The sequence below is a fragment of the Chanodichthys erythropterus genome, chromosome 3 (genome assembly GCF_024489055.1).
Source record: "Chanodichthys erythropterus isolate Z2021 chromosome 3, ASM2448905v1, whole genome shotgun sequence".
NCBI classification, from domain to species: Eukaryota; Metazoa; Chordata; class Actinopteri; order Cypriniformes; family Xenocyprididae; genus Chanodichthys; species Chanodichthys erythropterus.
This window is the reverse complement of record NC_090223.1, coordinates 15462973-15535061: the sequence shown is the minus strand read 5'-3', so window position 1 is coordinate 15535061 and position 72089 is coordinate 15462973. Positions and strand designations below refer to the sequence as shown.

General features: G+C 37.0%; 2 protein-coding genes and 1 pseudogene across 5 annotated transcripts in view; 2 read left to right on the top strand and 1 right to left on the bottom strand.

The window, feature by feature from the left end:
* The first annotated feature begins 28019 nt into the window (after nt 1-28019).
* Nucleotides 28020-43270, top strand: LOC137008778 (tripartite motif-containing protein 16-like). 4 transcript variants are annotated; one of them, XM_067370501.1, is made up of 9 exons: nt 28020-28165; nt 28251-28376; nt 30494-30979; nt 37325-37919; nt 39749-39844; nt 39954-40187; nt 40272-40413; nt 40523-40582; nt 42369-43270. In XM_067370501.1, exons 4-9 carry the CDS (start codon nt 37329-37331, stop codon nt 42908-42910), a joined length of 1665 nt encoding a protein of 554 aa, XP_067226602.1. In that variant the 5' UTR covers nt 28020-28165; nt 28251-28376; nt 30494-30979; nt 37325-37328; the 3' UTR covers nt 42911-43270. The 4 variants fall into 4 exon arrangements, with proteins under 4 accessions (XP_067226602.1, XP_067226608.1, XP_067226614.1 ...); XM_067370507.1 differs by lacking the exons at nt 28020-28165; nt 28251-28376 and adding an exon at nt 30265-30358; XM_067370513.1 differs by lacking the exons at nt 28020-28165; nt 28251-28376; nt 30494-30979 and adding an exon at nt 34182-34287 and having other exon boundaries at nt 40356-40413.
* A 5882-nt stretch (nt 43271-49152) lies between these two features.
* LOC137008767 (obscurin-like) lies at nt 49153-53249 on the bottom strand (annotated as a pseudogene).
* Nucleotides 53250-58779: 5530 nt separating this feature from the next.
* The window catches only part of LOC137017167 (tripartite motif-containing protein 16-like), a 14760-nt gene continuing 1450 nt past the window's right edge, over nt 58780-72089 (top strand). The window contains exons 1-5 of the mRNA XM_067381147.1: nt 58780-59399; nt 59634-59729; nt 59834-60067; nt 60153-60303; nt 64165-64224. Coding sequence (XP_067237248.1) covers nt 58785-59399; nt 59634-59729; nt 59834-60067; nt 60153-60303; nt 64165-64224 — 1156 coding nt within the window. The 5' untranslated portion in view covers nt 58780-58784. The remainder of the gene's footprint in view (nt 59400-59633; nt 59730-59833; nt 60068-60152; nt 60304-64164; nt 64225-72089) is intronic.

The following is a 72089-nucleotide window of genomic DNA, read 5'->3' as shown; positions in this document are numbered from 1 at the left end:
CACACACTTAAGCCTGTCAAACAGCACCTGACTACTGGACTTCATCTTTCGCGTCTGATTGCGCCACAATACTGTCAAATACACAAAAGGTTTACATAAACACAGTTGGTTATGTCTGAAGTGAGTTGAGAAAATGGGACGCATGCAGGTCTTAAAGTGACAGCGTCCTAATAGTTAGCATGCGGACCGTTGTCCTTAAAGGGATAGTTCACCCCAAAAATTAAAATCCTGTCATCACATACTCACTTTCAAGCTGTTTTAAACCTGAATGAGTTTCTTTCTTCTGTTGAACACAAAATAAAATATTTTGAAGAATGTGGGTAACCAAACAGTTGCTGGTCCCCATTAATTTCCATAGTAGGAAAAAAATATATATAATGTGGAAATCACTGGGGACCATCAACTGTTTGGTTACCCACCTTCTTCAAAATAGTTTATTTTGTGTTAATAAGAGGAAAGAATTATTGTGTCAGCAATATATGCAATACAATTTTAAAATATGTTAAATATTTTATATGTTAAATATATTTTAAAATATGTTAAATAGCATGGAATATTTAGTGTGCTTGTGCTTATATAAAATGATTTGATAAAATGAACTTTGTAAAAATATAAAAATAATGACAATAAAAAAAAAAAAAAAAATCTTGTGGTACAAGACACTGTGGCATGGCAATCATATGAAAGGGGGCCCTTGGTGTTGCTATAGCCCCAGGGCCCAATGTGTTCTTAATCCGGGCCTGGCTATGACGCGGTTCGGCGGCAACCAATTAGAATGTAGAGGTCCTCGCTTGAGAGGCTTCCGATTGGTTGACGCGACTTGTCATTTACTTTGGCTCTGCTTTGACCCTCCCAGAGCCATATTGTCTCTCTATGGCTCTGGACCCTCCTGTCGGCGGCGGTTTGAACCAGATGCAGCTCACATATAGGAGAGCATAATTATAAAAAATATTTTTTTAGCGATCTTATTGTGTTTCTGAGTTATTCCATGTCAAATAAAAAAAAAAAGATAAATTATTTTTAAAAAATTATATATATTTTTTGTCTTTTATCAGCTGTTTCTCAGCAAGAAAATGTCCAAATGTAATGTAATTTATATTTTCTTAAAATATAAAATGTTTTCTATCAAATGATACCTACCTTTTGACTCTCCTTGCTAGAGTTTTGGAGTTATGAGTCTTTACTTTTGTGTGTGTCGCTCAGAAAAAAAAAAAAAAACTCTAAAAAAGCCTTCAGGTCTTAAAGGGTTAAAAGCATATGTGATTCTTATATGTTCCAACAGAATCATTTATAAGGGACATATATGCTGCAAAAAACGCATATACAAATTGCATAATATTTATGTATTTTCAATTCTCTATGTCATATATGTCCAACATATAACTAAAGTCTTGCAGATTTTCATGATGTAAAAACAGGTAAATTTAATAGGCCTATGAATGTCCACCATATCTCTTTAGATGTGTATTAAACATAGTGCATCAGTATAAGGCTGTACTTTACTCATGTCCTAGCTCTTATCTTGTCCTGTGGAGCCCTACACCTGTCATATAATGTATAATCAAATTCAAAAGATGAAAATATGAGAGTTGCGACACTCTTTGATCTCGCCGCCACGCTGTCACGTGGTTCGTGTAGCTCTCAATTGTTATTGCTCCCGCCCTCCAAGGGAAGCGTGGCTACTTATTGTGCACATTGCAGCAAAACAGACTTAAAATACTTCGTCATTTTTTTGTCATAGAGACATAAGTAATATCAATTGAAACTATAAGATATCTTCTTTTATTTGTGTACACTCAGAGTAAAAACACAATGTTGTGCTTTTTGTAAAATAAAGAAAACTAACATGATGCATGATCTCTCGTCTCCCTCTGAACGAAGTCCAATCTGATAGTTCTCAGAAAATGAATTGTAACTTAGTGAATACTAATCACCAAAAAAATGACTTATGTCTAAAGAAACGTTGAAATGTCAGGTTTTAAATCGTGCAAGTCAAATCGAAAACAAACATTCTGTGTTTATGTAATCTGTATGAAAAGAGAGCCATGTCAGAAGTCTGTGATTCAGCTCATTACCCGCTAATGCGGCCACGCCCACAGAGCCAGCGCTATTCAGACGCAAATACATGTATACATCGTCTCATTCATGTATTTATTGTCTATTTACTGTTTATCTGGATGTTAAAGCCATGGTTGGTGACTTCTAGAAGACATGCCGTTAGTTCCTGGTTCCTGTTCTTCTTTGGATGAATGTGTGGACTAAATGTGCAGAGTGCCCTCCGGCTGCAAGTATGAATTGAAAACGGTATCCAGCATAGTGATGACAATAAATATTGAATAAATATTACTCCTCTGTATAGATAATTGACATAAACATATAGAATCCATCAATATTTCTCTAAATGTGCATGCTTTTAAGCTAAAAGCCTATATGAAATGCCATAGAGGTAACATATTGTTCAGACACTTTGCATCACAGAAATACATTAGGATTTATTTTAAAGTATATAATACCATCATTTGAAATTGTAATAATATTTCACAGTATTGCTGTTTTTTTTCTGTATGTTTGATATACACCATCACAGAGGGTTTTTTCACAGCCTACCTGACTGAAAGGCCTCATTATTATGCAAGTCATTTCAGGTCATTATTATGTGATTCGTTTGTCTTCTCAGGTGAGAAAATTTAATTTGGGATGCACCGAATATTCGGCCACCCAAAAGTGCATTTTCGGTTTTCGGCCAAAATACTTTTATCACCGAAACAATACGGCCGAAATGTTGTGATGACGCAAACAGAAACTGCGAGGTCAGCTCCTCTGATGCATCTGTAGCGGACGTTATTCCTTTAATCGCAGCACAAGCGTCTCCTAAGCGAAGTGGTTGAGACGGACCACGGAGTGAAAACAATGAAAAGTACACTCTTACGCCTGTTTCACACATAATCCGTCTGCAGTGCATGTGCGGTCCGTATGCAGTGCGTATGTGTTGCTGAAGCAGGAAGCTATGGCAAGCCGTTTTGACTTTTATTCATTCTCAGGATATGAATTCTTGATATCAACAATTCAGTTTTCACTAGTTAAAATGCTAATTCTTGATATCAGGAATTACATTTCCACTAGTAACAATGGCAATTTTTGATATCAAGAATTACATTTCCACTAGTAACAAGGTTAATTTTTGATATCAACAATTCAATTTTCACTAGTTAAAATGCTAATTTTTGATATCAAGAATTATTTTCCACTAGTAAAAACTAGAATTCTTGATATCAGCAATTTATATCCTGGGAAAGGCAATAGGCAAGCCGTTTTGACTTTTAATCATTCCCAGGATATGAAATTTTGATATCAACAATTCAGTTTTCACTAGTTAAAATGTTAATTCTTGATATCTGGAATTACATTTCTACTAGTAACAATGACAATTGTTGATATCAAGAATTAACATTTCCACTAGTAACAATGTTAATTCTTGATATCAACAATGATGTCATCACTCGCAGAAATATGTATTCTTGATATCAACATTTGAATTTCCACTAGTAAAAACGAGAATTCTTGATATCTGTAATTGTATTTTCACTAGTGAAATGTCACCATAGGCTGCCATTCAAATTCAATTGTTGATATCAAGAATTGAGTTCTTACTAGTTGAAATTTCAATTTCACATATCAGAAATACAATTCTTACTAGTAAAAATGCAAATTTTTAATATCAATAATTCAGTTGTCACTAGTTGAAATGTCAGTTCTTGATATCAACAATTGAATTGCTACTAGTAACAATGTTCATTTTTGATATCAATATTTTGATTGTCACTAGTGACAATGTTAGTTTCTGATATCATGAATGTGATTGTTACTAGTAAGAAAGCCATTTTACATATCTGAAATTATGTTGATATCAGGAATGCATTTTCAGATATCAAAAATGAACATTTTTACTAGTAGAAATTAAATTGTTGATATCAAGAACTGACATTTCAACTAGTGACAATTGAATTCTTGATATCAAAAATTTGCATTTTTACTAGTAACAATGTAATTATTGATATCAACAAAGAGAGTTGATATCTGAAATTGCTCTTGCAACTAGTGAAAATTCAATTACTGATATCTAGAAACGCAATTTTTACAGGTAAGAATAGCTAAGGTAATGAGCTAATAAATATTAATGAGATGTGGTTTTCGCATAATCCTCTGTAAGCCAAAGATGGAGGAAGAACATCCGTCCAGAGAAATGGCTCCTTTATTTTTTCGTTTAGTTAATAAAACATAAAAATTATATTATGGCTTGATTTTTTTATTTTTTATTTATTTATTTATTTATTTTTTAAAAAGTAGTTTCATCCTGTTTGTTTTTATTGGCCACGGGGTCCTTCAGAGAATTAAGGGAAAAAAATGAACAAGGCATTCATGTATCATTTATTTTACCATTGACATGAACATAAGAAAAATAACCTTGTGTCGTTTTTCATGTTTATTTTTGTTTTCATTACACTTTCTAATGCATCAATGGACTATTTTTTTATTGTTCCATCCCTGACATTTACATATGGCTCTAATACAGAATGTGTCGCCATCGTGCCCAAATTCGTGCCGGTGTTTCTCTTTGATTAAAGGCCTGTGCATTGTAAAACAGTGTAATGAAATGTTATTGGCTACTGAAAATTTTTAGTGTACATTTTGATGTATTATGTACACCGACACCTTCTCATATGGGATAGCCTAATAATGAGCCGAAATATTTGCACTCTCTGTCCAATGGATGCGTAAATATGGCATGATAGCTACACTGTAATGTGCTAATAACTTGTATTATTTTTATTTATAGTAATATGTTGTCCATTAACTTGAAGTATAGGGCCACATTGGACAAGATGAATGATAAAGTCTTTTTGAACCTCTTTCCTATTCCCATTGGCCATTTTAATGTCACATTAAATATAACACTTGATAACTCGTCTGATAGTCCAGTTGCATAATATATTTGAATGAAATATGCATCTGGAATGTCTCTCAATTGTAGTGGGTTCGGAGTGGAAGAGACAATGATTTAATAATAATGTAATCTTGCCCATCGGGTTGTCAGCCTGTTATTATTATTGTTGTTGTCGTTGTTATTGTCGTTTTACTTTATAAAATAATGTTTACTTAAAACCTAAAATAACTAATGAATGCTTTATTCGTAAACTTTTTTTCTGTTTTGGTAAAGTGCCTCTACTGTTCCATTACATTGTTATCATGAAGTGTTGTTTTGGTGATTGTAGTTTACAGAGCTTTTGCCTGCAAAACAATACGGAATAGAACGGAATTGTGTATGTTATGTTAAAAGAGACCAATAAAAAGGTCTCTTCATTTTAAATGTAGGCCTACAGCAATCATGTCTGGAAACTTGACAAATAATATTTTATTGGGGCATGTAAAAGGGAAAAAACAAAGAAAAAAATTATAGAGAAAAGTTTAAGGTTAAAAGATTCCTTATCATATGGCCCCCTCTAGTGGCCAACATTAATATCACAGCCTTAATCTTCCAAGTGAAATGGCTGTTTTGAATTTGATTTTACACTCACCACCAGCATAATAAATTCATAAAACTCAGCATGTGTGGTCATTTATTGTTCTCCATGTTTACAAAGTTTTTATAAGTTTGATATACATGTGTTGGTAATGGGCTGTTCGTGCTCATACAGTAATGAAATGACCAAATATTAATTTAGCACATTCCCAGTGTCCATAGCTGTATCCCTTCTTGACCTTACCCTAAAATCTGTGTCTTCTGAGTTAGAAAAAAGTGCTTCAGAGAATTATTTTAAGCATGCAGTTAAGACAATTTGATGCATTCCACATAGGCATACACAAAAAGTAATTGGCCTAAGATTCATTCTATTTGCCCTATATAAAAATATCATTATTTTATTAATATTTTAAGCCTGTTCTCTTCTTGGATGAGTACAGTTTAAGTACAGAATCCGTGGGAACAGACTGCGAAGCGTGGGCATGGTTTACAAATTTGTGGGTATAGGCGGATCGAAAAACCGATATGGTTTACAAATCTAAGCGCACAGATTGGATATTCCAAGGTACGTTTAATTTTGCACTAAGTGAAATAGCAATAGAATCTATTTGCACTAAGTGATAGAATATAATAGCAATAGAATTACACTAAGTGAAAACAGCACCATTTCTTATATGCTACTTACACTAAGTGAAAAAAGCTAAATATTCTATTTGCCCTATAAAAAAGTATTCTCTTTGCAATAAGTGCACATAGTAGTTAGATGCTACTTATAAATGGTGTCAGATAATATTTGTACATTAGTGTTGTTGTACATTAAACTATATGCAATAATAACAGACAGGGACATGCAGAGAGTTCCTCAGGGGCAGGGGCTCAGATGTAAAAAAGGGGCAATATATATATATATATATATATATATATATATATATATATATATATATATATATATATATATATATAGGTTATAGCTATATAGGTTAGGCTGCATTTATTTGATCAAAAATACAGAAAAAACAGTAATATTGTGAAATATTTTTACTGTTAAAATAATGGTCTTCTGTTTTAATATACTTCAAAATATATTGATTTATGTGAAGCAAAACTGAATTTTTTAGCATCATTACTCCAGTCTTCAGTGTCACATGGTCCTTCAGAAATCATTCTAATATGATGATTTATTATCAATGTTAGAAATAGTTGTGCTGCTTTATATTTTTTATAACCTGTGATACATTTTTTCCAAGATTCTTTGATGAATAAAATGTTAGAAAAGAACAGCATAAATTATAGGAATAAATTATATTTAAAAGTATATTAAAATAGAAAACCATCACTGTAAATTGTAATCATCTTTCACTATATTGCTGTTTTTGATCAAATAAATGCAGGAGGAGTTTATTAAGAGACTTTTTTCATAATGCTGCATAATTATCAAAAATGGTAACATAATAAAGTACTTTCTTTTCATGTCACCATTTCACCAGCCTACACTAATAGGCCTGTAGGTGGCACTTGGGCTTCATTAACTATGATAGTTTCATAAAAGAGTAAACGGTGTATCAATATACATAAATACACTAAATTAATTGAGCGGTATACTTCCATTATTGCAAATTTTGGTGCTGCATGGTGCAGTGCGTTGTAGTCAGTTTACATCCACTTTGTCAACGATGCAGTTGGACTTATAAAATGCACAAACCGCAGAAATAGGAAGTCTTTTTAATTTCTTAAGTTCGCAAGTTCGACACTTTTTGAATATCTTATTTTTATATCTTAATTTGTATTGAAGATAAATGCCTTTCCAATCTGATGGATGGGAAAAGGAAGTAGAGCGAGTTCGGCAAAAGGCGGATTCGAACCTCTGTCAATTTGCGTCAAAACTATTTTTAACGCGCCTTACCTACACTTCGACAAGCCGTTTTGACTTTTATTCATTCCCAGGATATCAATTGTTGATATCAAGAACTTAATTGTTGATATCAGGAATTACATTTCCACTAGTAAAAACTTAATTCTTACTAGTAAGAATGAAGTTGTTACTAGTAAGAATGTAGTTTTTACTAGTAACAACTTCATTCTTACTAGTAACAACTTCATTCTTACTAGTAAGAATGTAGTTTTTACTAGTAAGAATGAAGTTGTTACTAGTAAGAATGTAGTTTTTACTAGTAAGAATGAAGTTGTTACTAGTAAGAATGTAGTTTTTACTAGTAAGAATGAAGTTGTTACTAGTAAGAATGTAGTTTTTACTAGTAAGAATGAAGTTGTTACTAGTAAGAATGTAGTTTTTACTAGTAAGAATGAAGTTGTTACTAGTAAGAATGTAGTTTTTACTAGTAAGAATGAAGTTTTTACTAGTAAGAATTCAATTCTTGATATCAACAATTGAATTTGAATGGCAGCCTATGGTGACATTTCACTAGTGAAAATACAATTACAGATATCAAGAATTCTAGTTTTTACTAGTGGAAATTCAAATGTTGATATCAAGAATTAACATTGTTACTAGTGGAAATGTAATTCCTGATATCAACAACTGAATTGTTGATATCAAGAATTACATTTCCACTAGTAAAAACTTCATTCTTACTAGTAACAACTTCATTCTTACTAGTAAAAACTTCATTCTTACTAGTAAGAATGAAGTTTTTACTAGTAAGAATTGTATTTCTGATATGTGAAATTGCAATCATGTCATGTTCACTGTGGTTTCACAAGGACATGAGACCTGCAGGTGACAGTTGATTGCCTTAAAACACATTGCAAACAAGTGAAATGTAAAATTTAATTAAGTAAAATGTAAATCTTAATTTTTACAATTCTTATGCACCCCATTAACTTATTACTATTTAGATTCATACACAATATATTCAATTCTAAAACAAAACATGATCATACACACACATTGACTTTTGCACTGGTTTAATGCAATGGATTTATACATTCCTAATAAACTGCATGTCAAGCATTTCGTCTGTCCTTTCCTACATGTTCTTGTAGTCTCTGCTTTGGTTTGCAGTGCTGCACGAGGATGATCCAGTTGGTCAGAGAAAGGAGTATGAATGCATGGTTTGCACTGAAAGAGGAAATATGTTCTAGTGAGCAGGAGCAATCTAAATAACTAAAGATTGTGTGCCAAGTTGTGTGTTAATCATATACAGGTGTATCTGCCCTTTTTCACAAAAAACAACACTGGGAACTTTTATGTTTATTGAAGGTTTATTAAAAATAAGGAGCAAGGAAAAGCTTGCAAAATCCAAGGAGCAGAGACGGTGAGGGTACAGCGAGATTGCATGGAGTCTTCAGGATCTGAATCCCCTTTGTGCTTGTATTGAAAGCAAGATAAAAGGAGACATAACAGGACAAATTAAATATAGTAGTAGTATATAATACAGTTTTGGTATTTAGTATGATTTCCCATTTAGCCTAGTGTAATATATATATATATATATATAGTGCTGCTTTTAAGCATTGTTTTTTTTTTTTAATAAACTTCCCTCTCCCCATCAATCCAAAAATCAGCCGAGCTGACACATATAGACAGTAATACATTTTGATTCTGTTGACTGTCTATATGTGTCAGCTCGGCTGATTTTTGGATTGATGGGGAGAGGGAAGTTTATAAAAAAACAAAAGTATACTACAGTATTTATTACAGTATCAGTTCACTATACTGCAGTATGCTGTAGCATTCATTAACAAAGTGTTGTAAATACTATAGGCTAATATAGACAGTATTCTACAATTTACTATAGTATGGTTCAAAAACACAATAGACTACTATTTACTTTAGTATTTTTTTTCACCTGGGTTGTATATTTAATAAGGAATTCTAATTTTACCACTTTCACCCACCACAAGCCCCAAAGTTATATAATCCCGTTGAGAAGACTTTTTCTCTAATTACACGACGACGAATAAAGCTGTTTTAATCTATTATCTACTATCATATAACTTCCCCTGAAACTATTTATTTAGTGAGCAATATCAGCTATCATGCTTTAATACACAAGTTAATTTGATTCAGATGTACTGATGATATAAAATCTTATTTAAACGGCTTACCTTTTAAAAGTGCATCACAAACGGTCTGTTCTGCTGTAACTCTATGGCGCGGCTGCTACCGATGATGTAGGCCTAACCGTAAAACAAGGAAAATAAACGCCTGGTTTCAATTTTTTGGTTTTGCATTTGCATTGTATGGTCTGAAAACTGAATTGTGAAGCGTTTAATTTGCCTAAAAACCTCCTTTGCCATTGCCAGTTTGTCCACAGTTCACCACAGTTCTGAGCACGTAAAAACATCACGCTCTTATTTGAATATTAACAAGCAGTCGTCATTATTATGCACATATCCTAAACGGAATTCATGATATCTGCAATAAGAATTTTTACTAGTGAAAATTAAATTTTAACATGTAAGAATTAAGTTACAGATAACAAGAAGTATGTTTTTTACTAGTTGTGATTTCATTTTTGATATCATAAATGTATTTCTGCGAGTGATGACGTCATTGTTGATATCAAGAAGCGTAATTCCTGATATCAACAATCAGCATTTCCACTAGTGAAAATTGCATTTCTGATATCAAGAATTGAATTGTTGATATCAACAATTCATGTTTTTAAATGTTAAAAGGGCGACAAAACCATTACAGATATCAAGAATTGAGTTCTTACTAGTTGAAATTCCAATTTCACATATCAGAAATAAATTCTTACTAGTAAAAATGCTAATTTTTGATATCATTAATTACTTTGTTACTAGTGCAAAATCTATTATTGATATCAACAATTGAATTGCTACTAGTAACAATGTTCATTTTTGATATCAATAATTTGATTGTCACTAGTGACAATGTTAGTTTCTGATATCATGAATGTGATTGTTACTAGTAAGAAAGCCATTTTACATATCTGAAATTATGTTGATATCAGAAATACATTTTCAGATATCAAAAATGAACATTTTTACTAGTAGCAATTCAATTGTAGATATCAAGAACTGACATTTCAACTAGTGACAATTGAGTTCTTGATATCAACAATTTGCATTTTACTAGTAGCAATGTAATTATTGATATCAAAAATTACTATTTTTACTAGTAAGAACTGCATTTCTGATATGAGAAATTGGAATTTCAACTAGTAAGAACTCAATTTTTGATATCAACAATTGAATTTGAATGGCACCCTATGGTGACATTTCACTAGTGAAAATACAATTACAGATATCAAGAATTCTAGTTTTTACTAGTGGAAATTCAAAAGTTGATATCAAGAATGAACATTGTTACTAGTGGAAATGTAATTCCTGATATCAACAACTGAATTGATGATATCAAGAATTAAATTGTTGATATCAAGAAGTAACATTGCTACTAGCGGAAATGTAATTCCTGATATCAAGAACTGAATTGTTGATATCAAGAATTCATATCCTGAGATGTGAATAAAAGTCAAAACGGCTTGCCATAGGAAGCGGCCATTGTGCTTTCACACAGCACACGTTTGCAGTGCGTAAAGTTATATTCATTACGCTTATATATTGACAGTTGCTGGAGTAGTTTAGTACACGTAAACATGACACAAAGATTTGAAAACTTACTGTCGACACCAACAGTCAACGAAACTGCTTCCCAAGCCTTTTCCTTCGCATTCAAATATTTATACAATACATTCTGCGGGCAGGGCCGGATTAACATAAGGGCTAGGTGGGGCTGAAGCCCCAGGGCCCGCGGGTAGAGGGGGCCCGTGATTGGCTGGAGGAAATGAGATTGACAAGTCATAGGTGGTTGATTTGTGTCTAATAAAATAACAAGAAAAAATTATTGGAAAATGTGCCTGACTGATAAATCATCGTCCAATCAAAATCACTTTACAATTCGTGCCATGACATCGGGAAACGCCTCTTTGCGTTACGCTATGGCATGTAGACTAGAAAATTGGCCTTTTTTGCTTTTTCAGCCTCGCTGGTGTTCAAAAAATGATTAAAAAAAGTGATAGTGGTGCGCAAAAACGGACAAATAAGCTTGAAAGCGAGAAAAGGGATGCTAATCTTATAGCAAAAATACCAAAACTAATTTCTTCGGTTCACATAAAACATCCGTACCAGTGGAAGACTCCGCGTGCAGCGGCAGCTTACAATTATCTTCACCCACCGACACCGTCGCCGATCATGCTTTACACGTTGAAGAAGGTGAGATAGCAGCTGCATCAAGTTATTATTCTTATAACGAGTTAAGCCCTATTCGGATGGATGGTAATTGTTTCTCATGAAAACGTAAGGTGTTTTCAACATTTGCAGGGACGAGTCGATTGATTTTATTGCCGTTTGAATTCAGAATGTCAGTGTTTTTCTCTCATCATCATCACCCGTGTAAAAATCCAGAATTAACATTCCTACAGTTTTTTTGACGAACACCAATGTCGTGTGACTTGTCTCCACTATCTGCCTTTGAAGCACATTCTATCAGTTGCAGTTCTGGTGCCTCCATCCGTACAACTCGACCTCGACACATTCACATCACACGTTAACACAGCGGTAGAGTTACTCACGGGACACTGCACTTATTCGCAATCACAAAAGTTCTTTATTTGCATGTGCTTTAAAGCCCTGCCAGTTAAACATGTCATTCGTGCGCTGCGCTTTTTCTGACCCCATACACCCGAAGCGTGCACACACACTTAAGCCTGTCAAACAGCACCTGACTACTGGACTTCATCTTTCGCGTCTGATTGCGCCACAATACTGTCAAATACACAAAAGGTTTACATAAACACAGTTGGTTATGTCTGAAGTGAGTTGAGAAAATGGGACGCATGCAGGTCTTAAAGTGACAGCGTCCTAATAGTTAGCATGCGGACCGTTGTCCTTAAAGGGATAGTTCACCCCAAAAATTAAAATCCTGTCATCACATACTCACTTTCAAGCTGTTTTAAACCTGAATGAGTTTCTTTCTTCTGTTGAACACAAAATAAAATATTTTGAAGAATGTGGGTAACCAAACAGTTGCTGGTCCCCATTAATTTCCATAGTAGGAAAAAAATATATATAATGTGGAAATCACTGGGGACCATCAACTGTTTGGTTACCCACCTTCTTCAAAATAGTTTATTTTGTGTTAATAAGAGGAAAGAATTATTGTGTCAGCAATATATGCAATACAATTTTAAAATATGTTAAATATTTTATATGTTAAATATATTTTAAAATATGTTAAATAGCATGGAATATTTAGTGTGCTTGTGCTTATATAAAATGATTTGATAAAATGAACTTTGTAAAAATATAAAAATAATGACAATAAAAAAAAAAAAAAAAATCTTGTGGTACAAGACACTGTGGCATGGCAATCATATGAAAGGGGGCCCTTGGTGTTGCTATAGCCCCAGGGCCCAATGTGTTCTTAATCCGGGCCTGGCTATGACGCGGTTCGGCGGCAACCAATTAGAATGTAGAGGTCCTCGCTTGAGAGGCTTCCGATTGGTTGACGCGACTTGTCATTTACTTTGGCTCTGCTTTGACCCTCCCAGAGCCATATTGTCTCTCTATGGCTCTGGACCCTCCTGTCGGCGGCGGTTTGAACCAGATGCAGCTCACATATAGGAGAGCATAATTATAAAAAATATTTTTTTAGCGATCTTATTGTGTTTCTGAGTTATTCCATGTCAAATAAAAAAAAAGATAAATTATTTTTAAAAAATTATATATATTTTTTGTCTTTTATCAGCTGTTTCTCAGCAAGAAAATGTCCAAATGTAATGTAATTTATATTTTCTTAAAATATAAAATGTTTTCTATCAAATGATACCTACCTTTTGACTCTCCTTGCTAGAGTTTTGGAGTTATGAGTCTTTACTTTTGTGTGTGTCGCTCAGAAAAAAAAAAAAAAACTCTAAAAAAGCCTTCAGGTCTTAAAGGGTTAAAAGCATATGTGATTCTTATATGTTCCAACAGAATCATTTATAAGGGACATATATGCTGCAAAAAACGCATATACAAATTGCATAATATTTATGTATTTTCAATTCTCTATGTCATATATGTCCAACATATAACTAAAGTCTTGCAGATTTTCATGATGTAAAAACAGGTAAATTTAATAGGCCTATGAATGTCCACCATATCTCTTTAGATGTGTATTAAACATAGTGCATCAGTATAAGGCTGTACTTTACTCATGTCCTAGCTCTTATCTTGTCCTGTGGAGCCCTACACCTGTCATATAATGTATAATCAAATTCAAAAGATGAAAATATGAGAGTTGCGACACTCTTTGATCTCGCCGCCACGCTGTCACGTGGTTCGTGTAGCTCTCAATTGTTATTGCTCCCGCCCTCCAAGGGAAGCGTGGCTACTTATTGTGCACATTGCAGCAAAACAGACTTAAAATACTTCGTCATTTTTTTGTCATAGAGACATAAGTAATATCAATTGAAACTATAAGATATCTTCTTTTATTTGTGTACACTCAGAGTAAAAACACAATGTTGTGCTTTTTGTAAAATAAAGAAAACTAACATGATGCATGATCTCTCGTCTCCCTCTGAACGAAGTCCAATCTGATAGTTCTCAGAAAATGAATTGTAACTTAGTGAATACTAATCACCAAAAAAATGACTTATGTCTAAAGAAACGTTGAAATGTCAGGTTTTAAATCGTGCAAGTCAAATCGAAAACAAACATTCTGTGTTTATGTAATCTGTATGAAAAGAGAGCCATGTCAGAAGTCTGTGATTCAGCTCATTACCCGCTAATGCGGCCACGCCCACAGAGCCAGCGCTATTCAGACGCAAATACATGTATACATCGTCTCATTCATGTATTTATTGTCTATTTACTGTTTATCTGGATGTTAAAGCCATGGTTGGTGACTTCTAGAAGACATGCCGTTAGTTCCTGGTTCCTGTTCTTCTTTGGATGAATGTGTGGACTAAATGTGCAGAGTGCCCTCCGGCTGCAAGTATGAATTGAAAACGGTATCCAGCATAGTGATGACAATAAATATTGAATAAATATTACTCCTCTGTATAGATAATTGACATAAACATATAGAATCCATCAATATTTCTCTAAATGTGCATGCTTTTAAGCTAAAAGCCTATATGAAATGCCATAGAGGTAACATATTGTTCAGACACTTTGCATCACAGAAATACATTAGGATTTATTTTAAAGTATATAATACCATCATTTGAAATTGTAATAATATTTCACAGTATTGCTGTTTTTTTCTGTATGTTTGATATACACCATCACAGAGGGTTTTTTCACAGCCTACCTGACTGAAAGGCCTCATTATTATGCAAGTCATTTCAGGTCATTATTATGTGATTCGTTTGTCTTCTCAGGTGAGAAAATTTAATTTGGGATGCACCGAATATTCGGCCACCCAAAAGTGCATTTTCGGTTTTCGGCCAAAATACTTTTATCACCGAAACAATACGGCCGAAATGTTGTGATGACGCAAACAGAAACTGCGAGGTCAGCTCCTCTGATGCATCTGTAGCGGACGTTATTCCTTTAATCGCAGCACAAGCGTCTCCTAAGCGAAGTGGTTGAGACGGACCACGGAGTGAAAACAATGAAAAGTACACTCTTACGCCTGTTTCACACATAATCCGTCTGCAGTGCATGTGCGGTCCGTATGCAGTGCGTATGTGTTGCTGAAGCAGGAAGCTATGGCAAGCCGTTTTGACTTTTATTCATTCTCAGGATATGAATTCTTGATATCAACAATTCAGTTTTCACTAGTTAAAATGCTAATTCTTGATATCAGGAATTACATTTCCACTAGTAACAATGGCAATTTTTGATATCAAGAATTACATTTCCACTAGTAACAAGGTTAATTTTTGATATCAACAATTCAATTTTCACTAGTTAAAATGCTAATTTTTGATATCAAGAATTATTTTCCACTAGTAAAAACTAGAATTCTTGATATCAGCAATTTATATCCTGGGAAAGGCAATAGGCAAGCCGTTTTGACTTTTAATCATTCCCAGGATATGAAATTTTGATATCAACAATTCAGTTTTCACTAGTTAAAATGTTAATTCTTGATATCTGGAATTACATTTCTACTAGTAACAATGACAATTGTTGATATCAAGAATTAACATTTCCACTAGTAACAATGTTAATTCTTGATATCAACAATGATGTCATCACTCGCAGAAATATGTATTCTTGATATCAACATTTGAATTTCCACTAGTAAAAACGAGAATTCTTGATATCTGTAATTGTATTTTCACTAGTGAAATGTCACCATAGGCTGCCATTCAAATTCAATTGTTGATATCAAGAATTGAGTTCTTACTAGTTGAAATTTCAATTTCACATATCAGAAATACAATTCTTACTAGTAAAAATGCAAATTTTTAATATCAATAATTCAGTTGTCACTAGTTGAAATGTCAGTTCTTGATATCAACAATTGAATTGCTACTAGTAACAATGTTCATTTTTGATATCAATATTTTGATTGTCACTAGTGACAATGTTAGTTTCTGATATCATGAATGTGATTGTTACTAGTAAGAAAGCCATTTTACATATCTGAAATTATGTTGATATCAGGAATGCATTTTCAGATATCAAAAATGAACATTTTTACTAGTAGAAATTAAATTGTTGATATCAAGAACTGACATTTCAACTAGTGACAATTGAATTCTTGATATCAAAAATTTGCATTTTTACTAGTAACAATGTAATTATTGATATCAACAAAGAGAGTTGATATCTGAAATTGCTCTTGCAACTAGTGAAAATTCAATTACTGATATCTAGAAACGCAATTTTTACAGGTAAGAATAGCTAAGGTAATGAGCTAATAAATATTAATGAGATGTGGTTTTCGCATAATCCTCTGTAAGCCAAAGATGGAGGAAGAACATCCGTCCAGAGAAATGGCTCCTTTATTTTTTCGTTTAGTTAATAAAACATAAAAATTATATTATGGCTTGATTTTTTTATTTTTTATTTATTTATTTATTTATTTTTTAAAAAGTAGTTTCATCCTGTTTGTTTTTATTGGCCACGGGGTCCTTCAGAGAATTAAGGGAAAAAAATGAACAAGGCATTCATGTATCATTTATTTTACCATTGACATGAACATAAGAAAAATAACCTTGTGTCGTTTTTCATGTTTATTTTTGTTTTCATTACACTTTCTAATGCATCAATGGACTATTTTTTTATTGTTCCATCCCTGACATTTACATATGGCTCTAATACAGAATGTGTCGCCATCGTGCCCAAATTCGTGCCGGTGTTTCTCTTTGATTAAAGGCCTGTGCATTGTAAAACAGTGTAATGAAATGTTATTGGCTACTGAAAATTTTTAGTGTACATTTTGATGTATTATGTACACCGACACCTTCTCATATGGGATAGCCTAATAATGAGCCGAAATATTTGCACTCTCTGTCCAATGGATGCGTAAATATGGCATGATAGCTACACTGTAATGTGCTAATAACTTGTATTATTTTTATTTATAGTAATATGTTGTCCATTAACTTGAAGTATAGGGCCACATTGGACAAGATGAATGATAAAGTCTTTTTGAACCTCTTTCCTATTCCCATTGGCCATTTTAATGTCACATTAAATATAACACTTGATAACTCGTCTGATAGTCCAGTTGCATAATATATTTGAATGAAATATGCATCTGGAATGTCTCTCAATTGTAGTGGGTTCGGAGTGGAAGAGACAATGATTTAATAATAATGTAATCTTGCCCATCGGGTTGTCAGCCTGTTATTATTATTGTTGTTGTCGTTGTTATTGTCGTTTTACTTTATAAAATAATGTTTACTTAAAACCTAAAATAACTAATGAATGCTTTATTCGTAAACTTTTTTTCTGTTTTGGTAAAGTGCCTCTACTGTTCCATTACATTGTTATCATGAAGTGTTGTTTTGGTGATTGTAGTTTACAGAGCTTTTGCCTGCAAAACAATACGGAATAGAACGGAATTGTGTATGTTATGTTAAAAGAGACCAATAAAAAGGTCTCTTCATTTTAAATGTAGGCCTACAGCAATCATGTCTGGAAACTTGACAAATAATATTTTATTGGGGCATGTAAAAGGGAAAAAACAAAGAAAAAAATTATAGAGAAAAGTTTAAGGTTAAAAGATTCCTTATCATATGGCCCCCTCTAGTGGCCAACATTAATATCACAGCCTTAATCTTCCAAGTGAAATGGCTGTTTTGAATTTGATTTTACACTCACCACCAGCATAATAAATTCATAAAACTCAGCATGTGTGGTCATTTATTGTTCTCCATGTTTACAAAGTTTTTATAAGTTTGATATACATGTGTTGGTAATGGGCTGTTCGTGCTCATACAGTAATGAAATGACCAAATATTAATTTAGCACATTCCCAGTGTCCATAGCTGTATCCCTTCTTGACCTTACCCTAAAATCTGTGTCTTCTGAGTTAGAAAAAAGTGCTTCAGAGAATTATTTTAAGCATGCAGTTAAGACAATTTGATGCATTCCACATAGGCATACACAAAAAGTAATTGGCCTAAGATTCATTCTATTTGCCCTATATAAAAATATCATTATTTTATTAATATTTTAAGCCTGTTCTCTTCTTGGATGAGTACAGTTTAAGTACAGAATCCGTGGGAACAGACTGCGAAGCGTGGGCATGGTTTACAAATTTGTGGGTATAGGCGGATCGAAAAACCGATATGGTTTACAAATCTAAGCGCACAGATTGGATATTCCAAGGTACGTTTAATTTTGCACTAAGTGAAATAGCAATAGAATCTATTTGCACTAAGTGATAGAATATAATAGCAATAGAATTACACTAAGTGAAAACAGCACCATTTCTTATATGCTACTTACACTAAGTGAAAAAAGCTAAATATTCTATTTGCCCTATAAAAAAGTATTCTCTTTGCAATAAGTGCACATAGTAGTTAGATGCTACTTATAAATGGTGTCAGATAATATTTGTACATTAGTGTTGTTGTACATTAAACTATATGCAATAATAACAGACAGGGACATGCAGAGAGTTCCTCAGGGGCAGGGGCTCAGATGTAAAAAAGGGGCAATATATATATATATATATATATATATATATATATATATATATATATATATATATATATATATATATATATAGGTTATAGCTATATAGGTTAGGCTGCATTTATTTGATCAAAAATACAGAAAAAACAGTAATATTGTGAAATATTTTTACTGTTAAAATAATGGTCTTCTGTTTTAATATACTTCAAAATATATTGATTTATGTGAAGCAAAACTGAATTTTTTAGCATCATTACTCCAGTCTTCAGTGTCACATGGTCCTTCAGAAATCATTCTAATATGATGATTTATTATCAATGTTAGAAATAGTTGTGCTGCTTTATATTTTTTATAACCTGTGATACATTTTTTCCAAGATTCTTTGATGAATAAAATGTTAGAAAAGAACAGCATAAATTATAGGAATAAATTATATTTAAAAGTATATTAAAATAGAAAACCATCACTGTAAATTGTAATCATCTTTCACTATATTGCTGTTTTTGATCAAATAAATGCAGGAGGAGTTTATTAAGAGACTTTTTTCATAATGCTGCATAATTATCAAAAATGGTAACATAATAAAGTACTTTCTTTTCATGTCACCATTTCACCAGCCTACACTAATAGGCCTGTAGGTGGCACTTGGGCTTCATTAACTATGATAGTTTCATAAAAGAGTAAACGGTGTATCAATATACATAAATACACTAAATTAATTGAGCGGTATACTTCCATTATTGCAAATTTTGGTGCTGCATGGTGCAGTGCGTTGTAGTCAGTTTACATCCACTTTGTCAACGATGCAGTTGGACTTATAAAATGCACAAACCGCAGAAATAGGAAGTCTTTTTAATTTCTTAAGTTCGCAAGTTCGACACTTTTTGAATATCTTATTTTTATATCTTAATTTGTATTGAAGATAAATGCCTTTCCAATCTGATGGATGGGAAAAGGAAGTAGAGCGAGTTCGGCAAAAGGCGGATTCGAACCTCTGTCAATTTGCGTCAAAACTATTTTTAACGCGCCTTACCTACACTTCGACAAGCCGTTTTGACTTTTATTCATTCCCAGGATATCAATTGTTGATATCAAGAACTTAATTGTTGATATCAGGAATTACATTTCCACTAGTAAAAACTTAATTCTTACTAGTAAGAATGAAGTTGTTACTAGTAAGAATGTAGTTTTTACTAGTAACAACTTCATTCTTACTAGTAACAACTTCATTCTTACTAGTAAGAATGTAGTTTTTACTAGTAAGAATGAAGTTGTTACTAGTAAGAATGTAGTTTTTACTAGTAAGAATGAAGTTGTTACTAGTAAGAATGTAGTTTTTACTAGTAAGAATGAAGTTGTTACTAGTAAGAATGTAGTTTTTACTAGTAAGAATGAAGTTGTTACTAGTAAGAATGTAGTTTTTACTAGTAAGAATGAAGTTGTTACTAGTAAGAATGTAGTTTTTACTAGTAAGAATGAAGTTTTTACTAGTAAGAATTCAATTCTTGATATCAACAATTGAATTTGAATGGCAGCCTATGGTGACATTTCACTAGTGAAAATACAATTACAGATATCAAGAATTCTAGTTTTTACTAGTGGAAATTCAAATGTTGATATCAAGAATTAACATTGTTACTAGTGGAAATGTAATTCCTGATATCAACAACTGAATTGTTGATATCAAGAATTACATTTCCACTAGTAAAAACTTCATTCTTACTAGTAACAACTTCATTCTTACTAGTAAAAACTTCATTCTTACTAGTAAGAATGAAGTTTTTACTAGTAAGAATTGTATTTCTGATATGTGAAATTGCAATCATGTCATGTTCACTGTGGTTTCACAAGGACATGAGACCTGCAGGTGACAGTTGATTGCCTTAAAACACATTGCAAACAAGTGAAATGTAAAATTTAATTAAGTAAAATGTAAATCTTAATTTTTACAATTCTTATGCACCCCATTAACTTATTACTATTTAGATTCATACACAATATATTCAATTCTAAAACAAAACATGATCATACACACACATTGACTTTTGCACTGGTTTAATGCAATGGATTTATACATTCCTAATAAACTGCATGTCAAGCATTTCGTCTGTCCTTTCCTACATGTTCTTGTAGTCTCTGCTTTGGTTTGCAGTGCTGCACGAGGATGATCCAGTTGGTCAGAGAAAGGAGTATGAATGCATGGTTTGCACTGAAAGAGGAAATATGTTCTAGTGAGCAGGAGCAATCTAAATAACTAAAGATTGTGTGCCAAGTTGTGTGTTAATCATATACAGGTGTATCTGCCCTTTTTCACAAAAAACAACACTGGGAACTTTTATGTTTATTGAAGGTTTATTAAAAATAAGGAGCAAGGAAAAGCTTGCAAAATCCAAGGAGCAGAGACGGTGAGGGTACAGCGAGATTGCATGGAGTCTTCAGGATCTGAATCCCCTTTGTGCTTGTATTGAAAGCAAGATAAAAGGAGACATAACAGGACAAATTAAATATAGTAGTAGTATATAATACAGTTTTGGTATTTAGTATGATTTCCCATTTAGCCTAGTGTAATATATATATATATATATATAGTGCTGCTTTTAAGCATTGTTTTTTTTTTAATAAACTTCCCTCTCCCCATCAATCCAAAAATCAGCCGAGCTGACACATATAGACAGTAATACATTTTGATTCTGTTGACTGTCTATATGTGTCAGCTCGGCTGATTTTTGGATTGATGGGGAGAGGGAAGTTTATAAAAAAACAAAAGTATACTACAGTATTTATTACAGTATCAGTTCACTATACTGCAGTATGCTGTAGCATTCATTAACAAAGTGTTGTAAATACTATAGGCTAATATAGACAGTATTCTACAATTTACTATAGTATGGTTCAAAAACACAATAGACTACTATTTACTTTAGTATTTTTTTTCACCTGGGTTGTATATTTAATAAGGAATTCTAATTTTACCACTTTCACCCACCACAAGCCCCAAAGTTATATAATCCCGTTGAGAAGACTTTTTCTCTAATTACACGACGACGAATAAAGCTGTTTTAATCTATTATCTACTATCATATAACTTCCCCTGAAACTATTTATTTAGTGAGCAATATCAGCTATCATGCTTTAATACACAAGTTAATTTGATTCAGATGTACTGATGATATAAAATCTTATTTAAACGGCTTACCTTTTAAAAGTGCATCACAAACGGTCTGTTCTGCTGTAACTCTATGGCGCGGCTGCTACCGATGATGTAGGCCTAACCGTAAAACAAGGAAAATAAACGCCTGGTTTCAATTTTTTGGTTTTGCATTTGCATTGTATGGTCTGAAAACTGAATTGTGAAGCGTTTAATTTGCCTAAAAACCTCCTTTGCCATTGCCAGTTTGTCCACAGTTCACCACAGTTCTGAGCACGTAAAAACATCACGCTCTTATTTGAATATTAACAAGCAGTCGTCATTATTATGCACATATCCTAAACGGAATTCATGATATCTGCAATAAGAATTTTTACTAGTGAAAATTAAATTTTAACATGTAAGAATTAAGTTACAGATAACAAGAAGTATGTTTTTTACTAGTTGTGATTTCATTTTTGATATCATAAATGTATTTCTGCGAGTGATGACGTCATTGTTGATATCAAGAAGCGTAATTCCTGATATCAACAATCAGCATTTCCACTAGTGAAAATTGCATTTCTGATATCAAGAATTGAATTGTTGATATCAACAATTCATGTTTTTAAATGTTAAAAGGGCGACAAAACCATTACAGATATCAAGAATTGAGTTCTTACTAGTTGAAATTCCAATTTCACATATCAGAAATAAATTCTTACTAGTAAAAATGCTAATTTTTGATATCATTAATTACTTTGTTACTAGTGCAAAATCTATTATTGATATCAACAATTGAATTGCTACTAGTAACAATGTTCATTTTTGATATCAATAATTTGATTGTCACTAGTGACAATGTTAGTTTCTGATATCATGAATGTGATTGTTACTAGTAAGAAAGCCATTTTACATATCTGAAATTATGTTGATATCAGAAATACATTTTCAGATATCAAAAATGAACATTTTTACTAGTAGCAATTCAATTGTAGATATCAAGAACTGACATTTCAACTAGTGACAATTGAGTTCTTGATATCAACAATTTGCATTTTACTAGTAGCAATGTAATTATTGATATCAAAAATTACTATTTTTACTAGTAAGAACTGCATTTCTGATATGAGAAATTGGAATTTCAACTAGTAAGAACTCAATTTTTGATATCAACAATTGAATTTGAATGGCACCCTATGGTGACATTTCACTAGTGAAAATACAATTACAGATATCAAGAATTCTAGTTTTTACTAGTGGAAATTCAAAAGTTGATATCAAGAATGAACATTGTTACTAGTGGAAATGTAATTCCTGATATCAACAACTGAATTGATGATATCAAGAATTAAATTGTTGATATCAAGAAGTAACATTGCTACTAGCGGAAATGTAATTCCTGATATCAAGAACTGAATTGTTGATATCAAGAATTCATATCCTGAGATGTGAATAAAAGTCAAAACGGCTTGCCATAGGAAGCGGCCATTGTGCTTTCACACAGCACACGTTTGCAGTGCGTAAAGTTATATTCATTACGCTTATATATTGACAGTTGCTGGAGTAGTTTAGTACACGTAAACATGACACAAAGATTTGAAAACTTACTGTCGACACCAACAGTCAACGAAACTGCTTCCCAAGCCTTTTCCTTCGCATTCAAATATTTATACAATACATTCTGCGGGCAGGGCCGGATTAACATAAGGGCTAGGTGGGGCTGAAGCCCCAGGGCCCGCGGGTAGAGGGGGCCCGTGATTGGCTGGAGGAAATGAGATTGACAAGTCATAGGTGGTTGATTTGTGTCTAATAAAATAACAAGAAAAAATTATTGGAAAATGTGCCTGACTGATAAATCATCGTCCAATCAAAATCACTTTACAATTCGTGCCATGACATCGGGAAACGCCTCTTTGCGTTACGCTATGGCATGTAGACTAGAAAATTGGCCTTTTTTGCTTTTTCAGCCTCGCTGGTGTTCAAAAAATGATTAAAAAAAGTGATAGTGGTGCGCAAAAACGGACAAATAAGCTTGAAAGCGAGAAAAGGGATGCTAATCTTATAGCAAAAATACCAAAACTAATTTCTTCGGTTCACATAAAACATCCGTACCAGTGGAAGACTCCGCGTGCAGCGGCAGCTTACAATTATCTTCACCCACCGACACCGTCGCCGATCATGCTTTACACGTTGAAGAAGGTGAGATAGCAGCTGCATCAAGTTATTATTCTTATAACGAGTTAAGCCCTATTCGGATGGATGGTAATTGTTTCTCATGAAAACGTAAGGTGTTTTCAACATTTGCAGGGACGAGTCGATTGATTTTATTGCCGTTTGAATTCAGAATGTCAGTGTTTTTCTCTCATCATCATCACCCGTGTAAAAATCCAGAATTAACATTCCTACAGTTTTTTTGACGAACACCAATGTCGTGTGACTTGTCTCCACTATCTGCCTTTGAAGCACATTCTATCAGTTGCAGTTCTGGTGCCTCCATCCGTACAACTCGACCTCGACACATTCACATCACACGTTAACACAGCGGTAGAGTTACTCACGGGACACTGCACTTATTCGCAATCACAAAAGTTCTTTATTTGCATGTGCTTTAAAGCCCTGCCAGTTAAACATGTCATTCGTGCGCTGCGCTTTTTCTGACCCCATACACCCGAAGCGTGCACACACACTTAAGCCTGTCAAACAGCACCTGACTACTGGACTTCATCTTTCGCGTCTGATTGCGCCACAATACTGTCAAATACACAAAAGGTTTACATAAACACAGTTGGTTATGTCTGAAGTGAGTTGAGAAAATGGGACGCATGCAGGTCTTAAAGTGACAGCGTCCTAATAGTTAGCATGCGGACCGTTGTCCTTAAAGGGATAGTTCACCCCAAAAATTAAAATCCTGTCATCACATACTCACTTTCAAGCTGTTTTAAACCTGAATGAGTTTCTTTCTTCTGTTGAACACAAAATAAAATATTTTGAAGAATGTGGGTAACCAAACAGTTGCTGGTCCCCATTAATTTCCATAGTAGGAAAAAAATATATATAATGTGGAAATCACTGGGGACCATCAACTGTTTGGTTACCCACCTTCTTCAAAATAGTTTATTTTGTGTTAATAAGAGGAAAGAATTATTGTGTCAGCAATATATGCAATACAATTTTAAAATATGTTAAATATTTTATATGTTAAATATATTTTAAAATATGTTAAATAGCATGGAATATTTAGTGTGCTTGTGCTTATATAAAATGATTTGATAAAATGAACTTTGTAAAAATATAAAAATAATGACAATAAAAAAAAAAAAAAAAATCTTGTGGTACAAGACACTGTGGCATGGCAATCATATGAAAGGGGGCCCTTGGTGTTGCTATAGCCCCAGGGCCCAATGTGTTCTTAATCCGGGCCTGGTCACATGTGGTTCACTATATGCAGGGGCGTAGGAGCTATTATACAGTACGTGGGGGGACTAAGTTTTGTCCCCCTCACCATTTCCCAATGTCAGATTTTGTTTTGCATTACCTGCTTATCTCTGCCGATTTCAGAGTCTCCAAATTAATCAATTCTGTCCTTTTAAATGCATAATTAAATTTTTAAAAACGAATAATTATAGGCTTAAGTGCAGGTTCCGAAAGTTGGTCGTTTTGTCGCTATGGTTACACACACACACACACACACACACACACACCGTAAATTGCGCTCTTTTATATGGCAAAAGTGGGAGACATAGAGCAAAATAAGTAGACTAGCACCAATTAAGTTTTCGTGCACTATATTCAAAGTCATCTGAAGCCATTCCATAGCTTCATGTGAGGGACAGAAGAAATATACATCGATAAGTTCACGGTCAGAAACTCGTCTTCCCTCCGCTACAGCTGTCAACCATTCAGCATTTAAACAGCGCGTCGCGTTCGGTAACGACAGTCAGCACGGTAAAACTCTCCAATATGATATATTCCCATTATAATACTTGATATGTAGATAAAGAGCTGTGGATTTGCATAAAATGACTTTATCTTGCTGGAGTTTATTGTTGTTTCTGAACGATGTCATCATACTGGCTACAGGATGTCTGTTAGATCGCACAACACAAGGACTATGAATTGGCGTCACATGCACAATAACTGGAATTTAAAAAAGTGAGAAGAAACATATGATTAATAAACTGTTAGATACAGTCAGATGTACACAGGGATTCTCTTTGTACCATGAACTTTTCAATGCGCAGCACAACTGCGCGCTCTGACTCGATATTGCTTCAAGCGCATCATTCTGCACCCGGGATGTGCATTAGCGGTTTTTTGCTGCTGTTTTGAAGCGTTTCATATTATCATGGTTTTGCACACTGAAAGATTATTAATAGCCTATTTTGTTCTGTCGTATCTATAGCGTGTTGCCCCATTAAAAAGCTGCACAATACATTTAAAATAAGCGTCTTTTAATGTTACATTAATATAAATACATATAATTATTTACATATAAATCTAATTTCATAATACAAATAGTAATTTTAAACTTTTTATTAACATTTGGATTTATAAAATTACTGTGCAAAGTTTTTAGGCTAGAATATTTTTTTGCTGCTGAATTATACTCGCCTAGTTTACTTATTTATTTATTGGTCAGCTTATGAATATATTTTTATTCATTTGTTATTTTTCTCTATAATGAGATGTGTGTTTAGTGCATTCTGGATTGGTTAACAAATCAAAGATACAGGCTCCCACTAATAAATTAATTCAACAAAGGTAACCTCTTTTGCTACATATAATGGTTTAAATGTGTACACTACATGTTTGACCACTTATGAACTATCGTTTAGCCTACACAGCAAATTCATCAGTGTTAAATTTCAAGTGTTAAGCCAATTCAGAGTAAAGTGTTGAAGTTATAGTGTAAAATTTAGAGAAATTAACACTATCAGTGTTAAAAGCTTGTTTGCTTCAGTGTAATCACTGAGTTACATGTATGCAACACCCCCCAGTGTTATTTGCAACATCCGGGCATTTATTCAGCGATCTCGCTGAAAGATTTTTCCAGACGCCATTTTCTCGTGCCATGCGGAGGATAATGAAAAACGACAACTGGTGAGTTAAAGCTACTTTAAAGTTTACGTTTAAGGGATACTTTATATCAACATTATTCATTTAGTGTTAGTTTTTAATATTTTTACATACGGGGATGTATTAACGCGCAAATGATTTATTTGTCCTTGTTCGTTACACAAGGCGCCATCTGAAGCGGTTTTAAATATTGCTCCAATCGGTTATAAATAAGAAGTGAAAATGTTTTACTCGGTGCTTGCATTGTATGGCTCTTTTTGTGCAAACATGAAGTTTATCGGAGTAGTCGATATGGTAACGTTAGGTGTGTCGAACATGCGTCCTGCAGGCAGAGCTTAACGTTAGCCCGCGGATCAGAGGCCTTTTCCAACGGCTCTGCCACTGAGGCGTCCAAGCCGGCCTGAGGGATGATTCCAACAATTATATAAAAATACAGTTATTGGAGACACAATTTTCTTTTTTGCTTTCATTTCGAGTTAGAGAGTTTTAGTGGGCTATTTCCGGGGGTTTTGTTTGTAATAATATCGCGCGCAATCTAACGTTATTCAGCAACGTCAACGTTAATCGCTTTTTATCATTGAAGATAAGTGTCACATAAACTAATAAAATACCTCTGATGGCGTTTACTTTATTTTAACAATACATTTGATGTACGTTCTCTTGTGTAGGAATCAACCGGATCACGAGACACTATACTTTTAAAATTTTCTTCAGGTAAGTAACGTTAATTTGTTTTTTATCTGTAACGTTAAAGTTGTCATGAGGCTAACATAACCTTGTGAAGTTAGATATTTAATAATTGTGTCTTAAAGTCCTAAAAAGCAATATGATTAATATGAATTCTGCATGTATTGTAAAAGTATTTATTGTATATATAAAACTTGTAAATATCTTTCATAAAAGGGATTTTTGTTTTTGTTTTTTGGTAAGTGCATTTGTTAAACAGGGTAGAAAGATATTGCTGTCATCCTTAGAAGGTGACTGGTGATCACCCATCCACAATCCTTCCTGATGAATCACACACCATCCTCAGAGTGTTTCCAAGGCTGCTGGACACTAAAGATCTAGTAAGTATTGGCATCCTTTTTTTCAATTACAATTAATATCTCTGAGCTTAGTAGGCTATGATTGTCAGAAATATGAATAAAAGTTTCTGTTTCTGTTGCTGCATATAGCTCAAGGTTTTAGCCTCCTCTTTGGTCCACAAACAGCTGTCAAACTGCTGGAGAAGTGGCCTACATTCTATAAGGAAAAGGTGATCAGAGAAGCAGATAACCTTGACCTTACTACCACCTCAGTGCTCCAGAGTTTGCTGAAGTCTGCCAGGAATCAGTACCATGATGAATCTTCAGAGGATCACCCAGGTATTCATTTCACAGCACTCATGTGACAACAACACAAAAAGGGAGGGGAAAAAAAATCACTTTTTTTGTTTTTGTTTCTTTTTAGAGTGGGACAGTGATATGACATATTTTCTGCTGCTTCTGCATATCCTGCCACCACAACCTTTAAAAAAGGAAAAAACTGAAGATCAGCACAGCTCAGTCCATGGACCATCTAGCTGTATTTCACAAGGTATGTGCCAGGCTACAGTTTGTGATTTTTAGTGGGTAGCAAAAACTACATTGTTTCCATGGAGCACTGAAAAGCATTAAAAGTCATTAAATGGATTTCACGAAAAAAAGGGCCTTAAAATTAATGACTTTTAATTCTATTTAAAGGGTTAGTTTGCTCAAAAATAAAAATAATGTAATTTATTACTCACCCTTATATCGTTCCACACCCATAAGACCATCGTTCATATTTTTGATGAAATCTGATGGCTCAGTGAGGCCTCTATTGAGAGCAAAGCCACCGAACCTCTCAAGATCCATAAAGGTACTAAAAACATAATTAAAACAGTTAATGTGACTACAGTGGTTCTACCTTAATTTAATAAAGCGACGAGATTACTTTTTGTGCACCAAAAAAACAAAATAACGTCTGTGACGAGCAGGGTGGGACATTTTACAAAAGTAACGGACGACTGCCGCCCACACAAACATAATAAAACATAACTTAAAGTCCAGACCTAGGAGCTCCTCGGTGAGAGATAAGAGACAGTTGCAACGCACAGCTGACGCTCAATATCACTCACGTCACCAGCCTCGCGTCGTTCCCTCAGGCTGCTTGTCACAATAACTTTTCAACAATATCTAGTGTTGGCCAATTTCAAAACACTGCTTCGAAGCTTTTGTTTCAAATCAGTGGTTCGGATCGCATGGTTCGGATCGAAAAAAAGATTCAAAGCAGTGCTTCGAAATCAACCATCTCTAGATATTGTTGAAAAGGTTTTTTTTGTTTGTTTTTTTTGGTGCACAAAAAGTATATTTGTCGCTTTATAATATTAAGGTAGAACCACTGTACTCACATGAACTGTTTTAAATATGTTTTTAGTATCTTTCTGGATCTTGAGAAGTTCAGTGGCTTTGCTCTCAATGGAGGCCTCACGGAGCCATCAGATTTCATCAAAAATAACTTAAAAATAACTTATTTTTAACACAAAAAATAACTTTGTTTCGAAGATGAACGAAAGTCTTACTGTGTAGAACGACATGAGGCTGAGTAATAAATTATATTATTTTCATTTTTGGGCAAAGTGACACTTTAATTAGAATTAAAAAAAATTAAATAAGTCTCTTCTGTTCACTAATAGAGCTGGGTATCTTTTGAATTTTATCGATTCTGATTCCGATTCTGCTTATCAATTCCTAGTTTTAATTCCAAAAAGATTTTAAAAAAATTCAAAAGTGCACAAAAAATGCTAAGGTCGTGTATGGCATTAAAGGGTTAGTTCAACCAAAAATGAAAATAATGTCATTTATTACTCACCCTCATGCCGTTCCACACCCGTAAGACCTTCATTCATCTTCGGAACACAAATTAAGATATTTTTGATGAAATCCGATGGCTCAGTGAGGACTGCATAGCCAGCAATGACATTTCCTCTCTCAAGATCCATTAATGTACTAAAAACATATTTAAATCAGTTCATGTGAGTACAGTGGTTCAATATTAATATTATAAAGCGACGAGAATATTTTTGGTGCACCAAAAAAAAACTAAATAACGACTTATATAGTGATGGCCGATTTCAAAACACTGCTTCAGGAAGATTCGGAGCATAATGAAATAGCGTGTCAAATAAGCTGTTCGGAGCGGCAAAGTCATGTGATTTCAGCCGTTTGACATGCGATCCAAATCATGATTCGACACGCTGATTCATTATGCTCCGAATCTTCCTGAAGCAGTGTTTTGAAATCGGCCATCACTATATAAGTTATTTTGTTTTTTTTTGGCGCACCAAAAATATTCTCGTCACTTTATAATATTAATATTGAACCACTGTACTCACATGAACTGATTTAAATATGTTTTTAGTACATTAATGGATCTTGAGAGAGGAAATGTCATTACTGGCTATGCAGGCCTCACGGAGCCATCGGATTTCAACTAAAATATCTTAATTTGTGTTCCGAAGATTAATGAAGGTCTTACGGGTGTGGAACGACATGAGGGTGAGTAATAAATTATTTTCATTTTTGGGTGAACTAACCCTTCAAAGAGCATTAAATTAGATTTAATGATACTTGCAGAAAACCTAAACTAGTAAGAATAGTACTATGTAAATTGATATATAATTTTTCCCACAGTCAATCAGCTGCGTTGAAGAACACTTGGAGAAACTGGAGGGACATCGGCAGCCATATCTCCTTGCCTCAGGAACTCACAAGTGGGCCATCAGCAATTATTACTACATTGTGATTGACAAGATGCTCATTCCATGTCAGGGAACCACGTCGTTGGCAGCCTTTGATGAACTATTTAGAACACTTCGTTTTCAGTGTAAGCTTTAATGATGCTCTCAGCAACATGTACACATCCCTCCAGACAGTATAGATGTTGACACCACTGAAGAAAGTCCAAAGGTGAAGGAACTGAGAGCCAAGCTCATGAACAGGAACTAAGAGTCAGTGAACAATGTTTAAGTGTTATGTTTGCGGAGTATTGCATAATGCACCTGTCATGTTATGTGAAGCTTTTGATGATACTTGAAGCTCTTCGATTTTTGATTGTTTTATGCTTACAGACTGTTTTATATTGTACCAAACGGCTGCATCATAGACTGCAAACAGCAGGTATGAGCTTGTTTTATGAAGTTTAATGTTGAACAAGGTCATTGTACAGGGTATTTTGAGTGCCCTGTCCCTGGCTTAAATGAAATGTGAAGCCCTGTTAAAAGAAAAATAATAAAATCTATTCATTGCAGCACTTTATGGTCTGATTATTGGGATGGTAACACTTATAGATGGTAACTGTTGTAACTATAGTGTAAATCCTAGGGGTCTATGTAAATACTCAACATTAATTTAGTTTAAAATTTGCTTGAACGTTGGTTAAGTGTTGACCAGGTCATCAAGTTAACTTTGAACACCAACGTTGGTGTTCTGATCATCCATTGTGGTGTTAAAATTTTACACCATAAGAGTTTGTTAGTTAACACTGTCACAGTGTTAATAATGTTAACTCTTTTAAAAGTGTTAATTTAACACTTTGCCAGTGGTTCCCATATATACTCTGGGTAAGTGTTAATTTTAACTCTGAGGGAGTTAAATTCACTCTTTAAAATTTGCAGTGTACTATATGTTGTGTACATGACTAATGTGCTCTACCATCACCAATAAATAAATTACTTTTAGAGCACAAAATTGTTTACAAGAGAACAAATTTCTTTATTGATCTAGTCACGTAATTTTGCTCTCAGAATACACCAGATTTATGCATTTAAATTTAAAATGTACAAAATTTTCCTCCGGGGGGGCATGCCCCAGGACCCCCCTAGATATGCTCTTTTAATAAAGCTTGCATTTGGATCTACAACCCCGTTGTCTCGACTCCAAACATCACATGACCATTATTGAAGACACCTGATGTTAATATGACTTCCACTTATTCCACTTATTATTAATCAGTTTAACTTTATTTCTGTCATACATCTACAAAACCTCTTATTGACAATTAAAAGAAGATTAGATGTTGATGTTTTAATGTAACATTAAAGTCACCGTGATAGAGGTCAGTGTTTGCTTTAGTTGGGCTCTTGACCCTTTACATTTTAAATTTTGTTTTTCAAAAGGACCCTGATCTTTATATATTTTCTGTTTATTTTCTTGCTCTGTGTATTGTGTGAGTGTTCACTTTCTTACTGATTCTGCTAAGAGACGAAAATTCTACCATGTTTTGTATTGCCAAGAAAATATAACAGAGGATTAAATGATAATGCACATTATGGTTAAAAAAAATAAATAAAAAAAAGTGAAAATGTCTGACTTCACATCCTCTTCACCGCCGATACTGTATGTCTCTTAAAAGCCCTCTGAACTATCAGCAGAAAATCAAGAAGAACTGTTTCTGCACCTTTGGTTTCTGCAAGTGTTTATTTTTAAATTTATTTATTTATTTTTACTCTTTTGTTGAATAATTGACATGATCCGTCAATCGATCTGAAGGTATTTGCGGCATTTCCAGGCTCTGCTGATCGATGAGAATAGGAAAGAGCTGATAATGAATGTTGAAAATGTTTGAGATTGTGTTGAAATTTGATGTAACACTTTGACTGTCAGAAGCTTTCAAATCACAGAATAAATATTTTTAATAAATACAGTGGCAGGAATAAATTTGTGAACTATTGGAAAATATCTAGATTTCTGCATTGATTACTCATTAAATGTGGTTTGATCAAAATGTAACTTTACAATTATAGACAAACACTATCTGACTAAACTACATCTCACACATCTCGCAAATGTATTTGTGTCACTGTGTATCCAAAGTGTTATCTTCTCCTGCATCATAATAAAAAAGTTTGTTCCAGTAACAACCATTAAATGCACTTTCGGTTCTGCTGACTCTCTAAACACACTTTTATTTCGTGCAAAATCATATGTATGCAAATGTGATTCGTATCTAATGTTATTTCATTTACATGTACAGCATTCACCCTCCTCATGTTCATATATTTTTCACATGTTTCTTGCTCCATAATGTTTTGTTTTTGTTTTGTTTTTCCTTTATGTGATTACATAACTGCTTACATTCTTACTTATTCAGAAACATTTAGCTTAGTTTTGTATTGCCAAGAACATAGAAGATAAAATAATGCACAATCTGAAAAAAAACAAGATATGTAATAGTATATTATGAAATATAATTTAACACTAGCACTACCAGAATTCTATAACTACTAGAACTGCCAATAGCGGTCATTTTGACTGTTCATACCAGACAGCAGTCAATGTCATTTTTGTCATGTTATATTTACTTCAAAGCTTCTATGGTCATGTTTTATGAAAAATGTGGGGTAATTTAAGCATACATAATATAATATGTTTGTGATATTATTGTGTAAGAGCTACTAGACCTCCCACAAAAGTGCATGCCGCAATTTGCTTTCCGCAGTTTGCATCCGGCAAGCTGGAGATCAATGTTTTTCACCGCAGTTAAAATGTTGTTTTTGAAAGTCAAAATGTCAACAAATATAAAATGAAGCAGAATATTTCGTTAGATAAAAACATATTGTGAATTTTGGAAATGATTACATCTGTCTTTATTCAATACATTTTGACTTTTGGAGTTTACAATGCTTTAGCATTATCGGAAATGTTTGGACCACACGAATCGGAAACAATTTTATGCAGCCTCTAATGAAATCTAGAAAATCTTTTTTTACGAACCGGAATTATCTCTGAATCACTCTCAGAATCAGTGTCAGACGAACTGTCAAGAGACCAAGAGACATCGCTCTCTGCTCCTCCATCATCAATGTTCTCAAGCAAGGATAAAACCTCAGTGACAGTCATTTTCTTTCTTGTTGCCATTTTGACGGTAAAGCTAAGTTTTAGCTTAGCAAAAGCACACAAAACTGCCAGAGAAAGGTTGCTAGGCAACGGCTACGCACATCTTTAACGGCGGGAAAAAGCGCTGAGGAGATACAACGCCTGTAATATGTGCGGTCAAATTGACCGCTATGGCCATTCAAGGTAGAAATACTCAGAACTCTTTTGTGTTTTGTAATTTTAATAAAATAACAATGTTAAAATAAAATTTACATTAATTTAAGAAAAGTCATGGAACTGTAGTTATATGGGTTTTATTTCAACAAAGTTATTACATTGCAAATCTTTAAAACGGTCAAAATGACTGCCTTGGTAGTTCTAGTGTTAAAAGTAAAGCACATGTTTGAATTAATGAATTTAGTTTCAATGAACTTTGTAACTTTGATTTACTGTAGATCAAATTACTTTACGGGAAGCAGAAATTGTAATACTCCACGCCTCTATATTTAAAGATCAGCAACGATTGGAAAAGCTGCAGATATACTTTCAGATTTTGTCCTTTATTCAACTAAAGAGTAGACACTGACTGTGGTGATGTTCTCTAGATACAGGTGAGTTCAGAGTCTGACATGCTGTGATGTTAATATGACTCTTTATTAAGGGTTTATTCATTTTTTTTAGTCTTATTCTGAATGTCTTATTTCCGATTTTCTGACTCTACCAACCAAAAGTAAACAGAAAAACTAGCTATTAAAATATAGAATGTAAATACACTAAATGTTTCCTTTGACAGAATTACGTTTTAATACATTTTTTTTTTTTTTTTTGTCACTAATTACAACTTTTAGAGCTGCTGTAAACATTTTTATGTAAAAATCAGAAAGCACAAGCTTTTGTATCAGGTAGTTGTTGTGATCACATGTTGTTACACAGCAGATGTTTCCCAGATTTCCAGATCTTTAGCAGACGTTTTACAGATGTACCTGTGCTATCTAGATACTGTATCGATACACTATACCTAGATAGCACAGGTACATCTGTAAAATGTCTGCTAAAGATCTGGAAATCTGGAAAGCATCTGCTGTGTAACAACATCTGATAAACATCTTAGAAAGAGCAGTTTTACATACATTCTGAACCACAAACATCTTACAGACATCTTCTAAAAGTCTATATGACATCTGACAGATGTAAATGTAGATATCAAATAGACGTCTCTGAGATGTTCGTGTGCTATCAGGGTAAATACAGTTGTAGAAGATGTAAATAGAAAATAGAGAAAACAGAAAAATAGAGATATCGAAATAGGACATATGTCTGATAATCTACATGTTATTATCATTGCATTAACACAGGAAGAACGTGTAGTTAACAGACACTTTGCATATGCAAACAAAATTGCGTTTTCTTGTTTTTATTTAAAGATAACTTGTGGCTACATCTTACATTATTTATTATAAGAGCTGATCATAAATAATTATTTATTTTTAATTGGAGATGCACATCGGAGTCGATAGCCATATGCCCTATTTTCATATAAAACCAAATCATCCACACATAAGGTGAAGTCGACAGAAGCTCAAGTATCTTTCATGAAGCCCATTTTCATTTAGTATACAGATGTTACTATAATTTATGGAGGAAACAAACCAAATTCTCCTCAGATTTTCTGATGATGAAGTATACCGCCATATAAAATGCCATATAATCGCCTAAATCGGATTTGAAAACTGTTCAAACTTGCACGCTTCATTCGTAAAGTCTTATTTAATGGAGGTAGCATCACGGAAGTGTAAAATGAACTAAGGTCAGTAATGATGAGCAAAGATTAATTTTAACTGCCATTATAATATTCTTTATATGTGTCATAAAGAATGACACATCTGATCCATATTCCGAGATTACTGCGTTCTACAGGTGAGTTCGAAGTCTGATTGTGACATTTGTGAGTCACCTGTGTTTTCCCAGCTGTCATTTTATGATTATTTTGCTCTGTATTGAAAGTGAAAGTGACATGTGAAGGCCAAGTTTACTCTAAATAAATTGCATTTTTAAATTTAATTTTAATTATTCCTTCTCAATTTCTGCAAGTTATTAAATGTAACACATTCCATACTTTTTGAATGGTTCTCAACATATATTATATATACATATAAATTATCTATCTAATATAAATTATCTATCTAATAAAGTATATATTGCAGTATTACTGTAATGAAGTGGGACTGAGGCAGAGATCCATTTGCAAGCTTTTATTCAAAGTGAGCAAAGTCGTACAGGCTGGGTCAATCAGGGGCAAACAGGAACAGCAAGGAACAGGCAGAGTCGTAGTCAGAGTACAGGCAGTAGATCGAGGCAGACGGATATCATTCACAGGTCGGTATTCAAGGCAAGAGTCAGGACAGGCAGCAACGGGTCAATAAACAGGAACAGGCAAGATCAAACACGGGCAGACAGGAAACACAGAAACGCTCAGAAATGACACACTGGGAAATCAAGACTTCGCGGTGAGGTGGTGTGAGTGAAAGTCCTTTATAGTCCTGATAATGAGCTGCGGCTGGGTGTGGTGATTAGTGTGGAATGATTGTGAAGTGAGTGCAGGTGATGAGCAATGGAGGATCATGGGAAATGTAGTCCGGGATGTGACAGGAACATGACAGGAACAGATGGTGATCGTGACAATTACTATCTGTTACATGTACACTCTGTTTCTGGACTTGAGTTGCCACTAGTTTGTTTCCATGACTACTGATCACCCTCATTATCACCACCAGCTGTGTTCAATCACCCACCTCGTTTGTCTATGTATATAAGCCCTGTGTTTTCAGTGCAGTGTTGTCCAGTATCGATCATGTGTAGTGTGGTTGTCTCCACATTTTACCTGTCTGTGGATTACCTTCGTTGTGGATTTATTAAAGAGAGTTATACTTCTATTCTCCTCGCCGTGCGCGTTTATGCTCACAACCAGCTATTGTAACATTATCGCTGTTGTTGTTTAGAGCTTAAAAATATAAAAGTCACATCAGATCATAACCAACTGAACAAGTTCTGATCAAACATTTCTATTTATGTTTGTTCTGCTTTAATTTAAATCCTATTAAAACCTAAGTAAAACTAAGCAATCATGTTTCATTTCCACATCTTGGGAATACACAGCCCTGAATATATACTGTATATGTAAAGGCCTATTCAGACATCTAGTGGCTACAGTACGGTATTACAGACTATTTTTTAGTCCTTTGATAAAGTGTTTTCGTAGCTTGAAGGCAGAGTTTGCACTGTACAATCATGTTGTTTGCATTTTCTTCTTTGAAAACAAAATAGCAGCAAAATTTCCATGAATTTAAAACGTTTTTCCCCCTGGGCAGCATCGTTTCCACTAGCAGCAGTGATTCAATTCTGATTACGTTATGCCGTTACATGTATTCCGTTACTCCAAAACTCTGGCTGTGGTGCCCGGGGAGACACATACCATTCAAACTCTCTAACCATTAGGCCATGACGGTTCCAAGGTTTCTTTAAGATTCAAATTTTTCAATATTTGGCACAATTTTTATGGCGTTTTAGAGTCTCATGTTAGAAAATGTATGGAACACTAAATAGAGCACTTATAAACAAATCAATTGTGTGCTCTGTGTGTTCATATAGTGAAATGGCAGGAGCCAGTATTTCAGTGGATCAGGATCAGTTCACTTGTCCAGCATGTCTGGATCTCCTGAAAGATCCAGTGACAATTCCCTGTGGACACAATTACTGTATGAGATGCATTACAGACATCTGGAATCAGGAGGATCAGAAGAGAATCTACAGATGTCCATTATGCAAACAGACCTTCACTCAAAGACCAGTTTTAGGTAGGAATGTGGTGATTGCTGAAATGGTGGAGAAACTGAAGAAGACGAAACTCCAAGCTACTTCTCCTGCACTGAACATTTCCACTAGATCTGGAGATGTTCGGTGTGACTCCTGCACTGGAAGAAAACAGAAAGCAGTGAAGTCGTGTCTGGAGTGTCGAAGCTCTTACTGTCAAAATCACCTTGAACATCATGAGAATCTCTTCAGTAAAAGACACAATCTGATGGACGCCACTGGACGACTGCAGGACATGATCTGTCCTCAACATGATAAAATGCTGGAAATTTACTGCCATACTGACCAGCGGTGTATCTGTGTGCTGTGTTTGATGGAGGAACACAAAGATCATGACACTGTATCAACTGCAGCAGAACGGAAAGAAAAACAGGTACTGCTATAACAGTATAATGCAGCTTCTCTCATTTATTTTGTATTTTTTAGGAATGCACCGATAATTCTTTATATTTGAAAGATACATTGGCTGATAAATCTAAATCCAAATTTTGATATACTTTCAGAGCCTGATAACAAAAACAAAAGGCTCACCATTAAAAGCCATGTCCCAAACACTTCAACATAAAGCAAACATAAACAATACAGAAGCCTTAACTTTTAAAATTAATTTTACACTCCTATGGAATTAATTTTACAATTTAAATTAATTTTACACTCCTTATCCAACTTTCTTTATAAAAAAATAGTAACACTTTACAACAATGTTTCATTTTGTTAGCATTAGTTACCAACAATAAATGAACAATACTTCTACAGGATTTATTAATCCTGTAAGATTAATAAATCTTATAAGCAACATAGTGTGGCCCAGATCCGGTCACATCTGGACCAGATGTGGGCCAGATCTGGGCCAACATTATGTTGCTGTCAGGGTATTTTATGTGAATCTCAACATTTTCCAAGACATTTTTAAGATCGAAAGTTGTATATGTTAACATTAGTTAACGCACTGTGAACTAACATGAACACACATATTTTATTAAATAACATTAACAAAGGTTATTGCTCTCTGTTAGTTCATGTTAGTTAATGCATTAACAAATAAGATACCAAAAAAATCACAATAAAAGTGCCAGTTATTAATAATAATGCCTCAATGTATTTGAAAAAAAAAAACTTTTTTAATATTACAGTAATAGTAAACATCTTTAATATTAAGCTACTTTTTCAAATTACATCATTGCTGTTTGAGCTGCATGCGCTGAAGCTGAGGCTGAACGAACACCCGTAAACTGAAGTGCTTTGCTAGAAGGTTAGTTAACGGTTGCTGAATCATGGCAACTAAACCCAAAGAATTTACAACGTTTTATTACAATAGTACATACAATTATAATGTTATGTATGCAATCCCAATCATAGTTATTATTGTTTTGCATTGCTGTTTGAGTGTGTGAGATTCATACACTGTAGGTGTATGAAAAGGTACGGTGCTGTCACTGGGGCTGTATACCTAAGGTACAAAGACAAAAAGGTACTAATATGTACCTTTAAGGTACAAATATGCACTTTTAAAGTACTAATATGTACCTTTAAGGTATTAATATGCACCATTTAGGGGTAAGTAAGGTACAGAGATGTACCTTTTCACTTTTGTACCTTAGGGTACAGCCCCAGTGACAGCACCGTACCTTTTTTTCTGACAGTGTATGCTGATTCTTGAAATCTGTGTGTTTCTAAATGGAGTTGTTCAAAGTGTTTTTGTTTGTTTGTTTGTTTGTTTTTATATATATATATATATATATATATATATATATCAGAACAACTTTAAAAAATCCTTCTGATTATACTGAAAATGCCAGATCTTAAGTTGTAGAATCACAGGGCTGCAGTAATCAGTAATGTAAATCTGCCGCAGAGATTAGGCTTTCAATGAGATCAGTGATTCATCACATGATGATTGTCAAAACATAACCAAGAACACATTATTTCTTGGCTTGTCTGGCTGTTATAACTCAGTTACAGCAGCCAGACAAAATCTAATGTTAAAAAGTCAAGAGTTAAGAGCCCAACTATATCAAACACTGATCACCATAACGGTGACTTACATTTGACTCTTTCTTTAAAAATTCACAATATAGATGATTTCATTGTTTTTTGACCAAAAGCAGCCTTGATAAACATAAGACACTTCTTTCAAAAACAAAAGTCTTATGGACAAAAAAAAAAAAAAAAAACTTTAGTGTTGACTTTTGTTTTCTGCAGAGACATTTGGAGGAGAAACAGAGAAAATTCCAGAAGATAATCCAGCAGAGAGAGAAAGATCTTCAGCAGCTGAGAGAGGCTGTGGCGTCTCATAAGGTGAGTTTGGAGAAGAAGAGAAGTTTGAGTCTCAATTTGGACTTTCCTCCAGTGCTGGAGCTCTTCTAGACCCACTGAAGCCACTGTGTGATTGTGATGTGTGTAACAGCGCTCTGCACAGACCGCAGTGGAGGACAGTGAGAGGATCTTCACTGAGCTCATCCGCTCCATTGAGAGACGTCGCTCTGAGGTGATTCAGCTGATCAGAGATCAGGAACGAGCTGCAGTGAGTCGAGCTGAAGGACTCTTGGAGCAAATAGAGCAGGAGATCAATGATGTGAGGAAGAGAGACGCTGAGATGAAGCAGCTTTTAGAGATAGATGATCATTTTCATTTCCTTCAGGTAACACAGATCTTCTCAAACATTGAGGTTTTAACCAGCTTCTGCAATTACAGAGAGTTTGTGTTTTTGTCTTTGCATTTGTAGAATTTGCCATCTGTCTCTGGATTAACAGGCTTAGCTCTCAATTCTCATCTGTCTCTTGATGCTATAGTGAAAACTATGTTTCAGCTCAGAGACAAATTGCACCAGTTCTCCAGAGAGACTATAGAAAACATATCTGGAAGAGGTAAATACAAATTTATTCTCAGAAATGAGTTCAGCACTATTCATTAAATATATAAATAGATCAATTACTTTGTGAGAATTAAACTGCAGATGTATTTTGGTTTCTGTAGTGAAAACCATCCAGGTCATTGGCACTCCTGAATATCAGACCAGAAAGGAGTTTATACGATGTGAGTTACTAAAAACACACACACACACACACACACACACACACACACACACACACACACACACACACACACACACACACACACACACACACACACACACACACACACACACTATATATATATATATATAGTATATATACAGTGGGTACAGAAAGTATTCAGACCCCCTTAATTTTTTCACTCTTTGTTATATTGCAGCCATTTGCTAAAATCATTTAAGTTAATTTTTTCCTCATTAATGTACATACAGCACCCCATATTGACAGAAAAACACAGAATTGTTGACATTTTTGCAGATTTATTAAAAAAGAAAAACTGAAATATCACATGGTCCTAAGTATTCAGACCCTTTGCTCAGTATTTAGTAGAAGCACCCTTTTGATCTAATACAGCCATGAGTCTTTTTGGGAAAGATGCAACAAGTTTTTCACACCTGGATTTGGGGATCCTCTGCCATTCCTCCTTGCAGATCCTCTCCAGGTTGGATGGCAAACGTTGGTGGACAGCCATTTTTAGGTCTCTCCAGAGATGCTCAATTGGGTTTACGTCAGGGCTCTGGCTGGGCCATTCAAGAACAGTCACAGAGTTGTTGTGAAGCCACTCCTTTGTTATTTTAGCTGTGTGCTTAGGGTCATTGTCTTGTTGGAAGGTAAACCTTCGGCCCAGTCTGAGGTCCTGAGCACTCTGGAGAAGGTTTTCGTCCAGGATATCCCTGTACTTGGCCGCATTCATCTTTCCCTCGATTGCAACCAGTTGTCCTGTCCCTGCAGCTGAAAAACACCCCCACAGCATGATGCTGCCACCACCATGCTTCACTGTTGGGACTGTATTAGACAAGTGGTGAGCAGTGCCTGGTTTCTCCACACATACCGCTTAGAATTAAGGCCAAAAAGTTCTATCTTGGTCTCCTCAGACCAGAGAATCTTATTTTTCACCATCTTAGCAAACTCCATGCGGGCTTTCATGTGTCTTGCACTGAGGAGAGGCTTCCGTCGGGCCACTCTGCCATAAAGCCCCGACTGGTGGAGGGCTGCAGTGATGGTTGACTTTCTACAACTTTCTCCCATCTCCCGACTGCATCTCTGGAGCTCAGCCACAGTGATCTTTGGGTTCTTCGGCCAGCTCTAGGAAGGGTTCTGGTCGTCCCAAACGTCTTTCATTTAAGGATTATGGAGGCCAATGTGCTCTTAGGAATCTTAAGTGCAGCAGAAATTTTTTTGTAACCTTGGCCAGATCTGTGCCTTGCCACAACTCTGTCTCTGAGCTCTTCAGGCAGTTCCTTTGACCTCATGATTCTCATTTGCTCTGACATGCACTGTGAGCTGTAAGGTCTTATATAGACAGGTGTGTGGCTTTCCTAATCAAGTCCAATCAGTATAATCAAACACATCTGGACTCAAATGAAGGTGTAGAACCATCTCAAGAATGATCAGAAGAAATGGACAGCACCTGAGTTAAATATATGAGCGTCACAGCAAAGGGTCTGAATACTTAGGACCATGTGATATTTCAGTTTTTCTTTTTTAATAAATCTGCAAAAATGTCAACAATTCTGTGTTTTTCTGTCAATATGGGGTTCTGTGTGTACATTAATGAGGAAAAAAATGAACTTAAATGATTTTAGCAAATGGCTGCAATATAACAAAGAGTGAAAAATTTAAGGGGGTCTGAATACTTTCTGTACCCACTGTATATATATATAGTTCAATACATGCAGTTTTATAATGGTTAATGTGTTATATTAATGATGAAAGGTCATTATCGACTATGTGTTTATCTCCATTAGATTCCCGTCTCTTGACTCTGGACCCAAACTCAGCAAATAATTGGCTCCATTTATCTGAGGGAAACACAGTGATCACTGTCGCTGACACAGATCAGGGTTATCCTGATCATCCAGCCAGATTTGATCATTGGTGGCAGGCGCTGTGTAGAGAGAGTGTGACTAGACACTGTTACTGGGAGGTGGAGTGGAGTGGAGATGGGAGATTAGGAGCAGCTATAGCAGTTGCATATAAGACCATCAGGAGGAAGGGAGAGAGTAATGAGATTTTAGCTGGATGTAACAATCAGTCCTGGAGATTGTACTGCACTCCCACTTTCTGCTCATTCACACACAATAACATTGAGACCGTCCTTCCTGTAGTCAATGTCTCCAGTAGAATAGGAGTGTATGTGGATCACAGTGCAGGGATTTTGTCCTTCTACAGCGTCTCAGACACAATGAGCCTCATCCACAGAGTCCAGACCACATTCACTCAGCCGCTCTATGCTGCATTTGGATTTAATAGAAACTCAACAGTGAAACTGTGTCATCTAACCAAGTAAATTATATTTTCTAATTAAAAATGCCACTACTGAATGTGTAATAATCACAAGTTTATTACAGTTTCACATTAAATTAGTATAATGGCTGTAAAATCTGAGAATGAATGATAATGAAACTGATAAGATTGTAAATGTTGGATTTCTGTATTTATTGATAAATTCGGTCTGGTCTTAATTCAACTTACAGTTGCAGACAAACACGAAAAAAACTTTATGCACAAATATGTGTACTTTTCACATTTGTATTAATACAGTGAGTAGCCTAATCATTAACAGTGCATGATGGAGAAAGTAAGGGTATTTTCAAAGGGTTCACAAACATATTCATGCCTCTGTATATCAAAATCATTGTCTTCTGCATTTCCATAATATACACAATTCACACTGTCAAAAATAAAATATGCATATGTGATTAATATTAAATCTAATGTGGTATTATTTACATGAAAACAGGAGATCAGGCTCCTCATCTTCATATATATTTTCTGTGGATTTTCCTGCTTTACGTGAATTTCATGACTGCTCACATTCTTACTGACATGGGCAGGTTCAGTTCAGAGACAACATTCTGCTCAGTTCCCTTTTGGTGCCTGCAGCTGTATGGCTCTGCGAACTATGAGTGATGTACCTCTGACTGACCTTGGAAACACTTTCCCTGCAAATATTTCAGCCATTATTATTTGTGTCCCGTATTTCTTTCAACTGAACCAGCAATACCAATCATTTGTGATTTAATCTTTTTTTAATCTCTTTTAATATCTTTTCTGGGAATTGGCCGTACAAGATTTGGAAACGGTCGATTCACATTTGTTTGGGCCACTCATCTGAAGCGGTTTCTCAGTCAGTAAAACAAACAAGAACGCAGAGACCAAACTGGATGAAGTGGATAATCACCAACAAACAACCGAAACAAAAGACTACATTTTAAGCAGTAACTTTCAAAAATTCAGCTACTGCTGTGCGTGTGAATAAACGGACATCCATCTAGCACATGTTCACACTGAAATGGTTTCTGTGACCACCCATGCAGTTGTTCAATTATTTTCCTATGTGAACATAGGCAAGATGGGTGTCTTTGACCATTTGGTTGCTTTTTGCCGTTTTCAGGGTTAAAAGCATTTTAACGTGTCTACAGATGCATTCATTCTGGTCAGGTGTATCATTGCTCGCAATCATCATTTTGGCCTGAAGAGTCTTACATAAGTATGTAATAGTTCCATGAATGCTAGACATATTCAAGAAAATCAAAACTTCTCTCAAAGTTGAATTTACATGACCATGTATTGATTTTTCCAACTTTTTTTCCAACCAATAAATAAAAAAATAAATCTCTTTGTGTCTGTACCCTCAGATGATCACATGACTACGTGTATAAAACGACACCTGAATGATCGTCATCAGATTCTTTGTCTTTAATGTCTTCAAAAGCAGCAAGTCATTCTACTGTGTGCTCTCTAAAAAAATCATTCAGAGCTCTTTGTTTATTGTCTGTGTCCTGAGGCATCAGACGTTTGTGTGTCTCTCCTTGTCACCAATTCTGTGTAATGTCAGGAATAAGGAATAGGGAGCGTGTGACTCCATGTCATCTTAAAGGCAGGAACAGTTTTTGTTCATCGGTCAACTACATGGTGTCATGTAAACGCCTCCTTGATTATGTCTAAAAAAGTGGGTGTATAACTAATAACACACATATAATGGTACATTTCACATTTCACACTTTCTGTTTAACTTTACTGTATATTTTAGATCAGGTGACTTTACGGGAAGCAGAAAGTGTCCATCAGGCCTCTTAATCACCGATCAATGCTTGGAAACGGCAGAAAAAGATGCATAGATCATCATTTGTCGTAATTTAACTAAATATAATTGAACCAAAAAACAAAAAAAACATACAAAAAAACAACAACTAAACACTCACAGAAATAAATTTGCAGACAGGTGAGTTCAGAGTCCAACTGAGTAACTGCAGAACATGAGATCCAGGAGGCGAAGTTGGATCCAGATCCAACTCCTCCCACTTTACATATGAGAAGCATCTTGCTGCTGCCTACGGTGGACATCCAACCTGGCTCACATCCAAATGCAACTGATTCTTAAGATTTTATTGGTCATGTAAATCACAGTACTGATTGCCTACACCAAACATTGATTCCTAAACCTATTTGTCTCCACCCCTCGGATCTGGATCCAACCTCGCCCCCTATCTCGTGTACTGCAGTGAGGAGCTATTAACAACCTTGTGACCACATAGGGATCGACACGGCTGTTGTAACATTGTGTGAATAGTTTTCTCCGGTCTTAGTTAAAGACATCTCCAACAACTCAACTAGCAGGATTATTCTGTTTTTGAACCCTTTCAGTAAACTCAGTGCATTCACTAACAATATGATTTCTTCAGTGAAGCGCAAATAAAAACATAATATTAACGCTTTAACCTATGACTTTAACTAAACATGTTTTTATAATGTTGCAGAAACGTTATCATGTCCCTTATGGATAAAAAAGGACATTAGGTCATAAAAGTTCTTATACATTTTACTTTTAGCATTTCATTCTATTTTCAGTGATCTCAAAACACAGAGGAGTCCAAGACAAGTGTGTCGACTTTATCCAGCCTTAATCTAAAAGGCTAAAATATTTAGCTGGAAACAAAAGTGCATTTCTGAGAAACTCCACATCAACACAAGCACTATTATTTATTTCCTTTTGCCGACTTGATTTTCTGCTGCTTGTCTGCATAACTGGAATATTCTTTGACATTTTTTCTGGTCCTCATCTAACCACATTTTTAAACCCCTTCAGGGTTGATGCTGTAGAACTTAATTTGGTTAATTTTAACTGTAGGAGAGCTGATTATTTTTCCAAATACTGCTTGTTGATATTGGGAAAGTTTAATTCTTATAGAAATGATAATGCTATTGTGATTTATTGGAATCTGTATCATGTCATAAAGTAGTTGGTGATATCTCTTGGTTTGAGTTAATCACGATCAGTTCAGGGATTTTTAGCATTTCAGCTAACAAACTTTCATTCATTTAGTCACTTTTCAATGAATTAATTATGAAAACCAGTGACACATCTTTATTATGCTCACATGCTGCATCAGCTATCATTAAAAAAAAAAAACACTGAATGCCTTACAGTAAGTCAATCCCTACATCCAGTGACGATTCCCTGTGGACACAGTTACTGTATGAGCTGCATCACTGACTGCTGGAATCAGGAGGATCAGAGAATCTACAGATGTCCATTATGCAAACAGACCTTCACACCAAGACCAGTTTTATGTAAGAATGTGGTGATTGCTGAAATGGTGGAGAAACTGAAGAAGACGAGACTCCAATCTGCTGCTCCTGCAGTTCCTCACACTGGATCTGGAGATGTTCAGTGTGACTCCTGCACTGGAAGAAAACAGAAAGCAGTGAAGTCGTGTCTGGAGTGTCGAAGCTCTTACTGTCAAAATCACCTTGAACAGCATGAGAAGATTCAAGATTCAAAATAGCTTTACTGGCATGGAGAAAGAAATCTTTACATTGCCAAGCATTAATAACACTGTCAATTAAAATAAATAAATAAAATAATAATAATGAAGAAAGAAAAAAAAACTAGCAATAAAACAGCAATAAAAAAGTTGCATGATTGAACTGTTGCATGAAATCAGTGTCACGTTTTTAATCATGATGGTAGCCTATTTAGGAAAACAGCATTCTTGGTCGTGTTGTTTTGCTTACCTTTATCAAGTTATAAAAACTCCACATTTTTTATTTTTACCGCAGTATGTTTAACTGAGTTTCTTTTTGTGTGTGCTTCACTCATGTTTCTATTTCTCCTCCAGATGCTGCGCGAGCCTCAACAGCGCAACCTTGTGTCAGTCCATAATACAGCCTATTATTATCCACAATCGATCGCCACTAACAATAAATGTAATAAAATTAGTCATACTCGAGTTTTGGTGATTCCCAAGTTGCTGTTTTTTTTTTTTTTTTTTTGGTATTGACATTTTAATCAGGTCCTTGTCCGTTCGGGAAAGTAAAGTTCGAGCCCTGACATGTTAAACCAGCACTAAAATCCAGATTTATAATTGAGACGTTGTCTGACAAAATCACCATACACATAAGATAAAGACATTTGCTGTGATTTTGGCTATATGTACATGTAAAATGATCAGTCAGGTTAGAAGCAATATTTTATTTGTTCTCTGACAGAGTGCACATCCTCAACTGAATGCACTGCTGAACCAGAAAGGTGTGGCAGGAAAGCAAGATATCGCGCTCGTGCGGCAGTACCAGGGGGTCTCGGAAGATAGATCAGGTTAACAAGTCGCTATATTCGTCACAGCGCCTTTTCAGACCCCTTTTGCGATTTTTTTTTTTTTTCCTAAGAAAGCGCGCTAAGATGCAGCCTTCTGTCTCCAGTTCACAGCCCGCCGCTGTCCAAAACAACGTTACGGCAATTTTGCACCGGCCGGAGGCAATTACCAAACTGTTTCCATGTGTGTATCACACCAATATACATATTTTGCAACAGCAAATCAAAGTTATTAATTATTTAGGCTTTATTCAAAATAAACTGGTAGTATTATTTTTCTTCAAAAAAACTATCTAAAAAATGTAATGCCTGTAGAAATAAAATTGTATGCTTGCCATTTAAGGCCTTAGTTTTCGCAAAATCCATTTAATGACTTTTAATGCTTTTTAATGTCCCGCAGATACCCTGTATCAGCAGTGTAACTGATCTGATTATGACAAAATAATCGAGTGTCTGATGTCATGTGACAAGTAAGATAAGCTTTTCCACCCCTGCAAACAGAGGTAGGTTATGAGGTGTGGAGAGACATCATGTATCATTGGAACATTTTGGGCCCAATTTATAATCATTTTAAAGAATTCAATGGAATTAAAGGGTTAGTTCACCCAAAAATGAAAATTCTGTCATTTATTACTCACCCTCATGCCGTTTCACACCCATAAGAACTTTGTTAATCTTCAGAACACAAATTAAGATATTTTAGTTGAAATCAGATGGCTCCGTGAGGCCTTCATAGGGAGCAATGACATTTCCTCTCTCAAGATCCATTAATGTACTAAAAACATATTTAAATCAGTTCATGTGAGTACAGTGGTTCGATAGTAATATTATAAAGCAACGAGAATATTTTTGGTGCACCAAAAAAAATAAATAAATAACGACTTATTTAGTGATGGCCGATTTCAAAATACTGCTTCAGGAAAATAAATAAATAAATATTTTTAATGACATTGAATAATTGTTACAATGTAAAGTTGGTTCAACATTGTTCTTGCTCTCAGAAAATGAAACACAAGAACTACAACTGACTTAAAGCCACACAGCCTGAAATCAATTGAAGATAAAAGAAGACAATAAATCTCTGAAGATCTCAGAAGATCTTGCTTTTCTTTTATCTTTATCTAACATTAATTCATTGCGATTCTCATTGATTTTTTTATATATATATATATATATATATATATATATATATATATATATTTTTTTTTTTTTTTTTTTTTTGGATAAAATGTCAAAATTTTTTCAACATTAATAGCATGTGCAAAAGTGATGTTGATTCAGTGTGGTTAAAGTCCCCCTGAAATTAATTCAAACAGGAAGTCTGTAGGAAGTTAGGATCAGGGTTAACTATAGCAGTTGTGGTGTTTTCAGAGCTGTGATCTCACTGTTGAGCTTTAGAAACATGTTACTCAGAACTCAGTTAGTTTCAGTGATCATCTCTGAATGAGTTTAGACTGAATCATTCTGATGTCAGTTTCTCTTTTTTCTTTAAGTGAATCTTTCAGTGAACAAGTCTGAACCAATAACTGTGCTCTTGTGACCCGACTGTGAGAGAAGATGAAGTGTGTTAAAGTCATTAGTTTATCAAAGGGGATTTCTGAACTAACCAGAATACAGTTATGTGAATTATTATGAACATGAATGAGTCATTTCATTATTAGTTTATCTTTGCTGCTATTCATCCTCACATTTCAAGCTCATGAATCACCATATTTGTGACAAACATCTCAGGAAAGGAGACATATTAAACAATTACAGAGGTTTAATTAAGAAAATTAGTAGAAATCATTCAAAATGAACAAAGATGCTTAAAACAGGAATGAAAAAACAAGATATGAGAATTAGCAAATCATCTTCATCACACAGAACAGAGAGAGGATTTTACAAACAGTCTGTCCATTACTGTATTTAATATTATATTTAAAGCAGTTTATATATGAAGCACAAGAAAATGACATTCAACACTGTAGGAAAATATCCATCAAACCATATAAATGAACATAAATCTGACCTTTTATTTGTAAAAGATATTTGAATCTAAACTTGATGGTATCACTATTTCTTCAGGGAGTTTTTCTCTGTTTTCTGAGAAGAAGAAAATCAAACAATGAACAATCCTCTGTGAGTTTTTGCTGTTTTAAAGCTTGTTTCAGATTGTCTCCAAACTCAACAGTATTTTATTGTAATATTGTAGGCATCTCTATTTCCTCTGGGTGCTGCGAGTCCTTCCTCCCTGCAAAATAAAAGCATTGACTGACCTCTCGTATGTGTTTTTACCATGCAGATTGTTCCAGATCAGATGAGTGTGAATCAACCTCAAACTCACCAGCTCTTCTTGCACAGATGATCTGAAGAAGAATCACAGTAGGAGCAGCAAACACTGCCATCTCAACAATGATCACAATCACTGCAGGAAACATGTGTGGTGGAAGAAGAAGAAGAAGAGAAACTGGACATGACTGATGTCAAGGGGATTAAACTATGAACAGTTATTGATGAAGCATTTACAGATTGACTGATAGTTTAATGGTGTAAAGCTGTCAGTAGAAATGAACGTGTCGTACCGCATAACCTGATATTGCTTAGTTCAACATGTTCCTGGGTCAACATTTTTGTTGATTCTGGAACAACATTCAAATCAACCAATCAGATTTGAGGGACAAGTTTACAGATTATGTCAAGTTTAGGCTTAACCCTTTGAGCGGTACGGTACCACATATGGGATTTCGAACGTTCAGCGACGTCACATAACTGCCAGATTCAAACTGTGCTTTCGCGCTCTGGCTGCGAGACGGAGGCGCGCAGCTCTTGTCATATATCACAACTATGCAGTGTTTTCAGCCACATAACGTTTCTTTTAAGGTTTCAGACATTTAAATACGCATAAGTACCACTAAAACAATATATTTAGAGTTTATAAAATACACACTGATGTCAGACATCAGTGGAAGAAGCAATAACAATCCATTCATAAACAATATGCCGACATTTATTCATATCAGACACACATAATGGGCCCAAGTAACTACAAAGTTTACTCTATTATTCTTCCAGTTCACCAGCCACTTACTTGCATATATTTCGGGAGAAACTGATGAATTCACCTGCTGTAAATCCGACTGACAGGACTCTGCGAACTGCAGTGCAAACTAAGATGGCGGCGCCCATCTCGCATTATAGATCAAGATAAAGATAATTTATAAAGGTTTTAAAACGACAAAGCACACTCACTTACACATATTTGAGGATCGGAATATCAGATAGTTGATGACATGGTAAGCAAGTTTGTGAATATTTTAAATAAAAAAGGAAAAACAAAATAATAGCGATCCACCTGTCATACAGTGTTATTGTGGCTGCGCTCAGCGCTCGTGACACGCAAGACGCGTCGCTATGGAAACATTAAAGGCAAACGTTCTGAAAAATAACGGTCGCCTTAACCCTTTCGAGCGTGAGTTTAAAATATTCTAACTGTCCCCCCAGAGTGGGTTTTTTTAAGGCGACCGTTATTTTAGAACGTTTGCCTTTAATGTTTCCATAGCGACGCGTCTTGCGTGTCATGAGCGCTGAACGCAGCCACAATAACTGTATGACAGGTGGATCGCTATTATTTTGTTTTTCCTTGTTTATTTAAAATATTCACAAACTTGCTTACCATGTTATCAACTATCTGATATTCCGATCCTCAAATATGTGTAAGTGAGTGTGTTTTGTCGTTTAAAAACCTTTATAAACGATCTTTATCTTGATCTATAATGCGAGATGGGCGCCGCCATCTTAGTTTGCCAGTTCACAGAGTCCTGTCAGTCGGATTTACAGCAGGTGAATTTATCCGTTTCTCCCGAAATATATGCAAGTAAGTAGCTGGTGAACTGGAAGAATAATAGAGTAAACTTTATAGTTACTTGGGCCCATTATGTGTGTCTGATATGAATAAATGTCGGCAAATTGTATTTGAATGGATTGTTATTGTTCCTTCCACTGATGTCTGACATCAGTGTGTATTTTATAAACTCTAAATATATTGTTTTAATGGTGCTTATGCGTATTTAAATGTCTGAAACCTTAAAAGAAACGTTATGTGGCTGAAAACACTGCATAGTTGTGATATATGACAAGAGCTGCGCGTGTCCGTCTCTCAGCCAGGGCGCGAATGCACAGTTTGAATCTGGCAGTTATGTGATGTCACTGAACGTTCGAAATCCCATATGTGGGACCGTACGCCCAGGGGCACTGAAATAAAAATCCCATATGTGGGACCGTACCGCTCAAAGGGTTAAAAAAACTCACTCTGGGGGGACAGTTAGAATATTTTAAACTCACGCTCGAAAGGGTTAAAATAACGAATTGGTGCTTCTACATCAGTGTTATTCATCTATCACTTCCCTCTGATTTTGGGGATAACTTATGAGTAGGGAAAGGGTTAAGACTATATTTTCAGACTAGAATGTTGTTCCAGGATCAACAAAATATGTTGACCCAGGAACGCATCTAACTCAGCAATATCAGGACGTGCGTGTCGTACCTCTGATCCAGCAGTCACACTGACTTCAGTTTCTGATGCTGTGTCAGCTGGATCTGTGGATCACGTCTGTTAGTTCACTTCAACACATCATGACACATATAAGTGAAGTGAGAGACTAATGATGTGTGACAGTGATCATGTGATCATGAACCTTGTGTAGGAGCTGCTGCTGTAGTTTGGCTTGATTTCTTCTCAGAGTTTGAGCTGCTGACTGGAATCAGAAGATGAATGTTCAGATGTTCATCTGTAGGACATTAACGTCATATTTTACAGTAGTAATAGTTGTTTCTCACCTGAATACTTGACAGTGTATCTGACTGAGGTCTTGAAATGATTTCTGCGAGTAAGCTGACATCTCCACTCTCTGTTGTCATCTTCATTCAGGAGTGTTGTAGTCAGAGTGATGATACAGTGATCTGATGAGAATAATATCTGATATCTGGAGTCTGTTGTCAGATTAACACCAGCCTGATTCACCCACGACAGCTGAAGTTCCTCAGAATAGACCAAACGATCACAGGATAATTGATATGAATACAACTGACAGGAGAGAGTCACAGAGCGACCTGGACTGATCTCAGTCTGTGAAGATGATGATGATGGAGACACTGAAACTGAACACAAGACACAAATCACAGACTCTTCAAACATCATGTGAGGTTAAAGGGAGAATTTGTCCTTTTTAAATTGACCAAAATCATAAACTTACCATGAAGAACATACAGATAAACATTAGCATCAGTTCCTTGTTGTTTGTCACTCACATATTGTCTGCAGCTGTATAATCCATAATCTTCTTCTGTGACGTTCTTGATGTTCAGAGAGCAGTCAGACCCCAGACTCAATCTCTCATGTCTCTCTGTGTCTTTCTTTTTTATCCCTCGATCAATCAGTTCAACATACACTGAATGACTGAATCTCATATAGATCCATGTAGTTGATTTGCAGTCAGAAAGAGCATTATTACAGGACAGAAGGACATTTTCACCAGAACTGATGAACACATGATCATTATCCACTCCACTGGCACCTGAAACACAGTATATTTGAGTGATCATTATGATATAAATGAAAACACCAGCATATAAAGCAGACATTCAAGTCTTTTCTTCAGTCATCTCACTCTCCAGAATAAAGTATTTGTCTTGATCAGAGAGCTGTTGAAATCTCTGAATATGAAGATAATTGTTGATCATCAGATGTTTGAGTGACTCAGTGAACAAGTCTGGTACTGAACAAGTATGTTCAGTATCAGGAATAATACAGTATGATCTGTATGTATCAATACACAACTCTGAGATCACAACGTGAATGTGTGCAATAATAAACTGAGCATGTTCAAATCAACTCTTTCCACACTAATTCCACTAAATGTCTTTAGAGAAAACACAGATTTCTTTACCTGTGAGAAGTGAAGAGAGAATGATCAGTCCCAGCAGACACAGATCACACTTATCAGCCATTTTCTGTTTCTATCAGTCTTTCTCTTCTTTATATAGTTACAGCTCTTCCTTTAGTCATCATCAGCTCCTCCTGTGGTTGAGAACTTCCTCTGATCTGAACTTAGTGTTGAAATCCAGCTAGAGTTGATAGATATAGTGACACTGACTCAGACTCATTTTACTCTCTGTAGATTGGGCTCATATATTATGAGCTTAAATTAACGCCAAATGTACTGCTGTTACAGATCTAAAAATAATAAGCATGATTTGAAAATGTAAAAACACATAAAAATATATTGCACAAAATGAAAAAAAAAAAAAAGATTTAAAAAATTTAAAAAATATATTGCACAAAACGTAAACATATGTAATGTGTTCTTAATAATTATGTTTTCCTTGGTTTTATTACTCTATTACTTATTTTTGTGCTCTCTAACATTTTCTGCTCATGTACACTTTGTGCTGTTTTTCTCTTAGCTCTTCTTTCCATGTTTCCTTTCGAGAGCGGTCACTTCAACATTGTGTCGGCTACTTTCGAGCACCTCCCACCCGCCAGACTCCCATTGCTCAGGATGAAGGCGACAACTCTATGCCTCATTCCCCAGTCCTCGAGAACTTTCAAGCCCCTCTCATCATTACAGTCTTCGTCTTCCTCAGCGCTGATGAGAAAGTGGACGCCATGATCATTTCAGCTTTGGAGAAGAACTGGGCAGAGTCAGAGTGGGATCTCCCCGACACTGAGGGTAAGTTCACCAGGGTCCTTGCAAAAGCAGTTAAAGAGCTCAACCTTAACTGTAATACCTAATACTGTAATGCAGTGCTACAATTGCCCTGACTGTAACACCCCATAACAAGCTACCCTGTTATCTAGAAACAACAAAGCTAATGTTTGACAAATGGTGCGTTCAAGTCTACCTGGGAAGTTCATATTTACGAGGTGGGAAGTCGTGTGTACGATGTCAGGTGCGTTCAAGTCACTTTTGTCGGCGCAAGATGGCGGTGTACCTTCTTTTAATAAATTACACGAAAATACAGCAAGGTTTGTTAACTCTGCTTATAGAAAATGAAGAACAAAGAATGCACATTAGGGGCCCTGTTTTAACGGTCTAAACGCAAAGTGTAAAGCGCACGGCGCAGGTGCACTCAGGGCGTGTCCAAATCCACTTTTGCTATTTTAACGACGGAAAAACGGTCCGTGCGCCGGGGCGCATTTTTGAAATGGGTTGTCCCTATTCTCTTAATGAGTAATGGGTGTAACGTTAAATAAACCAATCAGAGTGTCATCTCCCATTCCCTTTAAGAGCGAGATGCGCTCGCGCCATGGCGGATTGCTATTTACATGGCGTACACGCGATGAGTCAGTTAATATATATGTGCAAATGCAAATGCAAACTAGCAAACACACTTGCGCTGCACCTTGCGTCGCATTGCGCCGTGTGTATTATAGGGCCCTAGGTGTGTTTTGCTTTTTTATTTTTTGAATTAATTTATGGAGCCACTGTAAACTGTATCGTTATAATAGTTATATTACAATGATCATATTTTGTTGTAAATAAAAAAGCCTAAAAATGTCACTGCCAAATACCTGAAAGTACTGTGATTTATATTTCATTTTATTTCTTTTTCTCTCCCTCTGTCATGTTCCAGACATGCAGTACTCCTCACTGGCAGCCCACAGAGTTACACTTTCTTCTGTTTTTCCAGAAATGTTTGTAGAAGTGTGTGTAAAGTTTTCTGTGATGCAATCATCTGTGTCATGATTTCATCATGCCGCCGCTGGGTAGCGTCCTCAGATGACTTGAGAAAACTAAGAAGTTCATATTGACCAACACGTTGACTTTATTTGGACACCCGTTGCATCCCCCATTACTGGGAACATCAACGTCATGATTACTTCCAATCAATTCTTCCATCTCAGTGTAGAACTCAAATTTGATGACACCTCATCCTGTTCATTTGTTATTGTCTTTAATTTTCTTAAAGGCATCCTCCAGAGTTGCCCAATTTCTTGCCACTTTTGCCTGAACAATTGCATATTAAACTGCTTGGTCGGTTTCTGGGCTATTTCTGAGCAGAACAGTTTCTTCTGTCCTTTTTGTTTGATTGGACATTCAGTGCTGGTAAGGTGTGCACGCATCGAGTCAAACACTGATCAAACACTGAGCTGTCGCGGGAAAACAAAAGAACGAAATCCAAATTTTGATATACTTTCAGAGCCTAATAACAAAAACAAAAGGCTCACCATTAAAAGCCATGTCCCAAACACTTCAACATTAAGCAAACATATACAATACAGAAGCCTTAACTTTTACACTCCTATGGCCAACTTTCTTTATAAAAAAAAAAAATAGTAACACTTTACAACAATGTTTCATTTTGTTAGCATTAGTTAACTTGAACCAACAATAAATGAACAATACTTCTACAGGATTTACTAATCTTATAAGATTAATAAATCTTATAAGCAACATAGTGTGGCCCAGATCCAGCCCACATCTGGTATATGTGGATTACACGTGGGCCAGATCTGCGCCAACATTATGTTGCTGTCAGGGTAGTTAATGTGAATCTCAACATTTTCCAAGACATTTTTAAGATAGAAAGTTGTATATGTTAACATTAGTTAACGCTCTGTGAACTAACATGAACACACATATTTTATTAACTAACATTAACAAAGGTTGCACTGCGCTGAAGCTGAGGCTGATTGAACACCCGTAAACTGAAGCGCTTAGCTAGAAGGTTAGTTAACGGTTGCTGAAACATGGCAACTAAACCCATACTTTTTATTACAATAGTATATACAATTATAATGTTATGTATGCAATCCCAATCATAGTTATTATTGTTTTGCATTGCTTTTTATGCGTGCGTACCGAAGCTAAGGTTGATCTGAGATTCATTTTTTTTTTTTTTTTGATCAGAACAACTTTAAAAAATCCTTCTGATTATATTGAAAATTACAGATCTTAAGTTGTAGAATCACAGGGCTGCAGTAATCAGTAATGTAAATCTGCCGTAGAGATTAGGCTTTCAATGAGATCAGTGATTTATCACATGATGATTGTCAAAACATAACCAACAACACATTATTTCTTGTCTTGTATGGCTGTTATAACTCAGTTACAGCAGCCAGACAAAATCTAATGTTAAAAAGTCAAGAGTTAAGAGCCCAACTATAACAAACACGGATCACCATAACGGTGACTTACATTTGACTCTTTCTTTAAAAATTCACAATATAGATGATTTTATTGTTTTTTGACCAAAAGCAGCCTTGATAAACATAAGACACTTCTTTCAAAAACATTTAAAAGTCTTATGGACAAAAACAAAAAAAAAACTTTAGTGTTGACTTTTGTTTTCTGCAGAGAAATTTTGAGGAGAAACAGAGAAACATCCAGCAGAGAGAGAAAGATCTTTTCTAATTAAAAAAAAAACAAAAAAAAAACTACTGAATGTGTAATAATCACAAGTTTATTACAGTTTCACATTAAATTAGTATAATGGCTGTAAAATCTGAGAATGAATGATAATGAAACTGATAAGATTGTAAATGTTGGATTTCTGTATTTAGTGATAAATTTAGTCTGATCTTAATTAACATTTTGGCCTGAAGAGTCTTGCATAAGTATGTACTAGTTCCATGAATGCGAAATATTCAAGAAAATCAAAACTAAAAACAAGAAAATCATGTAAACACCTCCTTGATTATGTCTAAACTGGGTGTATAACTAATAACACCCATATAATGGTACATTTCACATTTCACACTTTCTGTTTAACTTTACTGTGTACTTTAAATCAGGCAACTCTACAGGAAGCAGAAAGTGTCCATCAGGCCTCTTAATCACCGATCAATGCTTGGAAATGCCAGAAAAAGATGCATAGATCATCACTGGTCATAATTTAACTAAATATAATTGAACCAAAAAACAAAAAAACAACAACAACTAAACACTCACAGAAATCAATTTGCAGACAGGTGAGTGCAGAGTCCAACTGAGTAACTGTTAGTTCACAGCTGAGATTTTTGGCTGCATTGTGCAGTTTATTGACAGTTTATTGACAGTTTATACAAGTTTTACTGCCATTTTTATGACTTTTTAGATTATCATTCTGAATGTTTGCTTTAGTTGTGTTAGTTTCAGTTTTGCTTAGTTAAACAAGCAGAAGTAAACAGAAAAATCTTTTATTATTGACCTGTCCAACAGCGCCATCTAGCGTAGAGGTCAAAAACACAGCATCACAATGGAACACAAGCGCCTGTAAACAGGAGATGGTCCTCACTGCAGAACATGAGATCCAGGAGGCGAGGTTGGATCCAGATCCAACTCCTCTCACTTTACATATGAGAAGCATCTCGCTGCGGTGGACATCCGACCCGGCCCACATCCAAATGTGACGTCAGAAGCCAGGCCAATGCCACCCTGCAACTGATTCTTAAGATTTTATTGGTCATGTAAATCACAGTATTGATTGCCTACACCAAACATTGATTCCTAAACCTATTCGACTCCACCCCTCGGATCTGGATCCAACCTCGCCCCCTGGATCTCGTGTACTGCAGTGAGGAGCTACTGGTAAACAGCGTTGTGACAACCAGGGATCGACACGGCTGTTGTAACATTGTGTGAATAGTTTTCTCTGACCTCAGTTAAAGACATCTCCAACATCTCAGCTAGCAGGATTATTCTGTTTTTGAGCCCTTTCATTAAACTCAATGCATTAACTAACAATATGATTTTCTTTATCAGTGAAGCGCAATTAAAAACATAATAGTAATGTTTTAACCTATGACTTTAAATAAATATGTTTTTATAATGTTGCAGAAACATTGTTATCATGTACCTTATGGATAAAAAAGGACATTAGGTCATAAAAGATCTTATACATTTTACTTTTAGCATTTCATTCTATTTTCAGTGATCTCAAAACACAGAGGAGACCAAGACAAGTGTGTCGACTTTATCCAGCCTTAATCTAAAAAAAGCTAAAATATTTAGCTGGAAACAAAAGTGCGTTTCTGAGAAACTCCACATCAACACAAGCACTATTATTTATTTCCTTTTGCCGACTTGATTTTCTGCTGCTTGTCTGCATTACTGGAATATTCTTTGACCTTTTTTCCCGGACCTCATCTAACCACATTTTTAAACCCCTTCAGGGTTGATGCTTTTGCTACTTCATTTGGTTAATTTAACTGTAGGAGAGCTGATTATTTTTCCAAATACTGCTTGTTGATATTAGGAAAGTTTAATTCTTACAGAATTACAATTAGAGCGAACAAATTTGGTTTGAGTTAATCACAATCAGTTTAGGGAATTTAAACCTTTCATCTAACAAACTTTCATTAATTTAGTCACCTTTCAATCAATTAATTACGAAAACCAGTGACACATCTTTATTATGCTCACATACTGCATCAGCTATCATTAAAAACAAAACAAACAAAAAAACACTGAATGCCTTACAATAAGTCACTCCCTACAGAAAAACCTGTTTCTCCAGCATGTAATCAGGAGGATATATAAACACTCCACTTCAACTGTCAAACTGCAGTGTGTATCAATCTCTGTCTGTGAGTTCATACAGCGAAATGGCAGAAGCCAGTATTTCTGTGGATCAGGATCAGTTCAGATGTCCAGTGTGTCTGGATCTCCTGAAGGATCCAGTGACGATTCCCTGTGGACACAGTTACTGTATGAGCTGCATCACTGACTGCTGGAATCAGGAGGATCAGAAGAGAATCTACAGATGTCCATTATGCAAACAGACCTTCACACCAAGACCAGTTTTAGGTAGGAATGTGGTGTTTGCTGAGATGGTGGAGAAACTGAAGAAGATGAGACTCCAAGCTGCTCCTATTCCTCCTCCTGTTCCTGCTCGTCGTCATCAACCTCATACTGGATCTGGAAATGTTCATTGTGATTCCTGCACTGGAGGAAAACAGAAAGCAGTGAAGTCGTGTCTGGAGTGTCGAAGCTCTTACTGTCAAAATCACCTTGAACATCATGAGAATCTCTTCAGAGGTAAAAGACACAATCTGATGGACGCCACTGGACGACTGCAGGAGATGATCTGTCCTCAACATGATAAAATGCTGGAAATTTACTGCCGTACTGACCAGCGGTGTATCTGTGTGCTGTGTTTGGTGGATGAACACAAATACCATGACACTATATCAACTGCAGCAGCGAGGACTGAGAAACAGGTACTGCTTCATACTGGATCTCATGAGAGATGACAGTTCATGTCATTTCTCTAATTTGTCATGTGATTTTAATTTCAATCATAGAAACTGATATAATTAACTCAGTAAAATTGTAAATTTTTTCTATTTTCTAAGTTTTCTATTTTCTATCAAAACATAAGAGACTTCTTTCAAAAACATAAAAAAGAGTTTTGGATGATAGTGTAGTATTAATCATATTTTTGTTTTCTGCAGAGACATTTTGAGGAGAAACAGAGAAACATCCAGAAGATAATCCAGCAGAGAGAGAAAGATCTTCAGCAGCTGAGAGAGGCTGTGGCGTCTCATAAGGTGAGTTTGGAGAAGAAGTTTGAGTCTCAGTTTGGACTTTCCTCCAGTGCTGGAGCTCTTCTAGTCCCACTGAAGCCACTGTGTGATTGTGATGTGTGTAACAGCGCTCTGCACAGACCGCAGTGGAGGACAGTGAGAGGATCTTCACTGAGCTCATCCGCTCCATTGAGAGACGTCGCTCTGAGGTGATTCAGCTGATCAGAGATCAGGAACGAGCTGCAGTGAGTCGAGCTGAAGAACGACTGGAGCGACTGGAGCAGGAGATCAATGATCTGAGGAGGAGAGACGCTGAGATGAAGCAGCTTTCACAAACACAGGATCATGTTCATTTCCTCCAGGTAACACAGATCTTCTCAAACACTGAGGACTTTAACAAGCTTCTGGAATTACAGGGAGTTTGTGTTTTTGTCTTTGTGTCTGTAGAGTTTGTCGTCTTTCTCTCTCTCTGGATCTACAGACGGCTTCACTGTCAGTTCTCATCTGTCTTTTGATGAAGTAGTGAAATCTGTCTCTCAACTCAGAGACAAACTGCTGCAGTTCTGCAGCGAGGAGACAGAAAAGATATCTGGAAGAGGTAAATACTCATTTATTATCAGAAAGGAGTTCAGCACCATTTTTTTAATTTTAGTGTTGTCAATCAATCAAAAAATAAGAAAAATAAAAAAGAAAATATCACAAATGTTTCTGTAATTAATCACAAATAATTGCAACATTAAACCCATTTTAATAAATATCAAATACTACAGAAACTAAATAAACTCAATGTAAAATAACCCTGCACAGTCTTCACTATATAAATTAAATATACAAACCTGATTCCAAAAAGGTTGGGACACTGTACAAATTGTGAATAAAAACAGAATGCAATGATGTGGAAGTTTCAAATTTCAATATTTTATTCAGAATACAACATAGATGACATATCAAATGTTTAAAATGAGAAAATGTATCATTTTAAGGGAAAAATAAGTCGGCATGGCATCAACACATCTCATTAAAGTTGGGACATGGCCATGTTTATCACTGTGTGGCATCCCCTCTTCTTTTTATAACAGTCTGCAAACATCTGGGGACTGAGGAGACAAGTTGCTCAAGTTTAGGAATAGGAATGTTGTCCCATTCTTGTCTAATACAGGCTTCTAGTTGCTCAACTGTCTTAGATCTTATTTGTCACATCTTCCTCTTTATGATGCGCCAAACGTTTTCTCTGGGTGAAAGATCTGGACTGCAGGCTGGCCATTTCAGTACCCAGATCCTTCTATGCAGCCATGATGTTGTAATTAATGCAGTATGTGGTCTGGCATTGTCATGTTGGAAAATGCAAGGTCTTCCCTGAAAGAGACGACATCTGGATGGGAGCATATGTTGTTCTAGAACTTGGATATACCTTTCAGCATTGATGGTGCCTTTCCAGATGTGTAAGCTGCCCATGCCACACGCACTCATGCAACCCATACCATCAGAGATGCAGGCTTCTGAACTGAGCGCTGATAACAACTTGGGTTGTCCTTGTCCTCTTTAGTCCGGATGACGTGGTGTCCCAGTTTTCCAAAAAGAACTTTTGATTCGTCTGACCACAGAACAGTTTTCCACTTTGCCACAGTCTATTTTAAATGAGCCTTGGCCCAGAGAAAACGCCTGTGCTTCTGGATCATGTTTAGATATGGCTTCTTTTTTGAGCTATAGAGTTTTAGCCGGCAACAGCGAATGGCACGGTGGATTGTGTTCACCAACAATGTTTTCTGGAAGTATTCCTGAGCCCATGTTGTGATTTCCATTACAGTAGCATTCCTGTATGTGGGCCCTAAGATCACGGGCATCCAGTATGGTTTTCCGGCCTTGACCCTTACGTACAGAGATTGTTCCAGATTCTCTGAATCTTTGGATGATATTAATTGGGAGAATTGGTGATCCTCTGCCCATCTTGACTTCTGAGAGACACTGCCACTCTGAGAGGCTCTTTTTATACCCAGTCATGTTGCCAATTGACCTAATAAGTTGCAAATTGGTCCTCCAGCTGTTCCTTATATGTACATTTAACTTTTCCGGCCTCTTATTGCTACCTGTCCCAACTTTTTTGGAATGTGTAGCTCTCATGAAATTCAAAATGAGCCAATATTTGGCATGACATTTCAAAATGTCTCACTTTCAACATTTGATATGTTATCTATATTTTATTGTGAATTTTGTGAAGTTTATGAGATTTGTAAATTATTGCATTCCTTTTTTATTCACAATTCGTACAGTGTCCCAACTTTTTTTGGAATCGGGTTTGTAGATTAATCCTTATTAAAGCTACAAAAGTTATTCACTCAAAAGCAGTAATTGATTTTTTCTTTTTCTTTTTGGGCCTGTTTACACTGGGTCACTCAATGCATTGTCTCTGATCAGATATAACTATCTGATTTGTTAAACCTGTTCCATTTACACTTAGCCATATAAATGTGTCTCCACAATCTTCAATTCCAGCACTGTATGTAAATTCAACAAAGTTTACATCATTGAAAGCATCAGATGTTTACTTATAGTTCATTTGTCTGTCGATGTACTACGGTAGCTGCTACGGTAGCTGTTCCGTGTTTCCTGGTTTCCCTGTGTTTTTTACTGTAGGGAAACACCCAATTAATTAATCAAAAGTGTAACTAGATTACACTTTTTAAGAACTGGATTAACCGTAAATGATTCAGAATCAATATTTTAATACTTTATCAATTATTTGTCCACCAATACTGTAAGGAAAAACACAGGAAGTAAAATTAGCTCAAATTAAATAATTTGTAGGGAATTATAAAGAGTTGTTTAGTTTAGGACTGAGCAACTGAATCATCCAGCGTTCATTTGCTCGAGCCGTAATAAGCTCTTGTAGCGGATATGAATATCCAACAATCGTGAAAACACTGATTAGAGCACGGTAACTTTAAGATCGACAGTTTAAGACATTAAATTTTAGAAGCACATAATACAAGACACTTTCCTTTAAAATCTACAAGAGATTTTATTTATTCTAACACAAACTAATCTAACACAAACGCACACATACATACACACATTCATTCATATGTGTTGCAGTAAGAAAGGAAATGAGAGAGAAAGAGTTTTAAGAGAGAGAGAGTTAGTGATATGATGAACATAATTCCTAGCAATGCACTTCAAAGACCTGAACGAACCATGAATCATTCATTTAAATACACCAGTTCAGTTTTAATCTGGGGTACTTGCTTTAGTCGACTTGACGACTGAATTTCCCTCGTCGGCGTGCAGGGAAGTTTCCAACTCGATGATTTGTCGCAGGGTCTTAAAGGTCCGTGTTGTGTAGTCTATGGGTAGAACCCAATCACGTTTGAGCTTGCTAGAAAATTAAGGAAATCTCTTTGTCGCTGGAGTTAAAGTTGAAGCAGCAAAAGTCGTTGGTTGAACTTTGCGGAAAAACTTAGAACATGAGACTTTCATTGGAAATGAAAATTAAGTAAAAGAAAAGAAAAGTGAGTGAAAGTTGGATGGCTTGAATGAGCTGCTTGTCTGTTCTTCTTGTTACTCCATAGTTCTTGGTTCTTGTCTTTTCGTTTGTCTTCTTGACTAATCTCTCTTGCAATATGACAATTTAAACTTTGTTGTTTGTCACACCTCAGAGGAGTTTTGGCCAATCAGATATCGTCCTGTTTCAAAAGGGTTTTTCTCTGCCCCCAATCATGAATAGGTGTTACTTCCTGTCTCTGCTTTAGCAGAGAGTGCCATTTTAACATAATTTCTATTAAATTAAATATGATACATTTTAAACAGATTTCATTTAAGTCAGGATTTAGAAAAGGGCGAAAGAATTAAATCAATTCCAAATAAGGCATAATTTCAGTCAGTCATTCAAGAGTTATCACATTTACATGAATTGTGGGTGTTCTAAGGCAAAACTGGTTACAGGTAGTACTTGTGGACACATGATGTAACATGTATGCAGTCAAAAAATGATTGATAAGTCAATTTAAAATTGTTTGGAACAATTTTGATGCAGTTTTAGTTGTAGAACAGTCTTGAGTGTTTTTTTGTTTGTTTGTTTGTTTTTTCTGTGAAGTTCAGTCCCTTAGAGAAACAAAAGGGCCTGCAGTGTTTCTCTGTTTTTTGATCTGGTGAACAAAGACTCTTTATCTTCTAGGTGACCATTTGCTGTCACAAATAGCTGAGTTTGTCACTTCTCTTTCTGTCAGGAAACATGAATATCGTAAAAAGTAATAAGCATTGGTTTTCTGAATTAGAATTATGTTTTGAAAGAATCATCTGAATTATTCATTTGTCTGGTTCGTCCACAGTTCCTACATTACATTATTTTTTTTAAATTAATAGTAGAAATGAATTTTTGACAGCCCTTATAAATATAAAAATGTTGTATGTTCAACTGCCTCTCAATGTCAGAATTAAACAGCAAATGTGTTTTGTTGTCTAGTGAAAACCGTCCAGGTCATTTTGGCTCCTGAATATCAGACCAGAGAGGAGTTTCTACAGTGTGAGTAACTACGAAAACACACACAAGTCTAAAATCCAGTCTAGTGGAAGAGTTTCATTTCAAATAAGTTAAAATCTGTACAATGGTGCACTTGATGAATTCATTACACAAAAGTTATTTGTGCCTTGCAAAATACATTGTCCACCAGACAATAACATCTTCAGTCATGATTTTGGACTTATTTTAATTATTTTAATTACTTAAAATGCAATTTATCATTTTCATTTTGATAGAATATATATGAAATGAAATTTAGGGTTTTACATTTTACATTAACTATATTTCATGCTTTTAATACAAGTTATGTAATTTTAACATGAACAAATAACTGTATTTAAAGCATATAGGCAAAATAAATTACAGTAACACATTATTATCTTAATAAGAAGTAAAATGTTACCTCCGCCCCAATATTTAGCATAGATTTTTTTACAGCCATAAAATAAATTATTTTTGATTGGTTGAAATGGATTTAAGTTTCATGGATGATTTTACCTTTTTTTTTTTTTTTTGTAAAGGCCAAATTTATCATTATAAAACAATGATAGACCCACTAATGTTTTATATTGATTATGGAAGTTCATAAAAGATTGATTATGCATTTACCTCCCTCAGATTCTACTCTACTGACTCTGGACCCTAACTCAGTGAATAACAGGCTCCGTCTGTCAGGGGGAAACACAGTGATCACTGTTGCTGACACAAATCAGTGCTATCCTGATCATCCAGACAGATTTGATTGTTGGGGACAGGCGCTGTGTAGAGAGAGTGTAACTGGATGCTGTTACTGGGAGGTGGAGTGGAGTGGAGATGGGAGATCAGGAGTGGGTATATCAGTGACATATAAGAGCATCAGGAGGAAGGGAAATAGTAATGAGAGTGTATCCGGGTGTAACAATCAGTCCTGGAAATTGTTCTGCTCTCCAGACTATTGCTCATTCTGGCACAATAACATCGAGATTGAACTCCCTGTAGTGTCCAGCCGTAGAATAGGAGTGTATGTGGATCACAGCGCAGGGATTTTGTCCTTCTACAGCGTCTCAGACACAATGAGCCTCATCCACAGAGTCCAGACCACATTCACTCAGCCGCTCTATGCCATGTTTGGATTTGATATGCACTCAACAGTGAAACTGTGTCGTCTAATAAGTTAAATTGTACTGAGTATTTTGTCATATCAAATTTTGAATCAGTATGAGTAAGATTTCATGGGTCTTATTTTAATAAATAAAAAACTTCTACACCGTGAATGTGTAGTAAAATAAAGGTAACACTTTTTATGGTCTTTTAACTTGTTGCTTATTAGCATGCATACTACTAGAATATTGTCTGTTTATTAGTACTTATTAAACACAAATGAATGTTTTATTCTGCAAGACCTTATTCTACATTCTTAATCGTACCCAAAACCTAAATTTAACAACTACCTTATTAACTATTATTAAGCAGTAATTTAGGAGTTTATTGAGGGAAAATCAATAATAGTTTATGTGTTCCCTATACTACAGTGTTACCAAAATGAAATTTATTATCAGATGAATTTAATAATTAGCGTAGTATAATGAATGTTGAGTTCGATGTATCTCTTGTTTGACTGTCGACAAATCTCTCAATAAGATATTTTTAATACATACAGTGGCAAGAATTGTTTTCTTATGAAGTTTGTTAACCCCGTGATTTCTGCATTGCTCATCACATGTGGTCTGATCTTGATTTAGTCAAGCACAATATGACCAAACTAATAACAGAAAATGTTATTTTTCACATTTTTATTATATACTTCAAGTAATCATTCACGGTGCATGGTTGAGAAAGTATGGGAGCCCTTGAATTTAGTATAAAACAAACAAACAAACAAACCTGGGTATTCAAACAAACACATTTTTGCCAATGTATATTAAAAAAGCGCCATCTTCTCCTGCATGATCATAATACACACATTTCAAACTCATTTTGCTTTCGCTAACTCTAGTGTTTGTTCAAACGAAATTGTACTTGATGATAAGATTGTTTTTGATGCTCAAATTAAATGTGTTTTGTTATTATTATAACACGTCCAGTTCTGTTTATTCTGACCCCTTTTTTATTACATGAAAAATCAATATGCATATGTGATTCATTACATTTAATGTGGTAAATATGAGGTATCAGCAAGTTAAAATGGAAGCACAGATCAGGTGACTACGGGAAGCGTCTCGGTTACGTATGTAACCCTCGTTCCCTGAAGGAGGGAACGGCGATGTACGTCAGTAGTGACCGACGAATTGGGATATCGCTTAGAGAGCCCTATCATCTTTGTGTAAACTAAAACAAGCCAATGGAATTGGCGTGCGATATTTGCATAATGCGCACCGCCCCCGTCAGGTGTATATAAATAGGAAGCAGATGCAATCGCACTCTGTTTTTCGCTGAGGAGACAACCGGTGTCCGCGCTACAGCGAGGGTACAGAAACTGTGGCGACGGGACGTACGTCTCCGTTCCCTCCTTCAGGGAACGAGGGTTACATACGTAACCGAGACGTTCCCTTTCAGTCGGTCACGTTCGACGTACGTCAGTAGTGACCAACGAATTGGGATCCCAACGAAAGCGCCACAGTTACGAAACCCCTTCCAGTGCCCAGCGCAAGCTCAGCCGCCCATAGCACCGGCTGGCGGTGAAGGGGGCGAGCTTACATCGAGAAAGTCTACTGCTGTCTAACCAATACCCACTAAGTAAACTAGACACACTGGGGAAGCGAACCCGTAAGGGACGCTGCGGAGACCACTACCTACCCAATGGGGGAGGAGTTTACGTGGGAATACACACATGGACTGGCCCGGGGGGCAGTACGCATATGGAGTCCCTGGGATGGCTCCACCTGGTAGGGGGAGACTCATCTGACAGGTGACTGCAGAGCTGGCTCTGCTAAGGGAAAGACACGGACTCGGCCCGTAGGGAGTTTTAAACCGTGGAAAATACACATATGGGACCGCTCACGTAGAGGGGTCACGGCATATGGGCCCCAGCCAACAGACAGCGTCAGCGACAGATGTAGGCCTGGCATCAGACACTCCGCAATGTCCGAGCCGAAGGGGGAGGCGGAGGAACTCGACAGGGTTCGCCAGCGGGGAACACGACTGGAGTGAAGTATGCACGTATCCGGCCAGTGGCGGGAATGGTATTGCAAGCCGACACTTAGAGCGGGTACAGCACGTCTACCGACTAGTGGATGCAAGTACACGTGAGGATACTGGCTCTACACGTAGGCTATAAAACCTAGCGAACGTGTTAGGTGTCGCCCAGCCCGCAGCTCTACAGATATCTGTCAGCGAGGCGCCATGAGCCAGCGCCCAGGAAGAGGCTACCCCTCTGGTGGAGTGGGCTCTCAACCCGAGCGGGCAAGGCACGCCCTGGGATTCGTACACCAAGGTGATGGCATCCACTATCCAGTGGGCCATCCTCTGCTTGGAGACAGCCTTTCCCTTCTGCTGGCCTCCGTAACAGATGAAGAGCTGATCTGAGGTCCTGAAGCTTCGCGTTCTGTTCACGTAAACGCGCAGAGCGCGGACGGGACAGAGCAAAGCTAGGGCTGGGTCTGCCTCCTCCGAGGGCAGCGCTTGCAGGTTCACTACCTGATCTCTGAAGGGAGTGGTAGGAACCTTGGGCACGTATCCAGGCCGGGGTCTCAGGATGACGTGAGAATCACCGGGCCCGAACTCTAGGCACGTTTCGTCGACCGAAAATGCATGCAGATCCCCTACCCTCTTCAGGGAAGCCAATGCAACCAGAAGAACCGTCTTAAGAGACACTAGTTTCAGGTCGACTGATTGCAAAGGCTCAAAGGGATGACCCCGGAGAGCTGTGAGAACCAGGGTCAAATCCCAAGAGGGTACGGAGGAAGGGCGAGGAGGATTTAGTCTCCTCGCCCCCCTCAGGAACCTGACGATCAGATCGTGTTTCCCCAGGGACTTACCCTCGACTGCGTGGTGATGTGCGGCGATAGCGGCAACATACACCTTGAGGGTGGAGGGAGACAGCCTTCGCTCCAACCCATCTTGCAGGAAGGAAAGCACGGATCCGACCGAACATGATCGGGGGTCCTCTCGGCGAGAGGTGCACCATTCGACGAACAGGTTCCACTTCAACGCATAGAGACTCCTAGTGGAAGGAGCTCTAGCGGAAGTGATGGTGTCTACGACCGCTTGCGGGAGATCACTCAGAACCTCCGCATCCCGTCCAGGGATCACTTCCGTAGATCGGGACGCGGGTGCCACAGGGTGCCCCGTCTCTGAGTCAGGAGGTCCTTCCTCAGAGGAATCAGCCAGGGAGGTGTTGTCGCGAGGAGAATGAGGTCTGAGAACCAGGTCCGAGTGGGCCAGTATGGAGCCACTAACATAACCTGCTCCCCATCCTCCCTGACCTTGCACATGAGTTGTGCGAGAAGGCTCACTGGGGGAAATGCATATTTGCGCAGACCCGGGGGCCAGCTGTGTGCCAGGGCATCCGAGCCGAGCGTGCCGCCGGTCAGGGAATAAAACCACTGGCAGTGGGCAGTTTCCGGGGAGGCAAACAGGACTACCTGGGCCTTCACGGTAGAGCACACCTGAGACGAGTGGCCCGAAGGGACCTCAGATCCTTCTGACTCCACAACAAGAGATGGCGGGCGAGTTGCGACATGCGACGGAAGCGTACACCACCTTGACAGTCGATGTACGCAACGGCCACAGTGCTGTGTGAGCGGACTAGAACGTGCTTGCCTGACCACAGCTTCTTGAAGCGGGCCAGCGCAAGACGAACCGCTAGCAACTCGAGGCAACTGACATGCCAATGCAGCTGAGGCCGCGTCCAAAGACCTGCCACTGCATGCCCGTTGTACGTAGCCCCCCGTCCCGTGGCAGAGGCATCTGTGGAGACCACAGCATGCCTGGACACTCGTTCGAGGGGTACTCTGGCCCACAGGAACGAAGGGTCCAACCATCGGACAAGGGTGCGACGACAGCTCGGTGTCACAGGGACACGGAGCGTGCCGCACTGCCACGCCCATCTCGGGACCCGGCCGCGGAGCCAGTGTTGAAGCGGTCTCATATGAAGCAATCCGAGCGGCGTTACCGCGGCTGCAGATGCCATATGCCCCAGGAGCCTCTGAAAATCTTTCAGTGGAGCCGCTGTCCTGCACTTGAGCGAGCTCAGGCAGTTCAACACCGACTGGACGCGCGCCTTGGTGAGACGCGCAGTCCGTGCGACCGAGTCTAGCTCGAGACCGAGACAAGAGATCCTCTGCCCGGGGGCGAGTTTGCTCTTGTCCCAGTTGACCTGAAGACCCAACCGGCTGGGAGCTACAACCATGCCGGGTAGGACTTTGTACTGACATACCCGACCCTCGAACGCAGACCGGAGGAAAGGTCTGCGTCGAGGCAGAATCGAGACATGAAAGTATGCGTCCTTCAGGTCTATTGCTGCAAACCAATCCTGGGGACGGTCTAGGATTGGCCGTAGCCCACCGCCCTTTTTCGGTACAATGAAGTAGGGGCTGTAGAACCCCGACTTCATATCGGCTGGAGGGACCGGCTCGATTGTATCCTTCGCCAGGAGGACAGCAATCTCCGCCCGGAGAACAGGTGCACTGTCCAACGACACCTGAGTGAAATGGACTGCCCTGAAGATCGGGGGACGCCGGGCGAACTGGATCGCATAGCCGAGTCTGATGGTACGAATGAGCCAACTGGACAGGCTGAGGGGCGCTATCCACGCTTCCAGACACTGAGCCAGCGGGACCAAAGGCACCACAGACGCACCGGGGGTGGGGCAGCAAGGCAGAGAGGGACCCAACTCGGACGGCTTGGGAGCGGACTCCGCGAGGCAGCAGTGTGTATGGGAGACGGCGCACGGAACGCGGTCTGCGCCATCACACTGCCGCCTGCTGGCGAATGGGGAGGGAGCTGCCAGTGGCGAGGCGGGGCCTGGCACACTGGCAGACACACCTAGTTGTGACCTGGAGTTTGAGGAAACTGCTCTTTTTGTGGCAAAGTGGGTACCGCTGGACTCCGGAGAGCCAGCGGCGGTAGATGGACAGCCGTCACAAAATCCCCCCGGCCCTCCTCCGGAGGTGGGAGAGCAGATGGCATACTCTCCCAAAGGGCAGGAACCTTCCGCTCCAGGTCGCCCGTCTCCGGGCCGAGTTTTCCCCGACCACTTGCCACCTGGGTTGGCAGAGACGGGCTGGGCACCACGTCCGCGACTGGCACCCTGCTGTTTGGCTGGTGTAGGCTGCTGCTTTGCCGACTTAGCAGGGGCGGAGGAAGATGCAGGCGGGTGCCCTCGGCGACGAGCGGGCTGAGGCTGAGCCACGGGCGGCTGGGTGGAGGCATGACATGTCTGATAGCCTCAGCCTGCTTCTGTGCAGCGGAGAACTGTTGGGCACAGCTCTCCACCGCATCGCCGAAAAGGCCGACCGGAGACACGGGGGAATCCAGGAACCGATCTTTGTCGGTCTCCCTCATGTCTGCCAAGGTCAGCCAGAGGTGGCGTTGCTGGACTACCAAAGTAGACATCGCCTGGCCAACAGAACGCGCTGTCACCTTCGTTGCCCGGAGGGCAAGGTCAGTGGTAGCGCGCAGCTCCCCAAGCAGCTGTTGGTCAGGACCTTCCTGGGGCATCTGCGACAGCGCTTTTGCCTGATAGACCTGCAAAAGGGCCATCGCGTGCAGGGCAGAGGCAGCCTGCCCACAGGCACTGTAAGCTTTCTCAGTCAGACCGGCTGAGAATTCACAGGCCTGGGACGGGAGACGCGGCTCACCGTGCCAGCCAGCGGCCGTTGGACACAACTGCATCGCAACAGACCGCTCGACTGGCGGGATCCTCGCGTATCCCCTGGCTTCCCCGCCGTCCAGGGAGGTGAAGGTGGACGAGGGACCAGGCCCTGTACGAGCCCCATATGGAGCTTGCCAAGACCTGGTCACCTCATCGTGTACTTCCGGGAAGAAAGGCATTGGGGCGGGACGCTGGATTTGACCAGCGCGACCCCCCCCCAAGTACCAATCGTCCAACCGAGATGGGCCGGGACAGGGTGGAGGGTTCCACTCAAGCCCGACGCACAAGGCGGCCCGGGAGAGCACAGCCGTGAGCTCGGGATGCAACGATTGTGCCCATCAGCAGGGACCAGGGAACGACCGCACCCATGAACGCACAGACGAAATGACATACTGTCAGGGTTCGTCTGTAAAGCTCTTTTAGAAGGGGAAGTCAACTCACTCGTGCTGAAGCACCCAGGGAGCGACGCGATGTGTCAGGTACACCACTCCCTGACACACCGAGGAACCGGCCCAAATCGCTACACACGCACACACTCTTTGTGTTGCTGTGAAAACAGCAGTTTTCGAGCTTATAGCTCAGCTCCTCGGAGACTCGCGACCTCGCTGAACGTGCCCTTTCACCAGCACTGAAAGCTCGCTGTAAATCCTCTTCTGAGGCAATGTTTTAGAATAAAACAAACGAAGAAAGGAATCTTCTGAACAGGACACCAGTGAATGGCTCCGAAGCGAAAGACAGAGTGCGATTGCATCTGCTTCCTATTTATATACACCTGACGGGGGCGGTGCGCATTATGCAAATATCGCACGCCAATTCCATTGGCTTGTTTTAGTTTACATGAAGATGATAGGGCTCTCTAAGCGATATCCCAATTCTGAAAGGGAACAGAAAGTTTCTGACTTCACAGCCTCTTCTCTCGATTATAGTCTCTTACTTTAGCTCTCTTCTCACCGATCAGAAGCGCCTGGAAACACCACAAACACCTTCAAATCGATGGACGGATCTTTTATCCTTATTCAAAGAGTCAAACAACAAACTGGATAAACTCTCGCACGGCTCTGTTTGTGGTGATTTC

Coding starts and splice junctions, on each gene's coding strand:
- LOC137008778 (XM_067370496.1), top strand. Junction 40,188..40,271: donor ATCATTTTCATTTCCTTCAG/GTAACACAGATC, acceptor TTGCATTTGTAG/AATTTGCCATCTGTCTCTGG. Junction 40,414..40,522: donor AGAAAACATATCTGGAAGAG/GTAAATACAAAT, acceptor TGGTTTCTGTAG/TGAAAACCATCCAGGTCATT.